Here is a 72089-nt window from a genome sequence, read left to right on the forward strand (position 1 = left end):
GAACAGGAATTTGGCTGCTTTGTTGGGCGAATAACCTGTTCTTGTCAAAAACTTTCTAAATGTTTAAATGTTCTAAGCTGTGTTTCTCTTTTTGCACAAGCTACCTGACCCATAGAGTGTTTGGAGCATTTTCTTTTACTTCAGACGTCTAGCATCTGCAGTAGTTTGATTTTCTACTTTTGTTTCATTCATTGTTCTTGAACTCAAGAGTTTCATATTCACAGCTGTTTTGAGTCAGATATCCGGCACAGTGGAGAGCAAGGGGATTTGCACGATTTTCCGTCACCCCAGCGGAAAGTTGCGATTAGCGCAAGATCCCCAGTACAATAACACGCATTCTGAGTGAATATTGGTTTTATAGTGCGTGGGTGTCTGGATTGTGGGTTAGAGCCAAAAAAAACGTATCATTGTGGGGCATTCCTCTGCTGTCAACAATACATGTCTGTCTCCCCCCCCCCAAAGTGTACTCCTAAGAGATATTGTCGACTTCAATACCTTTCCTTGAACAGTTATATTTTTAAAAAGATGTATTCGAGCGACTATGATAATCTCCGCCTCGAAAGTTCGGGCTGTTGTGATTGGAGAAACTGGGAAAGAAGGAAGGAAAGGGCGGGGTTTGGTTTCCATGGTTACCGAAGAGTTTGGAGAAGCCGCCATGGTGCGAAGTGAGTAGGTGGGAGTTGGGGTGATGGTAGTGTCGCGACAACAAGGAAAACTTGTTACCCTAACCCCTCTGCCCCGACCTGCGTCCTTCTGTCCCGGACCGGTGGCCGCTTACGGCAAGGCCGGTAGCGTTGGGCTGCCGACTCGCCCAGCTCCCCAGTTCAAACGGATGGGAAGCTCAGCGCCTTCATTTTACCAGCGATCCCGCCATGGGCCGGGCGTTGGCGGGGCTAGGTAGCAAGGGGATTACCCATTAAAGACCCAACATATCACTGGGTCAGAAAGAGCAGATAGATGAAGCCTTGCATCTAATTTAACGTGTCCTACATACGGCATGCAGATAACTGTAATGTTCTGTTGGCAAATAAAACATTTGAACTGGATGTAATGACCCCACAAAGTTCGCATAAATGTTTGCTGTCGACTTGAAATGTCTTTTTTGTTCCACCCCCTCCCTCCCTCCTCCCCCCCCCCCTTCTTGCTGTCCGCCCTGCGAGATTTTTCAGGGTTTTTTTTGCTTTGCATATTTATGACTCGGAATAAGACTCAGGTTTATCATCACAGATGTACGTCATGAAGTTTGTTTTGTGGCAGCGGTACAATGCAAGACAAAATTGCTAAAGGTACAAAAAATGACAGGGCACACGACGAATAATGAGTTGGTGTTCATAGACTGTCGGTAATCTGATGGTGAAGGTGAAGAAGCTATTCTTAAAACGTTGTATTTGGGGCTTCAGTCTCTTGTACTTCCTCTCCGACAGCAGAAACATGAAGAGGACATGTTCTGGATGGTGAGGGTCTTTAACGATGGTTTTCACCTTCTTGAGGCGCCACCTCTTCATGATGTCCTGGATGGCTGGGAGGGTTGTGCCCATGTTGGAACTGGCTGAGTCTGCAATCCTCTGCAGCGGTCCTGTTCATTGGAGCCTCCATACCAGGCTGTGATACAACCAGTCAGAATGCTCTCTACCATTTATCTATGGAAAATTACAAAAGTCTTTGGCTGTATACCAAACTGCTAATGAAGTATTGTATCGGTGTGCCTTTGTGATGTGTTGGGCCCAGAATAGATCCATTGAGATGTGAACACCCAGGAACGTGCAGCTGCTCCACTACCACTTCCACTACTAACTCCTACAATCCTCACTGAGGACTGGTGTGTCAACAGTCAGTTCCTTGCTGATGTTGAGTGGGTCGCTGTGGCTGTGACATCACTCAACCAACCAATCTGTCTGACTCCTGTATGCCTTCTCGTTGCCATTTGAGATTCTGCCAACAACAGTGGTGTCCAAAGCAAATGTCTAGATGTCATTTGAGCTATATCTAACCATATGGTCATGAGTGTAGAGGGATTATAGCAGTGGACTAAGCAGCATCATTGAGCTGTTCCTGAGTTGATTGACAGCGAGGAGATGTTACTACCAATGAGCACTGACTCTGGTCTCCTGCTTTAAATCAGCAATCTCATCAGAATCCAGTGGCAGTTGTCTGTAGATTGGAATTCCTTTTATCATTTGTTATGCCATTTAATCTAGATTTAGTTTTATCAACTGATATATCAATTCTATGCACTGATTGCCTTAAAGATATTACCAAAATTTATAGTGTTGTTTTTCTTATTTTGCTGTCTTACAGTCACTGAAAGCTTGATAAGGCAACGCGCAGAGCATAATAACTGTGAGATATTTTCTCTGGAAGAAATTTCATTGCACCAACAAGGAATAGAGAAAATTGAGCACATTGACAAATGGTGTAGAGATCTGAAAATTCTTTACTTTCAAAATAATTTGATTCCTAAGATCGGTAAGTCTAGCTGAATTTGCCGAATTGTGCAATAATGATAGTAAAATTTTCTTATTTTGATTGTTAATTATTTACCAGATGTAAAACTTTCAATTATGTTGATGAATCAATTACTGTTAATTTCCTCAATGAAACAGTTTTGGAGCTCAGCAAAGGCGCACAAGAAGTTGGTGCAAGAGAAGAGAAACAATGAGTTATCCAGTTTAAAACATTACAGACATTAGAGTCCTAAGGTTACACAGTGTAGAAACAGGCTCTTTGGCTAAAGTGGCCATGTCAAATAAAATATACCAAAAAAGCTAGTCACATTTGCCCGTGTTTGACCCATAATCTTTTAATCCTTTGCAAGCCATGTATCTGTCCAACTGTCTTTTAAAAATTGGCATTATACCTGTCTCAACAACTTCCTCTAGCAGATGATACTGTATACATACCACCCTTTGTAATTTAAAAGTTGCCCTTCAAGTTCCTTTTAAATCTTTCTGCTCCTTTATCCTTTAGTTCTTGATACCCCATCTCTGGGGAAAACGGCTGAGAGTATTCACCCTATCTATATCGCTCATGATTTTATACACCTCTAAAAGTATATGAAAAAGAAAAGACAAGGCTCAATGATGCTTTCTTACAGATAGCGACTGGATAATTTATTATAGAAAATTAGCAAACAACTGTTGAACAGGAACAGTTTTGGTACTGATGGAGCAACAAGTAATCTGCTTGAGGAACTCAGTGGATTGAGCAGCATCTATGGGAGGAAAGGAAATATTGCCAATTCATTTCCTCCCACAAATGCTGCTCAATCTTCCGAATTCCTTCAATAGATTGGATTTAGCTCTATGTGATTAGGTAAGTAGTCCTGCAGAACTTTGGTCTGATCTTTTGATTGCTCTGCCTCAGAAGGCAGTGGAGGCCAAGTCTCCGGATGCTTTCAAGAAAGAGACGGATAGAGCTCTTGAAGATAGCGGAATCAAAGGTTATGGGGATAAGGCAGGAACTGGATACTGATTGTGGATGATCAGCCATGATCACAGTGAATGGCGGTGCTGGCTCAAAGGGCCAAATGGCCTACTCCTGCACCTATTGTCTATTGATTACCTTACCTTACATGATCATTTTCCTGTTTTGTTATCCTGTATTGCAATTTCACTAGATTAGCACCTTATTTTTATATGTGCCTGATAATATTTCCAGCATACTTTTTTTGCGTTCATTTTACTTATTTCTGTTGCTATTGATAGACCATAATGTCTGATCACTGCCCATTCTAAATTGCCAGAACTAGAGTCTATTCCATATAGTACGATTGAAAGCTTAGACAATACAATGGGTGTTGGGTGTGAAGGCAGAACATTGTTTCCACAACAACTGTTAATGCCATTCCCTCTCCTATTACTGAGCTTGGTAGATTGGCAAGGATGTGGTCAATCATTCTCAGACACTACTGCAGACCCAATGAGTGCTTGATTATAGTCGGCTGTTGGTGGTATGTAAACTGCAGTCAAGATTACAGAGGCAAAGTCCCTTGGTAAAGAGAATGGATGGGATTTGATCATTTGGTGTTTGTGGTCGGGAAAACACAAGCTTGACGAAAGAACCAGGTCATAGCACCAACCCCTTCAATGCTTCGACAAATTATGTTCAAAATGGAGAAGTGTTGATTCGATTTCTCTAATTTACTGTAAAATTTCCCCTCCCCTTTAGCTGTTATTCATTTCCTCGCCCTGGCTTCCCTGTTACCTCTTCTCTTCTCGTCACCTGCCTGTTGCCTCCCCCAGTGCCCCTCCTCCTTCCCATTCTCTTGTGGTCCACTCTCCTTTCCTAGCAGGTTCCTCCTCTTCCTGTCCTTTACCTTTTCCACCTATCACCTTCCAGCTTCTTACTTCATTCCCCCTCCCGTACCCACCTAGCTTCACCTGGCGCCTTCTTTATTTATACGTAGGCATCCGTTAGTCTCATGAGACCATGGATTTGCACCTTGGAAAGTTTCCAGAGTGCAGGCGTGGGCAAGGTTGTACGGAAGACCAGCAGTTGCCCATGCTGCAAGTCTCCCCCCTCTACGCCACCGATGTTGTCCAAGGGAAGGGCATTAAGACCCATACAACTTGGCACTGATGTCATCGCAGAGCAATGTGTGGTTAAGTGACTTGCTCAAGGACACGCATGCTGCCTCAGCCAAGGCTCGAACTAGTGACCTTCAAATCACTAGACGAATGCCTTAACCACTTGGCCATGTGCCAACACTAGAACACTACCGCCTTCTAGCTTGTACTTTTCCCCTTTCCCCACCTTATTTTGGCTTCTTCCCCCTTCCTTTCCAGTCCTTGTGAAGCGTTGCAGCCCATAACGTCAACTGTTTATTTATTTCCATAGATGTTGCCTGACCTGCTGAGTGAGTTCCTCTAGTGTTATATGTGTGTTGCTCTGGATTTCCAGCATCTGCAGAATCTCTTGTGTTCATGATTAAGTGTTGATTTAGCAGCCTAAATAGGAAAGTCAATTGTAATCAGATGGAGGTTATTTCACCCCAGATTTGATTTGATACTGTTACGTACCTCAAGGAGATCTTGTGACTTTCTTGTGAGAATGATGTAATGGTCTTTTGGAGGTCACCTGATGTAATATTCCCGCCGATGTGAGATCACGTGATGACATGTTCACCATGGGTATAAAAGGGAAGACCTCAGGTGATGCAATTTAGTTTTTAGTTTTCCAGCTAGAACGTTCGTCATCGTCTCCGTTCAGTTACGTATTTGTTTTATGATGCAGTTTCATTTTTAAAACGGAGTTTTACGTTCTATTGTAGGGTACAATAGTGCTGGATTGGCAGTTTACCCTTTTTGCTAGATTTGTCGATGTACCTTTTCAGTGGTATTGGAGAGTGAAGACTTTATCGAAGTACAGGATATGAAGGATTAAGAGAAGTCAGGAATGTGCAGCAGTTTAATAAAGGATCAACCTTATTGAGTATTCGTTGAAGAAGTAGCAACCTGCTTTGAGATAACTCCTGCCAAAAGAGAAAGGAAGTTCATGCAAGGTGCTCTCTAGAAATTAAGGTCAGTTGTTTTAAGCCGTCTATTTCCTTCCTCGTGAATCCTTTGGACAGAACCAGAAGAAAAGTCGCGTCTATGAAGAAATCCTTCTTCAGAGAAGTCTCTCCCAATTGAATGTATAAATCTGTTGGACTTTAGAATTTACCATTTTAAGAACTGTGTTTGACTTTACCACTTTAAGAACTGTTTTCGAATTTATCGTTTTGACAACCAGTAGCGAGTGACGATTTGTTGAACGGTCGCATAGCAGTTAACTTCTGGTTAAGGTTTTCGTTTGTTGTTATTGTTTATCCGTGTTTAATAAACGTTTGGTTGTTTTTATATAACCTGACTCGATTGATATTCATTGTTACCGGTTACGTAACAATACCACGTGACATCATTAGATCGGGAGTAGATGCTGAGGATTCCCAGGGATGCGTCATCTTGCCAACATAACACTGTACTTCATCCTGTTGTGGCTCTATCCTGCTGGTGTGGATTAGCATGTAACCAGGGGTTGTGGTGGTGAGTCTGATATGCTGTCTGCAGTGTATGATTGTCTCAAGTTGTTATTTAACTAGCCTTTGCAATGGCTTCCCCAATTTAGTCACCCATCACATGATGTTAATGAGAGGAAGACATTGGAAGGCAGACTAGATTAGAAACAACGTTGCCATGAATTAGTTTAGTCCCAGGTCAATGCTGGGGTCTCTTTATCTCCTTTAACATAGCAGTTATGGTGTAATAAAGTGGCTTCCTGTGCCATTTCAAGATATTTGAAATGGAACCATACTAGAATGGATAAGGATTCTTAGGTGTTATAATTACTAAAAAATATAAGGATCTTTATAAAGCCAATTTTGTTCCCTTAGCAGACTCTATGAAGTATTTATTTAGTAGATGGAGTCCACTTACATTTTCACTTGTTGGTCGTATTCTTATAATTAAAATGATGATCTTCCCAAAATTTTTAAATTTATTTCAGAATATCCCTTTTTTTTGACTAGAGTTTTTTGATCGGATGAATTCTATTATTTTATCTTTTATTTAGAATAATAAAAGACCAAGAATTAGCAAATGTCACTTACAAAATTTGAAAAAGGATGGAGGTCTTGCTTTGCCTAATCTAAGAATGTATTATTGAACTGTTAATGTGCGATGCATGTCCTTTTGGTTATATTGGGTTGATAAGAACGATCGGCCAATTTGGGTAGACCTGGAGCTGAAAGCTGTGAAACAGTTTTATTTAACCTCGTTATTGGGAGTTGCTTTACCTATACAATTAGCTAAAGTTGCTAATTTAAACCTATACCCTGTGATTACAAATTTGACTCCAGCTCCATAATTTTTTTAATCTTAAAAAATTTAAACTTTGCAGTTTAATTTATCAAAATTACTTTTTTTATGCCTTCTTTGAGTGACCTAATTTTTTTACTTTGGAAAAATAAAGGTATTAATTCTTTTTAGGATTTATTTAAAGAAGATAGATTGATGTCTTTGAACAATTAATTGATAAATATTCTCTTTCGTGCTCACGGTTTTTGCAATACCTTCAAGTTAGACATTTCTTACAAAAATATTTAAGTAATTTTCCTTATATATTGGAGACTGACCTGTTAGATACTATTATGAGTATCAACGAAGGGTTCTATTGGAAGAATTTATAATTTATTATTACAATAGGATAAGCGTCCTTTATCTAAGATTAAACAGGATTGGGAAAAAATTCAATTTGACTTTTATGATGGAGGATTGGATACAGATTTTGAAGTTGGTTAACTCTTCTTCGATTTGTGCTAGTCATTCACTGATTCAATTTAAAATTGTACATCATTACCATTTGTTGAAGGAGAGACTTTCTAAAATGTTTTCTAATGTTGATAGTTATTGTGATAAATGTAAAACTGGGATAGCTACACTGACACATATGTTTGGTCTTGTTTTATATTAGAACAGTTCTGGAAGTCAGTTTTTTCAACAATTTCTAAAGCACTTAAAATTAATCTACAACCTGATAAATTGTGCTTCTTGGAATAATTCCTCAAAATATTCATGGTATCTCTGTGTCTGACCAACATGTTATTGCATTTGTTACATTGATAGCTAGGAGGGCCATTTTGTTGAAGTGGAAGGATACATCAGCTCCCAATTTGTCATAATGGTTCTCTCAAGTGATGCTATGTCTTCGTTTGGAGAAAATTAGAAGTCGAACCTTTGAACCTTTATTTGATTTTGAGAAAAGATGGGGGTCATTTGCTCATTATTATCATTTGAGCTAATTGATAGATTTTCTCCACAATCTAATTGTAAATTTTTTGGTATATTTTTTCTTTCTTGCTGGCGGTTTGATGTTTATTTTTAGGAGCTTTTTGTATGACGCATGGCTCCGGGGTTGTTCACCTAATGGGGTTTTTCCCCCACTTTTTCTGCTTAGTAGTGTTCTTTATTATCATAAAATTTTTGCTTTCAGTCTTTTAAGATAATGTTTGTTTTCTTTGAGACATTGTAAGTGTTGTTACTTCGATGTACTCGTGTTATTTCTTTTGTATAATATAACAATAAAGATTTGAAAAGAAAAAAGAAAGAAAGGATTCATATATACAGAATGGATGTATACAGGGTATACCAGAGTGAATAAGATGACAGATTTTCTCCCTAAAAGGACATTTATGAATGTGATAGTATGTTGGCCTTGGGGCCATTATTGCTAATTTCTTGGCATATTGTGATCCTTGATCTAACTTTCATATTCTTATGCTGAATTATTATTGGCATAATGTGTGAAAATGATATGTTAACTTTCTCTTCACCTACTTGTGCTACTTTAGCCTAATATTTAAATAGAGGGCATATAAGAGAAAATCACTTTTTAATCTGAAATAATGGCAGTTCAACCACATTCTATTAAATAGAAAAAAGATTCACCTGTACTGTAAGTCAAAGCATTTTAGAAATGCCATTACCTCAGACTGAAATTTGATAATTCTTGAATAAATGTTTGCATACCTTTTTAGAACTTCGAAATGCAGAATAATTAATGTATGATGTGGTAAAAAATGGTCATTCAAATGAAAATCAGGTTAAATTTCAGGTAACAAGAACATTTTTAGAGTTCTAAGAAGCTATGTTGTGATCATTATTTAAAGAAAACAATAACAATATGTTAGATAGTTCCTTAAATAGTTCTATGATAGATACTATTACTAATTTTAGTTGTAAAATTTCAATTCTTGATTGTGTAAGCTAGCATTGTTAAATTATTATACATCTAATTCTATTAAAATGTTAAACATTACTATTTTAAAAATTAATATTACATTTGAGGGACTGTTTAAAGTTTGAGACTACCATTAAAAATCAGTCGCTCAGCTTTGCCAGGAAAGGAAAAAAAGTAGTTTGTGCATGAACTATTGTTAACTAAAATATTAAAAATTGGGAGGAGAATTTTCCTTTGCCTTTATTTCATGCAATAGTAGAAGTAGATAACAGTTAAAAGCTCTAACTGTTTTGAACATCTTCTCAAGCATATGTTAATGACAAATTTGTCATTTTTTAATAAGTGAACATGCATTAATGAACATGAAGGATCAAAAATCCATATAATCTTTGTTGTATTTAAATTTTGGACTATGATTTCAGTGAAATTGCCCCCATTATCTGAGAGTTTAGGGAATAAAATGAGACAATGATTTAAGTCATCCAAAAGCTACCTACATTTTTCAAAACAAAGTCCATTTTGAGACCCACCAAGTGCCCAAGTCAGCACAGCTAAGTGAAGTTCCATGGCCATAACAAACCCATTTATTTTAGGCCTCCAATCAAATCCATCACAAATAAACATGACTTCCTGATGAGAATCGTTCTATTATTGTGTTCTGAGGAGGACTAAATTTCAGAACTGGAGTAAATTGGGAGCATCTGGGTCTTAAATATCCAAATAAATAAATTCTATGTTAATGGTTTACTGATCAAGGGACCTGCATTTTGCTGAGGCAATGAGAATCGTAGAATTGTTCAGCACAGAAACATGCCCTTGACTCACCCTGTACATGCTGAACTTTATTTCCATTTGCAGTAATTCCATTTGCTCTATATTTTGCCTATTCAAGTGCCTACCTAACTGCTTTTCAAAATATAGTGATCTTTATCTGCATTTACCTCTTCCTTTAGCACCTCATTCCAAATTTTAACGCTCTGTATGGAAAAGCTTTTCCCTCAGATCCCCTTCAAATCTGCTCCCTCTCATCTTGTTTTGATACCAAATGAGGACAGATGGGGCCAGCTCACTGGGTAACATAGTAAGTTGGGCTGAAGGGTCTGGTTCCATGCTATATAATTCTGTGAGGAGTCACTAAATGTTATCAATTATCTATATTGATAGCTTATAGAAAATTATCACCAAAATGAATATGGTTAGGTTTTCTCACTTTACTTCATTTATAAAAAGGAAATTTCTTTTTAACCATTTCAGTAGTTGAAAAGCAGTAGTTATCCTTGAACCTAGTGATGTGGGACTTCAGACTAATATACTTGCTGTCTGATGGTAGCCATAAAAAGATGGCATTGCTTGGCTGGTGGGGATCTTTGATGATTTTGCATTCTTGACACAGGGCCTTCTACCAGTGCTGGGAGTGGATGTGCCTGTGATTTATTGGGCAGAGCTCACATCTCGCTGGTGCTGCTTATGTCCCTGCTGTATAAACAAGATTAGCTGCCCTCTGTCTCCTCAATCCAGTCGGATTGGATAGTCCTTGATAAGACACTTTTTACACCAGGATGTATAAGTTAAAGGTCAATGTCAATTTTTCTCTAAGCAGGAAAATGGAAGCAAAATGTACTTAAGAGAAAAGGACAAAAGTAATTTTTATAGCATGATTTCTAGTTGGGCAAATACACATAGTTTGTATATTTCAGTGTTTAGTTTGATGCCGTCATATAATACAGCAGAATATTTGAAAGGTAATAGCCAATTTAGGCAACATTTTATTGATTCCTGCAAGTGTACATACAGCAGGTGTTCATTCAATTGTAAAGCTTGTTAGTCTCTAATTTTAAATGAGAGAAAATCTGCAGATGCTGGAATTCTAATTAATACACACAAAATGCTAGAGGAGCTCAGCAGGCCAGGCAGCATCTATTGAAAAAAGTAAGTCGACATTTTGACTCTCAATGTCGACTGTACCTTTTTCCATAGATGCTGCCTGGCCTGCTGAGTTCCTCCAGTATTTTGTGTGTGTAGTCTCTAACTTTTGATGTTTTATTATTACCTGGCTTGACCATTTTGTTTTTCAGAAAACGTTGGCAGACTGAAGAAACTGGAGTATCTTAATCTGGCTTTAAATAACATTGAATGCATAGAGAATTTGGAGGGTAAGCTGAACTTAAACTTGTCATGGAATAGGTGATCTACGGAAATTCCGAAAGAATTGGATACAGTATTTTCATTTTCCCTGTGAGTTGCCTAAATCAAGCCAACCCATCTCCCACCCGTTAGAACATGTTTGTGCATGGATCTGAATTCTATCCCTCTCTTGCTTTTAGTAGTGCACAACAGGCGCATTTTTTTAAGCTTCCAGACTTCATGGTGAGAGTCATGAAATCAAGAATGGAGCTGAGGATGTATACCTGCATAGGCCTCCCCACCACTGACAGCATCTACAGGAGACACTGCCTCAAGAAGGCAGTATCATCCCATATTTTTGTTGATATTGCCAACAGGAGGTACAGAAGCCTGAAGTTTTGGACCAAATTGTACAACACAATAATGCAATACTAGAAACCTCTTACACTACCATGGATGTTCTTTTCTGATTGTCTCTTCTTTTTTCGACTAACATCTTGCTTTTGCACAGTTTTATTTTCTCTTCACAGATTTGAGAAAACAATGTTTTCTATTTAAATAATTCTAGTGGAGCTCCTATTGGTTTAAATAATTGTGTGCAGCAGTAGTGTAGTGGTTAGCGTGATGCTATTACAGCTTGGGCATTCCAGAGTTTGGCGTTCAATTCAATTCGGCATAAGGAGTCTTTATGCCCCCCCCCCCATGGTTTGCGTGAGGTTTCTCCAGGTCCTCCGATTTCATCTCATTGTCCAAAGATATACCAGACATCTGTTATATATTGTTTGGTGATTGGGTTGGGGTTAATTGGGGTTGTGTGGTTGCTGGGGTGGCATGGCTCAAAGGGCCAGAAGAGCCTACTCTGCACTGTATTGCTAAATAAATCAATAAATAAAACCAACGGAAATTTTTTCTTAATCTGCCACTGCCAAATAAAATGTGCATGAATAAAACTCCACATTGGGATATAACCATAAAACATTGGAGCAGAGTTAGGCCATTTGGGCCATCGAGTCATTCTATCAAGGCTGGTTTGTTATCCCTCTCAAGTGCATTCTCCTGCCTTCTCCCCATAATCTTTTACTTCTATCCTAATCAAGAAACTTTCAACCTCCACTTTAACCTATTGTAAATGAAAATTATTTAAATTTTTTTTCTATGTTCCCTTCCGATTCAGCTCAGGGCATTCACAAATGCATTTGCAAACAAAGGGAGGCACTGCCATGTGGTAAACACCAAGAAAACACTTTATTAGGACTGGAGCAAATGTAATACGGAAAGTAAACATGTCTACAGTAGCAGCAATACAGAAAGCAAAGTTATATATATCATCCAGCTGATCTGTGGGATGCTGACAAACTTTCTGTCTTTATCTTCCTCTCTCTAATTTGACATATTCTAGCCATCACAAGGACAAATGTGTGCTAAGATTTTTTTTTGCTTGATCAAGAGATAGTACATCCCCAGTCACTGTAACACATACATCTAGTGCCCTTGGACTGAATGCAGAGTTACCTCAATACTACAAGAGCATATTCTGAGCTGAAACTAGTGTCTGAGTTCTGCAGATTTCCTATGTGTGTTGGACTTTGAAATTCTACAGATATAAGACAGGCTTTTAAGACATTTTAAGGGCTAAGTTTTAACCACTTTGAGATTGAGAGGACAGGTTGATGCAAAAAGCCAACTCCAAACAGATATGAATGCAGTTATTTTGGTTTAGCTCAAGCAGGTGACTAACCTCCGTAGAAGTAATTTGAACATGTTCATAAGGTAGGAAGCCATAGATTTCAGCAGCCAGTCAAATTTAATGACCAAGGACTAGCTTTCTATGGGTTTGTGAAACCTGTACCTAAATTGAAGTCAGAGATATTGGAATGAGTATGTTTGTTTCACCTGCACTGCTTGTAAGAGAAGAATCATTGCTCTACCAAATTTACAGACCTAACCTAAACTTACCATGATCTACTTCCTTCATGCGATCACCTAATATTACAATCTATATTAGGCCAGTGACTTAAGTAACTTATTTCCCCCAGAGTTGCTTTTTTTAAGCCCCCTGTAGACACTTTCTTCATTAACAGCGTAATCATCCCTGCACTGCTTCCTTCCTTCATCTCCCTTTCTGCAGGAATACATTTTTTTATGTTGCAGTATTAGCCTCTGGTCTCAAACTATTCTTCAAATATGGTATTTTTCTCTTTCCTTGGCAGGCTGTGAATTTTTGAAGAAACTTGACCTAACAGTAAACTTTGTGGGTGAACTGACCAGTGTGGAGTCACTCAAAGCTAATGTACACTTGGAAGAACTTTTTCTGGTTGGAAACCCTTGTTATGAATTTGATGGCTACAGAAAGTTTGTGATTGCTGTTCTCCCACAGCTAAAGGTTAGGAATTTTGACTTCCACGGCATTCCTGTCTTTTAACCATTAGTGTATTATTTTTTTCATAAACACTTAAGATCTATTTAAGGGATTAGGTTTGTTATTTGTGTATCAGATCAAGATATTTGGGAGGGACTTGGAGATGTATTGGTTGATGAAGTGTTTCAGTGTTACAAAATTAGGCAGCTATTTATAGTTCATTTTGGTGAGCATCAGGGAAAATAGCATCAGAGCTGTTATGCCTTACATTTTAACAATTTTATCTCTGGGGATGAGTGATTATCAAAATATAAATGTTTAGTAGCGTGTGATAGACATCTTTTGTAAAATTATAATTCTGTAGAAGGATAAAACTATAATTGAACATAGTGCTTCACATTTCCAGTTATTCAACTTCAGTGTTTTAATAGATTTTGTGTTAGATAATCTAATTTATTGATTTAGTTTGTCAACTTTAAGCAACAGAACACAGTTAAGGCAAAGCCCAGAATCACTGGTCTTTCATTGATTCTATTATGGTTATTGTTCTATTATAGATTTTAGTATGCCTGCAAGAAAATGAATCTTAGGGTTGTGTATATTGGCATATTTGTGCTTTGATTATTAATGTACTTTGAACTTTTGAACTTTGAGCTAGCACAGAAGGATATTATTTATTCTGTTGTGTATACACTGGGACATTGGAAAAAGTGATGTATTTTGTTGCTTTTGGCTATTGACTGCATTCGAAAGGAAATCACTGTGAACAACCTTAGTAGCTGATTGTAATTTTATCTGCCATATAAATGCCCATTTTCAGACAATGGAATCAATTGTTAATAATGGCACCTTTTATGATTTCAATTAATTTGCTGAAATTCAGCAAGTCAGGCAGAAGGTTGGTTAATGTTTTGGGTGGAGACCCTGTCTCAGAACTCTAATTTCTATGACTTTTGTTCTGGGAATGTTTTTGCTTGTAAGGAGGCAATGTAGTTGAAATCTGCATAAGCTAAAGTATCAAAGCTATAACAATTATTGTGCTCTATCTTTAATTCTCCAACTGCCTTGAATGAAACTGGACAGTATGTTTTTTCCCCCAAAAAATGTTGCTTCCTCAGAATTTTTTTGCGGTTATGATAGATTGCTTGAAGCTGAAGGCATATATAATTTAAGACTACGGGTTCCACATAGGAATTTGGAGAAACAAGAAATTAACTTTTATTTAATATATTATGTTTAATTGCATAACGGTGCCGACACTTAGTAATAGTTCAATTAAAATAGAAATATTTTGTTGATGATTTTCATTTGTACTCACTGTCTAAGGCTTCTTGCTTAAGTATCCAGCAGTAATCAACCAGCATTACTGGATTCTGATTACCCTGATACCGTTTCTCCATAACCACCAAGTTCATCACTGATAGCGCCAAGTTTTGCAGGAAATAAGTCTAACTGGGAATGCAGAAAATGAATCTTTAGTGACACATTGTACTTCATATGCTTGAAGCACATTGCCAACCAGCTGCACATTGTTGCCAAGAAAATTTTCAACAGCATTCTTAAAAGTCTTCCATGTAATTTTCTCCAGTCCCACTAGAAATTCTTTGAATTGCCTGTCATTGATGACCTGTTTGATTTGTGGACCAATAAAAATGCCTTCCTTAATCTTAGCATCAGTTATTCTGGGAAACACCTGTCTCAAATATTGAAATCCTTCATAGAATTTTTCATAAACCCATATCTGAAGAGAAGGCAAAGATATCCTTGTTTGGTCTATAAGTAGCTTATGTGCCACACTTTTGTGCCTTGGAACCAACTACTGACAGAGTGGCCAATCCTTCTTAATATAATGAGATTCCTTAGCATGGCTAGCCCATTAATAATTGAAACAACAGTACTTGGTGCATCCGAGCTGCATTCCTAGTAGCAACACTATTACTTTCAGATCCACCACAGATGTTCCAGTTGTAGTTGCTATACTGTATGTTTTTCAACAAGATTTCCAAATTTTAGTAGTTTTATTTCATGTGTACTGCATAGCCGATTTATGTTGAAGGGTGGACATTGCCGCTGTGTAGCAGCATAGCTTTCAGGCTTTACACTGAAGAATCAATAAAAAGATGCCATTATTGTGGGTCATGTTAACAACCCAAAGCTGTCAAAAGCCCATTAATGTCAGTGCTGAAACACAGTTGTACGCCTGGGGAAAACAGATTCCATCCTTGTAGTCTTGAACCCAGAACTTCTGGTTTTGCTGTTGACAAACCCAAGTCTCTGACCAGGTCATTTAACTCCGATTAAGTTGTGAGATAAGGTTCACTTGACATAAAGGGATCAATATCAGGATCAGTGGCATTTTCCATTCCAGGGTCATGCATCATAGCATATTTGTGTGCCTCCTCTAGACTCCATGTCTATGGTGGCTTTGGTACTAGACGATCATCAATTGGCACAGGTTTCATGTCTGAAGGGAGATTAGGGTATTCAATGGATTTCTTGTTTTTATCAGAGAAACCAGACACACTGGTCAGTCAGAAGTAGCAGTCTGTCACATGATCCTTCTGCTCTTGCCATATCTTTGGGGCAGCAAACTGTATTGACCTCTGATAACCGCAAAGCCAAGCTCTAAGATCAACAATGCATGTTGCATAACAAATGTAAGGAGCCCAGGTTTTGTCTTGGTTGCCAATTTTACACCAAAAATAGAGCTAATAGGCCTTCTTAATAAAAGAAGTGATGCGCCGTCTTTGAGATTTAAGCATATACTCGCCACAAATATAACTAAGTATCTTGGCTACTGCAACATTGATGAGACATTTTGCTGTCACAAGCACTCCTGAAAATGCAATTAATTTATTATGAGTAGACACAATATGCTATGTGCACAAAGCATATATATCAACATGATCACAAACCAATATACGTATAAATGCAATGCATAGAACAATGTGTATGTGATGCTTTTATGGTCTTTCTAAGACCTGTCCTGCCATGCAGCATCCACCCTGCCTTAGCGTGCCCAGGTATGCCTGGTCAAGATAGATAACTTTTCAGCTTACATTGTGGGCAACATTTTAATTGTCTTGAATTATGAATTGAAATAACAAAATAGGTGATTATATATGAATGGTACATGTTTGGGAAATCTCATGACAATTTTCATGATCAGCAGCCCAAAATCCATAAGATGCACTCCAAAGTATTCAGGAAGCAAAATCTTTGTTGTCCAGTGTATCACTCGATGGTTTAATTGCATCAGATTTAGATTCTGCATTTACTGCACTGCACCTTTAACCCAATCCAATAACATTGTATTGGTATATGATCTATCTTTTAAGTTAAATTCCTTAAATCCTCCTTCCACTGTCTTTTATTATTCATAACTTCATTGGATTAAAATCGTAGGACTGACTGCAACCCAGGTAGAGAGATCAGAGAATCTGTTAGCATGTCCAATACTCGAGGGAGCAATGACTCATCTCAATGCATCAATGTAGTGCCATTTCTTCTCTCTCTCTCTCTCTCCCCCCCCTCTCTCCCCCTCTCTCCCCCTCTCTCCCCCTCTCTCCCCCTCTCTCCCCCTCTCTCCCCCTCTCTCCCCCTCTCTCCCCCTCTCTCCCCCTCCCCCTCCCCCTCTCTCCCCCTCCCCCTCTCTCCCCCTCCCCCTCTCTCCCCCTCCCCCTCTCTCCCCCTCCCCCTCTCTCCCCCTCCCCCTCTCTCCCCCTCCCCCTCTCCCTCTCTCCCTCCCATTATCCCGCTGGTGCTTAGGGTAGCAATGAAGGTCCTCCATCACTGGGTGTTCAGAGTTTCCTTTATCATGTCGGTAGCTTCCTCCTGGTTTTCAGTACTGTCAGTCATGCAAGTCCTGAGATGAGTCTCAGGAATATGTTGCACTCAGATGTAAAAGGAGTCTTCATTGCTGTTTCTGTAATAATTTTGTTTTACCTGTAGGATTATTAGCCCTGAGCTGAACCCCTGAACCTGGAGGATCGGTGGACCACAAATGGGCCTCTACCCTTTGACCTGTTTGGCATGGGTAAATCTACCAAGAGCTAAAGCATGAAGCCCTGACTCCAGCCAACATAGCTCTCTGGGTTATTGAGGCACGCAAGCCTCCAAACCCTATTGACAAGATTGTGGTCCTCTTGGAGGATTGCTAGTTCTTGGATCAGTACATTCAGTGGCAGCTGTGGTTCCACCAGTCAAACAGGAATATGTATCTTCTCCTTGTATCAGGGTCATGAAATGACTCTCTCATTGCCTGTGAAGGAATGAAGACAATTTAGTTATATGTGATGTGATCTCATTTGCTATATTACTAACTTAGTTCACCCTTTGTTTATCTGCAAACTTGTGTCACTTGACCTTTTTGTTCTGCTTTGCTAAGTCTAAAGAAAGTTATGTGTACCTTGGAAAGGAGTGATTACACATTTGTGCAATGTGCAGATCTGTGGTAAAAAAATAGTGTCTGAAGTGAACACCTCTGCCCTTTTCACTGGAAAAAAAAATCTTGTGTTTTGAGAGGTCAAAGAAACCGGGAGAGACTAAATGCAGTTAAGTACAGGACTGCAACTAACACAGTTTGGTAGCTGTTAATATACCTTGAGTATCTATAGAATCATTTATTTTGATTAATATTGTAATTATATATTACTCATTTTGTGTTTTGCAGTGGCTGGATGGAAAAGAAATCAATCGTTCTGAACAGATCCAGGCACTGCAGGATTTTCCAATGGTGCAACAATGCATATTAGAACAACAGGCAGCTTACATCCTGAAGCGAGCCAAGGAAAAGGAATTGAGGAACTTAGAGGAGAAAAAGATCAATGAAAAAGCAGGAGAAAGGAAGCAAAATCCTATGTCTAATGGATTCTGCAATGATGATGCTGATAATGCCTTGTGGGTGAAGTAGTATTGTTTTTATTTTTAGAGAATTTGTAATATGTTCAAAATTATACAATCATAGCATAACGCAGCATTGAAGAAGACCAACAGACACTGGAAAGTAAACAGAATTAGATGGGAATTGAGTTTGGATTATGAGAGGGCAGAATAGGGCAATACTAAAAGAACTGAGTCAGGTTAAGGCAACAATCTACTGGAGATTAAGTAGTTCATGAAATGACAGAATTATACACCACGGAAGGAAGCACTTTTGATCTGTTGTACCATAGTTTCTCTGAAGTATGTGTATAGTTACTCATCCTTCCAGAGAACGCTTTATTTATTCTATAAATACTTCATAGCTTTGAAGATCTCAGTCAGATTCCCCCTTAAGTTTTTTCTCCTCAAGGGGAGCAACTTCAGCATTTCTGGACATTTCATGTTATTGAAGTATTTCATCCCTGATACTATTTTTGTTAGACGCCTCTGTATCCTTTCTAAAAATAAGATACTCTGAATTCACTAGAATACTCCATCCAAGGCCTAACCAGTTTTTTATTTATTGTTATTTCTGGTGCTCTCTATCTCTTGTAATCTCATAGTAACATTTTTAACTGTTTTTTCTTGTTTTTGGTATCTATAATAATTTTGTCTTGTGAATATCTGGACCTTTTCTCTTCTTGATTTCCTTCACGATTGTACCATTTAATTTCCATTGTTTCTGCAGGCTCAAGGGAAGGATACTAGATACTGGATGCAGAGTGCAAGACAAATTAAGTGATGCTGGAGTAACGTGTGCAGTTTTGTTCTTTAAAACTGCAGATAAATCTGAATTGGTAGTGTTGCAATGTAGATTTACAGGACTTGCTTCTGGGATGTGAAGGTTATCCTATGAAGCATGATCCAGTAGGGGTACCCTAAATTTTCTGAAATCTAGAATGGTGGGTGATAACATTATCAAGCAATAGATTCAGAGGCATTGTTGATGTGGATGCGAAGAGACTATACTTAGTTGGAAAATCAGCTAATTAGGATAGAGATATGGAAATTTTTTGTTACTTGGTGATTAGTAAATATTTGGAATTGCCTATCCTAGATGCCAATCGATGGTTTGCTATTGAGCACAATCAAAGCTTAAGACTGGTAGATTTTTGGGTAGTAATGCAATACAGGTGAATTAGGTAAAAAGAAAAAATGGGCCTGGTATAGGACCAGTCATGATTTTGAATGGTGGAGTAGACCTGATGGGCTGAATAGCTTCTTGTTAGTAATTCTTTTGTATTCCAGGAATAGGGTGTCCTTTAATCAGAGCTATGCCATGGTTACTAACAGTTTATTGAAATTTTTTATAATTAGGCCTGTAGCATAAGAAATATAATGCCAATTTACTTCAAGGTGGATGAGATCAATGCAGATGCCTCAGCTCCAGGGATTTGGGTTAAATTCTGATCTTTCTGTGTGGTGGGTACACTTCTTGCCTGCGACTGTGCGTGTTTTTACTGTATTCTGGTTTCCTCTTATTCCCAAAGACATGTTAGTTAGTTAATTGGTTCCTGTACAAGTTACCCATTAATATACGAACCTGTCAAAAAGAATGAAAGGAGAGCTGATGTGTATATAAGGGAGAATAGGTTGCAGGGTGTGAGAAAGGTAAAGGGGAGAGTGGAACTGATGGACTAGTTCTACTGGAAGATGATGTAGATCTGATGAGCTGAATGAGCCCCTTCAGAGCTTTAATATGCAAGTAAGTTTGGTAAAGGAAAGTCCCCCAGTTACATGGTGTGCCAGATTGTTTTATTGAGAACTAGGTAGCAACCTGCTTGTTACATGTTATATAGCTTCCTTTCCCTCTACATACCTGGTATGATGAGTGCTGGAAGACACTAACGGGTTTATGCATACCTTCTGTCTTAGGTGAGGATGTAGACGGGATTTTGAATTGTGTTCATTCCTTTCCCTGTACATTTAATTTCACCTCTAACCCCAGAGATATTATAAGGACCCTCCTTTGCCAGAACTTTTCTGATTCCCCTCACTGAGAATTCTGAAGATAAACAGCTCACTCTACCACCTTTGCTAATACCTGCACTCATAACTGTGTTGTTTTTTTTATCTCCAGCCCTACACACTTCTATTAAGTGGCACAGTGACTTTGACATTTTAGGTTCAGGTATAACCATATAAAAAGTGATTTGTATTGGCTTTTCACCTTATTAAACATCCTCCTGCATATGCAATCCTCAACATCTTGTTACCCGTTTATTTTCATGTCTCACTTGCCTAGTCCCACTGACCTGCAACCAGACCATAGCCTCCATGCCCTCCTATCAATGTTCCTATCTAAATTTCTCTTAAATGTTGGCATTGAACCGGCATCTACCACTTCTGCTGGCAGCTTGTTCTACATTCTCACCACCCTCTGCATAAATAAGATCCCCCTCATGTTCCCCTTAAACATTTCACCTTTCAATCTTAAACCTTGAATTCTGGTTCTGGTTTCACTCAACCTCAGTGGAAAAAGCCTAACTCTATTTATCCTGTCTATATCCCTCAAAATTTTGTATACCTCTATCAAATCTCCCCTAATTTTTCTGGGCTCCTGGGAATAAATTTCGAACCTATTCAATCTTTCCAATAATTCAGGTCCTCAAGTCTTGGCAATATCCTTGTAAATTTTCTCTGTACTCTTTACATCTTACTTGCATCTTTCCTGTATGTAGGTGATCAAAACTGCACATAATACTCCAAATTAAGCCTCACCAACATCTTAAATTTGAACATAACATCTGAACTCTTGTAGTTAGTACTTTGATTTATGAAGGCCAATGAGCCAAAAGCTTTCTTTATGACTCTATCTACCTGTGACACCACTTTCAAGGAATTATGGATCTGTATTCCCAGATTCCTCTGTTCTATCGCTCTCCTCAGTGCCATACCTCTTACTGTGTAAGTCCTACCCTGGTTTGTCCTCCGAAAGTGTAACACCTCCTGCTTATCTGCAAGAAATTCCATTTGCCAAGTAACTGAACCTTCTTGACCAGTCTCCCATGCGGGATCCTCTCAAAGGCCTTGTAGATAGCATCCACTGCTTTGCTTTCATCAACTTTCCCGGTAACCTACTTGAACAACCCTGTAAGATTGGTTAGAAATGTCCTACCACGTACAAAGCTGACTATTCCTAATAATTCACTGTCCTTTCAAATACTTGTATATCTGGTCCTTTAGAATATTATCCAATAACTTGCCCACTACTGATGTCAGTCTCACTGGCCTATAAGTTCCTAGCTTATTCTCAGAGTCTTTCTTAAACAACAGGACATTAGGTATCTTCCAGTCATCCAGCTCCTCACCAGTGGCTAAGGACATTCTAAATATCTCTGCTCGAGCCCCTGCAATTTCTGCAGTAGCCTCCCACAGGGTCCAAGAGAACACCTTATCAGGCCTTGGAGATTTATCCACCCTAATTTTCCTGAAGACAGCAAACACCTCCTCTGTAGTCCGTATATGGTCCATTACCTCACTGCTGCTTTGTCTCACTTATATAAACTTTGTGTCTGTGTTTGTCTCCTGAGTAAAAACAGATGCAAAAAATTCATTTAAGATCTCCCCCATCTCTTTTGGCTCTTTGCTCCATCGAATTTTCTCTTTGGTTTAGCTGTGCTAGCAATATTCAATGCAAACCCCAGAAACAGAATATTTCTAATTAGTATTATTCAACTGTCTGACATTAACAACTTGGCTTTAAACTACCTTTTTCAATTTCTCTTAAATACCAGGCGCTGATAATGTGGTATGAGTGCACTGGTATTTCTTAGAGTTGAGTAGTCATAGAATTGTACTCGAGATGAGGTATCTTTTAATAATATGGCCTTGTATAGGAGTAATTTTCATGCTGTTGTGTCCCTGGCTTTTTTATCTACCACTAGATTTCCCAACTTTATTGAATACAATTTCCTTTCACTCCTTTCCTTCACATTCTCTTGTCATTTAGTTAAATTATCTGTATTCTACTGATCACAGATACTTCTGACAATTTTCTCCTGGCTGTTTTCTCTAATTCAGTCTTGCCTGTTCTGTTGAAGTACAAGGGACCTGAAATATTAACTCCAGTTTCTTTCTGTTGGTAGTCTTTGATCTGTGTTTGGGGGATAATATTGGCTAATTCAACAGGAAAGATCTCCGAATAATGTCAGAAGACACCTCTGGAATTAGTGTTCCTTCAGTACAGTGTATAAGACTAAAATGTCAGCCTGTTTAAGTTAGTCAAATATGACTTCCTCTTTGCAAATCCACTATATAATTGTCCCTTAGTGGTCCTTGTATTCTTAAGTATTTAGAAAAGAAATTTTTGCTTGTTCACTTGTGTTATACAGTATATGCACGTATGCACTCAGTGGCCACTTTATTAAGTACACTGTTCACCTGCTCGTTAATGCAAATATCTAATCAGAAAACCATATTGCAGCAACTCAGTGCATAAAAGCACGCAGCCATGGTTTTCTCTTAAATGGTGAACTCAACACCACATCCACTACTTCTGCTGGCAGCTCATTCCACACTCTTACCACCCTCTGAATGAAGAAGTTCCCCCTCATGGCTCCTTAAATATTTCATCTTTCACCCTTAACCCATGACCTCTAGTTGTAGTCTCACCCACCCTGAGTAGGAAAAAGCCTGATAAATTTATCTCCTCATAATCTTGCATACCTCTGTCAATCTCCTAGGCTCTAAGGAATAAATTCCAAGCTTATTCAACCTTTCTCTATAATTCAGGCCCTCAAGACCTGATAGCATACCTGTAAATTTTCTCTGCACTCTTTCAATTTTATTTGCATCTTTCCTGCATATAGGTGACCAAAACTGCACACAATACTCCAAATTAAGCCTTATCAATGTCTAATACTTCAACATATCTGAACTCCAGTACTCAATACATTGATTTATGAAGGCCAATGAGCTAAGCTTTCTCTATGACCCTATCTACCTGTGATGCCACTTTCAAGGAATTATGGATCTGTATTGCCAGTTCCCTCTGTCCTATGGCAATCCTCAGTGCCTAAACTCTCAATGTGTAAGTCCTACCCTGGTTGTCCTCCTATAGTACAACACCTCACATTGTCTGCATTAAATTCCATCTACCAAGTCACTGAACCTTCTCTAATTGAAAAGGCAGTTAGTGACTTGCAGTAGGTGAAGGTCAGACCATACTTTATGAATAATTTATGCAGAATAACAGGTAATTGCAGAGGGTTCACAAACTTTTCTTGAAACTGTACCTCATTTGTTTCTGCCAACCTATACCTGCTATGCACTTCCTTTCCTTAACCAGGTCCTCAATATCTCCCAAAAACCAGGGTTTCATAGTGGGTCTTGGCCTGAAATGTCGACTGTACATCTTCCTAGAGATGCTGCCTGGCCTGCTGCGTTCACCAGCAACTTTGATGTGTGTTCCTTGAATTTCCAGCATCTGCAGAATTTCTGTTGTTTTCATAAACTTACATTATTATCCTTGCCTTTTATTCTGTTGGGGACAAGTAACTCTGTATTCTCCAAATTTCACGTTTGAAGGCTCCGACTTACCAAGTACACATTTGCCAGAAAACAATCTGTTCCAATCCGAATATTCCAGATCTTTTGACACCATTAAAATTGACTTTTCTCCCATTTAGACTCTCAGCATGAGGATCAGACCTATCCTTCTTTATAATTATCTTGAAATTGATGGCATTATGATCATTACCTGCAAAGTGTTCCCTACACAAACTTCTGGTTTGGTAAATCCACTTTGGAAGGAATAATAGAAGAGCAGATTATTATTTAAGCGGTGAAAGATTGCAACATGCTGTTGTGCAGAGGGACTTGGCAGTGCTTGTTCATGATTCGCAGAAAGTTGGCTTGCAGGTACAACAGGTTATTAAGAAGGCAAATGGAATGTTGGCCTTCATTGCTAGAGGGATTGAATTCACGAGCAGGGAGGTCGTGCTGCAACTATACAGGATACTGGTGAGGCCGCACCTGGAGAACAGGTTGATTCCAGAGATGAAAGGGTTAATCGATGAGGAGAGATTGAGTCGCTTGGGACTATACTCTCTAGAGTTCAGAAGAATGAGAGAGGATCTTATAGAAACATACAAAATTTTGAAAGGGATAGATAAGATAGAAGTAGGAAAGTTGTTTCCATTGGTAGGTGAGACTAGAACTAGGGGTCATTGCCTCAAGATTCAGGGGAGAAGATTTAGGACGGAGATGAGGAGAAACTGTTTTTCCCAGAGAGTGGTGAATGTGTGGAATTCCCTGCCCAGGGAAGCAGTTGAGGCTTCTTCACTAAATATATTTAAGATACAGTTAGATTTTTACATAGTAGGGGAATTAAGGGTTATGGGGAAAAGGCAGGTAAATGGAGCTGACTTTACGGACAGATCAGCCACGATCTTATTGAACGGCAGGGCAGGCTCGATGAGCTGGATGACCTACTCCCGCTCCTATTTCGTATGTTCTTATGTTCTGTCATTTGCCCTGTCTCATTCCCTAATATGAGCTCTAGTATTGCACTCTCTCTAGTTGTGACTTCTATTTTCTAATTAAGGCAACTTTCCTGAACATATTTGACAAGTTCCTTCCTATCCAGCCCTTTTATAGTATGTGAGTCCCAGTCAATATCTGGAAAGTTAAAGTCATCTTCTTTAACAAGTTTATGTTAATTGCAACAGTCTGCAATCTCTCTACAAATTTGCTCCTCTAAATCCCACAGACTGTTGCATGGTCTATAATACCTTTCTTATTTCACACTTTTACCCATAAAACCTTATTGGACCCCAAAGCAGTACACCTGCTGTTGAGGGGAATCCTATCCCCTTACCCAGTCCGGATGGTCACCCAGTTGCCTGTGTCCTGTGCCTTGGGTGTAACTACCTTCCTCTATGTCCTATTAACTCCTCAGCCTCCTGAATGATCCTGAGTTCATGCTTTTCCATCTCCAACCCCTTAACATGGTCTGTTCGGAGCTGCAGCTCGATACACTGCTTGCAGGTGTAGTAGTCATGGACACTGCAGATCGTCCTGCCTTCCCACATCCCACAAGAGGAGCATTACAGCCTCCAGTCTCGTATTCCCACTGCTCTAAGTTTGCAAAAAGAATGAGAGAATAGATAATTGAGGAAAAAATATCTACCTTCAGCATATGCCTGAACTCCCCACTCTAACAATGGCTTACTCCATCAATGGCCACTCCCATAATGGCCATTTCACTTAAAACTAACTTCTTTTTATTCGTCCTTGCTGTGTGCCTAATTATGTGCAACCTGTGTCTCCTCGGGACTGTGGTGTGCAAAATGTGTTGATTGCCCCGCTTGCTTCTTTTAAACTTTCTCTCCCAAAATGCAATCTGGTGTTGCCTCAGGACTGTGGCACTCAAAATGTGGATGCTGACCTTTTTATACATCTACACGAAGCCCATTTGCCCACATTAAGATTATATCCTTCACTGTCTTGTTTATTTAATTATTTGTCAAAATGCTTTTTAACCATATTTGTATCTGATTCTACCACTGCTCTGGCAGCTCCATCCAGATTCAACCACTCTTTATGTGTAAAAGAAAATTTAGTCCCCTGTTTCCTTTAAAGCTTCTTTTTCTCACATTAAATCTCAGCCTTTTGTTTTTGATATTCTTACCATGGAAAAAAACTATCACCTATCCTATTTATGCCTTTCATAATCATACGTATTTTTATCAGGTCATCCCTTTGGATTTTTTACTATTAATATATCAGCACACTTCTAATTCATATTTTAGCATATTGCGTGCAGTTATAATAAATGTTGGCGCATGGCCAAGTAGTTAAGGCATCGGTCTAGTGATCTGAAGGTCGCTAGTTCGAGCCTCAGCTGAGGCAGTGTGTTGTATCCTTGAGCAAGGCACCTAACCATACATTGCTCTGCAACGACACCGGTGCCAAGCTGTATCGGCCCTAGTGCCCTTCCCTTGGACAACATCGGTGGCATGGAGAGAGGAGACTTGCAGCATGGACAACTGCCGGTCTTCCATACAACCTTGCCCAGGCCTGCATCCTGGACACCTTCCAAGGTGCAAATCCATGGCCTCATGAGACTAATGGATGCCTATATATATAATAAAATTCCAGTGAATCAAGTGAATTTAAAAAGAATACAGGAGATAGGGCCTTTCCAAACTTAACAGGAACATTGGGACAGAGCTCCATTGTGTTTTAAAGAAGAATCAAAATGGGGGCCTTGATGAGTTTAAAAGAACCATGGAAACCAGGTGTCACATGCCAACTCACTATATTTTAGAGTTTTGTTATAATAATTTGGAAAGGAAAAACATGTCAGATCGCATGTGTCTCTCATATACTTTAGTTAGTAACAATTTTGGAACATCAGTAGGTTCAGCAGCATTGTGTTTCCTGTTGTTGAAGAACCATTTTGGATTATTGTTTCTCATTTTCTCTTCTGTTAAGACTTGTTCAAGGTCAGAACACAGAAAGTGAGCAAAGCAACACTGATGCAAAAGAGGGTAAAGCTCTCACAAAAACAGATGAAGATGAGATGAACAGAAAATTCTGGGAGGAGCCTTCATATTACACACCTGAATCAAGACTGGAAACCCACAGATATATTGAGAAGATGAGGAAATCTAAAGAGCAGGACAAGTAACATTATTAGTAGTAAATATATTAATATAGTGAATGAAATGCATATTTCTAATTATTTTAAGGTAAAACATTACAAATGGAAATGTTTATAAATTGTCAATGAGAAACTGTCTCCATATTTTCTTTTTCTTTCTATGTCTCGAAATTGCATTTTTCTGTTAACTGATGCCTGACTCCTGACACTTTTTAAGTTCTTCACTTTCATTTGCTTTCCTAACCTTCACTTTAAGAGTTATTCTGTATGAGTGAAAATAGGTAGTGATAGTGGTAATTGGGGAAGGGCAAGTTATGAGGCTATAAGGCTAGAACTTGCGGGTGTGAATTGGGATAATATTTTTGCAGAGAAATGTACTATGGACATGTGGTCGATGTTTAGGGATCTCTTGCAGAATGTTAGGGATATTTGTCCCGGTGAGGAAGATAAAGAATGTTAGGGTGAAGGAACCATGGGTGACAAGTGAGGTAGAAAATCTAGTCAGGTAGAAGAAGTCAGCATACATGAGTTTTAGGAAGCAAGGATCAGATGGGTCTATTGAGGAATATCGGGAAGCAAGAAAAGAGCTTAAGAAGGGGCTGAGAAGAGCAAGAAGGGGGCATGAGAAGGCCTTGGCGAGGAGGGTAAAGGAAAACCCCAAGGCATTCTTCAATTATGTGAAGAGCAAAAGGATGACAGAAGTGAAGGTAGGACCAATTAGAGATAAAGTTGGGAAGATGTGCCTGGAAGCTGTGGAAGTGAGCGAGGTCCTCAATGAATACTTCTCTTCGGTATTCACCAATGAGAGAGAACTTGATGACGGTGAGGACAATATGAGAGAGGTTGATGTTCTGGAGCATGTTGATACTAAGGGAGAGGAGGTGTTGGAGTTGTTAAATTAGGACGGATAAGTTCCCGGGGCCTAACGGAATATCCAGGCCGCTCCATGAGGCAAGGGAAGAGATTGCTGAGCCTTTGGCTAGGATCTTAATGTCCTTCTTGTCCACGGGAATGGTACTGGAGGATTGGAGGGAGATGAATGTTGTCCCTGTGTTCAAAGAAGGTAGTAGGGATAGTCTGGGTAATCATAGACCAGTGAGCCTTGCGTCTGTGGTGGGAAAGCTGTTGGAAAAGATTCTTAGAGATAGGATCTGTGGGCATTTAGAGAATTATGGTCTGATCAGGGATAGTCAGCATGGCTTTGTAAAGGGCAGATCGTGTCTAACAAGCCTGATAGAGTTCTTTGAGGAGGTGACCAGGCATATAGATGAGGGTAGTGCCGTGGATATGATCCACATGGATTTTAGTAAGGCATTTGACAAGGTTCCACACGGTAGGCTTATTCAGAAAGTCAGAAGGCATAGGATCCAGGGAAGTTTGGCCAGGTGGATTCAGAATTGGCTTGCCTGCAGAAAGCAGAGGGTCGTGTTGGAGGGAGTACATTCAAACTGGAGGGTTGTGACTAGCAGTGTCCCACAAGGATCAATTCTGGGACCTCTACTTTTTGTGATTTTTATTACTGACCTGGATGTGAGGGTAGAAGGGTGGGTTGGCAAGTTTGCAGACGAGACAAAGGTTGGTGGTGTTGTGGATAGTGTAGAGGATTGTCAAAGATTGCAGAGAGACATTGATATGATGCAGAAGTGGGCTGAGAAGTGGCAGATGGAGTTTAACCCGGAGAAGTTTGAGGTGGTACACTTTGGAAGGACAAACTCCAAGGCAGAGTACAAAGTAAATGGCAGGATACTTGGTAGTGTGGAGGAGCAGAGGGAACTGGGGGTATATGTCCACAGATCCCTGAAAGTTGCCTCACAGGTGGATAGGGTAGTTAAGAAAGCTTATAGGGTGTTGGCTTTCATAAGTTGAGGGATAGAGTTTAAGAGTCGCGAGGTAATAATGCAGCTCTATAAAATTCTGGTTAGGCCATACTTGGAGTACTGTGTCCAGTTCTGGTCGCTTCACTATAGGAAGGATGTGGAAGCATTGGAAAGGGTACAGAGGAGATTTACCAGGATGCTGCCTGGTGTAGAGAGTATGCATTATGATCAGAGATTAAGGGAGCTAGGGCTTTACTCTTTGGAGAGAAGGAGGATGAGAGGAGACATGATAGAGGTATACAAGATATTAAGAGGAATAGATAGAGTGGACAGCCAGCACCTCTTCCCCAGGGTACCACTGCTCAGTACAAGAGGACATGGCTTTAAGGTAAGGAAGTTCAAGGGGGATATCAGAGGAAGGTGTTTTACTCAGAGAGTGGTTGGTGCGTGGAATGCACTGCCTGAGTCAGTGGTGGAGGGAGATACACTAGTGAAGTTTAAGAGACTACTAGACAGATATATGGGGGAATTTAAGGTGGTGGGCTTATATGGGAGGCAGGGTTTAAGAGTCGGCACAACATTGTGGGCTGAAGGGCCTGTACTGTGCTGTACTATTCTATGTTCTATGTTCTACAGTATTTTATGACAAAGGAATGGCAGCTAAATCTGACATTATCTGAACTCATTACTTGCACATACACATCCAGCAGGAGATGTTGGCTCATGAGCTAGAGTGGAGATTCTGGCCAACTTTTATTTTTACTACTTTTGCGATAAAGACCTCAATTAACACTTGCTGCCTTTTTGAATAGATTTTTAACACTGTCCTATTTACAGTTCGGAATTCTGAAAAGGTTTTTATTTTACTTGGGTTTCCTGATAAATGTACAATGTAAAGAAAATTCAGAAATATATTTTTGAATAATTCATTTTTATCATGGACATTTTAATCCAGTATACTCTTATTTATACTAGAGGGATACTTTCAATACATTTTCCTCTAAGGTCATCGGCCAGAAACATTACCTAAGTTTCTACCCCCATGGGTGCTGCCTGACCAGCTGAGTGCTTCCATTATTTTCTGTTTTTATGTTCAGAATTCCTGTATCTGCAATATTTTATTTTTGAATTACTGTTTAATTCTCTGCCTCTTCTCTTCCAGAAATTTTGTTCTTGAAGCAGCTCTGCTCTTCTGTCTGGGATTTCCATTTATCATTTTTACCTTGTTCACTTTTATTTCAGTTGAAAAGTCATCAAATTGCAACTTTACCATTGATTTTCTGCACAGATGTTGCCTGAGCTGCTGAGCATGTGTATACAGTCAGTCCTATATTTATTTCAGTCATTAAACAGACAGTATTATGGTATTTTGCAAATCAGTATTCTACTGATACCTACTCAAATAGTAGTTTAATATTTAAAGTGCTGGGTTTGCTTTATGATAATTATAAGCATCAGGGACCTGAACAGTAATAAAGCATATTCCATAATTAATTTGCATATTATCCATAATTAATGGTGTATATTAAGTTACACCAATCCTTTCTGTATATTGAAGGCATCAAAATAATCCTGTGATGTTTCGATAAGCAATTAAACCACATGACAGTGTGCTTCTGGTCTGATTTATCCCATGCTGTGAACTCTGTTGTTTTTGCCTTCTGATACTGGCCATGCTACTTTTAGCTTTGGTAATTTTTGATGGGGTTGTTACATTTCATGGCTGTTTTATCAGCTTCTACCACAAAGTACGCATGTATAGACATTGTGTATTGATAGAATTGATTAACTAGTTTCCATTACATGATGTATCTGCTCTCCAAAGAGAACCGGGACTTGATTAAGATACTTATGATATTGTACTCTAAGTGTAAGTCACCAAAAGCTGCCGAATGAAGAGGACAAAAGTTAATGTTCTAAGATTTTAGTTTTGTGAGCTGCTTGTTTCATAGAAAGCAAATACCATTTCCTTTGCAGAAATCATAGAAAACAGAAACCACAACGAACGCTGATAACTTCTGAAGGAAGAGTCCTTAATGTTAATGAACCTAAGTATGTGACTTACTTATTGGCAGACTACCTCATTTATGTGTGATATGATTGAAAATTTCAGCACTATTTATATACTAACATTACATCGAATAACTGTTTATGTATTAATTCGATTCTTCATCTCATAATTTTGATATTTATTGCTTAGTTATTTATTTATCTATCATTTTTATATTTGCGCAATTTGCTTATTACACACTGGTTGAATGCTTAAGTTGGTATGGTATTTTATTTTTCCATTATGGATTTATTGAGTATGCTCACAAGAAAATAAATTGCAAGGTGGTATATGGTGACATATATGTACTTTGATAATCAATTTACTTTCAAATTTGGGAATACTTGTGAAATTAAACATGACTCAGATTGAGAGGGAAGATACAGATAAGCTGTGTAAATGCAGCAAAAGTTTGGCCTCTAATACAGCAGGTAGACCAAAATTGAGAACTTTCTGGACAAAACACCTACAGTAAAATATCAATATTGTCAATAATATCAGCCTTGATCTTATTGAAAGGTGGAGCAGGCTCAACAGACCAGATGGCTGCTTTGTGCTCCTATTTCTTAATCTGCTCCTATTTCTTATGTTTTTATGCCTCTTGAAATTTTTAATTAACTGCTGAAAGTTATAGTAGAGCCAACCAAGTGTAGAGGGAGATGAACCTGTATTACACCAGAGATTGTATTAAACTAGAAAATAAGATTTGTATTTGCAATGCCACTTGCATTCTAGTACGTTTGTAAAGTTCCTTTCACAAGCATCAATGAGTAATTTTAAATTTGGACAGATGTTCTACAAGCTAGTCAAACAATAGCTTGATGAAGTCATGCCCACAGAATTGTATGTTTCAGCTAATATCCTAGTCACCTCTGTCACGGTTTGCCTTGTAGCAGGAGACCCACCAGAGGCAGTAGTACAGAGTTGTAGACCGCATAATCCAATAAATAGTCCTCCATTATCTTCTTTCTGTGTTTGACCTGAACCTATATGGATAGAATTAAACAAGTCAAATCTCGTAGAATGGTGCAACTCAAAGCACTTTGTAAAATGTTATTGAAATTAAGTAGCACTGTTGTTAATGTGATATAAACTGTAATAAATTATATATGAACAGATAAAATATGAGATAGGATTATATAATAGGAAATGCTCCTGCTATTATAAAATATCACATGCTTCTACAGTTTTGGAGCTATAATAATTTTACAGAGCAAGTTCAACTCCTGTGTAAGTAGCTCTAACTCCGTTTATAGGCGCCTCTCACCCTATTGTTGGACCCATTGGTGCAGATTAATCTGATATAGTAAACAGACTGAATGATCATTTGGACTGTGGCCAATACATGTAACACAAGCCCTATCCATATCCTTTTTTCAGCTATAGTTTCTCAATTCCCTAGGTGCTGCCACATCTGATTAATTCTGTCATTGTTTTTCTTATGTCTGATCCATATTATTTTGTCTTTTAGTTCCCACATTATCTGCTGTGTGCATTTAAATCTTTTTGTAGTTGGGATGCTTTAGTAAGGGCCTTAAGACTTAAACAAGCCAATATATCCAATTTAATGATATATATGTATATATGTGTGTGTGTGTGTGTGTGTGTGCGTGCGCGCGCGCACATACACACGACTAGCAACTGTACTCACTTCACCAATCAAATTAAATAATTTTCACTTTGTCACACAGATTTTGAGCCAGTAATTGCAAGTTAAGGTAGTTGTTCAATATCAAATCATGCACAATTAAGAGGAAAATATTGATATGATTAAGAGAGACACAGAAGAGAAGTAAAATGATATTTTTAAAATTAGCAAATCTAACGAAACTAGTATCTGCATTTATAAATGTTTTTTTAAATTCAAGAGGGTTCATTTAAATTGTTCCCAATATTTTATTAAAATATCAAAAGTATAACAGTTGGTTATGGACTGCTTTAAGTTCCATCTTCTTGCTACCTTGGACTCTTTCTAGTTTGCTTATCGTTCAAATCGGTACACTGATGATGCCATTGCCTTTGCCCTCCATTCAGTTCTGTCCCACCTAGAAAATGCTGCTTCATATGCCATGATGCTGTTTATTGATTTCAGCTTGGAGTTTAATACATTGATCCGTCAGATGCTTTTGGGTACATTGTTGTCATTGGGTCTCAACCCCTCTTGCTGTATCTGAACCTTGGACTTCTTGACAAAAAGATCACAGCCAGTCTGTGTTGGCAGATACATCTCTTGCTCCATCTCACTGAGCACTGGTGCTCCCCAGTGCTAAATGCTTAGCCCGCTGCTATTATGCTGCTGATGCATGACTGCACTGTTAGATCCAGTTCAAACCGAACCATCGAGTAGACTGATGACACAACATTGGTTAGCCACATCAGCTGCGAGGATGAGACAGCATATAGAGAGGAGGCAGAGTGGCTGGCAGAATGGTGTAAGCACAAAACTCAATTCTCAACGGGGACAAGACCCGAGAGATGATTGTGGACTTTAGGAAAGTGCATGCTCTTCACAGCATATATATGGCTCCTTTGTGGAGAGAGTTAGGAGCACCAGGTTTCTGGGAGTGCACATGACGGACAAATGGACAATCTCACCTGGTGTCTCAACACCACCTATTTGGTCAAGAAAGTACAGCAGCATCTCACCTCTTGAGGCAAATGAAGCTCTATTCCTACCCCTAACCATTTTTTACGAGAGCACCATGGAGAAAGTCCTGACCAGCTGCATCACCATCTGGTACAGGAATCGCAAGGCATCTGACCCCAAGTCCCTACAAAGGATTGTTTGGACTGCTGAGAGGCTCATCAGGGGCTCTCTTCCACCCACTAGAGATATTTATCAGATGTGTAAGCAGGGCCCTCATCATTCTCTGCCATCCATCCAGGAATCTCTTTGATCTGTCAGGCAGGATGTATCGTAGCATTAGGACAAGGACTGTTAGAATGGGAAGCAGCTTCTTCCCCTAGGCCGTGAGACTACTGAATTCCCTGCCACCACACAGGTCTCTTCACATATGAAGTGCCAGTAGCGTTATACTGTTTACTTTTTAACTTGTATATGCACCTCATTGTTTGTTAATTTATTCATGTTAATATTACTTTGCGTTATGTGTATGAGTTGTATGTAATGAGTGATGCATCTCAGTCCAGAGAAATGTTGTTTCATTTGGCTGTATACCTGTGATAGATTGAATGACAAACTGAATTTGAACTTGATTTAGCAGCATTGCTGTGATTTTCACCAAAATCCAGCCCTTTGCATTAGTCACATCATAACATGAGTAAATCATTCAGTGTCATTTAATAAAGTCTTGTGGTATAACATTTTTTAAATGGAATATGATTAGAGATTAATTTATCTTTTATTGTTCTCCATAGGATTGATTTCTCATTGACCGATGATGAGGAAAATAATCAATTACTATTAGATCTTGCTGTTTACAGGTTGGCTTTGCTTAGTAATTTAATAATTAACTGCCCAATGCCTATCAAAATTTAACCATCTGTAGATAAAATTTATTATTTTTAGGGTATTTTAATAACTGTTGTATACTTTTGAGACTAACTGAGTTTCTGATATTAGTTGTGCAGTACTGGGTTCCATTGTGGTAGGTTTTGGACGTGCACCTATTCCATATGAGAGCTTTTTTTGGGTGGTTTAGAGAACTATCTGAATGATTTTAGGATCTGTGCAGTAGAAATAATAATACAAGCTCATGTGCTGACCTCTCCATTGTGTTGCACTGAAACACAACATAGTCAAACCCTCAGTCAGGGTAAGGAAATTTTCCAGGCGATTATATGTAAATTGGAAACTACCCTTTATTAGTCAAGGCATAAAACAGATGAGTAGGGCAATCATGGTGCTCATGTCCAAAACATTAATTAGGTCGCTGATATCTACTGTATAAATTTCTGCATACCATATTACATCAAAGATATTACACTGAAGTGGATGGAGAACGTCCAGTTATAGATATTTAATGATGAGGGAAGATTGGTTAGCCTGGGTGTTGTTTTTTCTTCAACAATAAAAACTGATGGGTGATTTAAGTGAGATGTTAATAATTGAGAGGTCTAGAGGAGGGAATAGGAAGAACCTGCTGTCTTTGACATGAGTACCCTGAGATCAAAGATTAAAGGCAATCCAAGAGAAAAATAACCAGACTTGTGATGGTTTGGAATCCACTGCCTGACAGGGTAATTGTGGCAAGACCTTCATCGTATTTTAAAATATACCCTGATTAGTGATTGATGGCCATAATCTGCAAAGCTGCACACTGAGAATTAGACAGCTCTTTTTTAGGTGATGTAAATACAGAGGTAAAAATGCCGTACTTCTGTACAATAAATTTCTATGAATTAGTGAAATCTGAGTTTGAATAATTCAGCACAAATTCTAACCTTCTTAAAATTAATTCCACAGGTATCTGGATACATCTTTACTTGACATTGATGTTCAACCAACACATGTTTGTGTGAAGGTTAAAGGAAAGGTCAGTAACTGATAAACATAAAATTAATGTTACACCTACTTACACCATCAAAGCTATTTGAAACTGAAAAAAGTAAAACCTGCCTGTTGATTCAAAGAGATCACCTTCCTCTTTTCCAATCATTTTACCTTGTGCTGCATTTCTCTTCAACCTATATATCCAATTTTGTCATAAATTTACATGGATTAGATGTCAGTAGATTTAAACTGAAAACAGTAATAACATTGCTTGTACAACATGGCTTCAAAAACTGAAATGCTGCACACTCCTCTAGCGGCCTTAATTATTAACACCTACTACCATGTGCTACAGGGGTAGATGTAATAGTGCTTAAGTGTTATATGTATTCTCGATGAGACTTGGTATATCACCAGTGACACTCACAAATCTCTACAGCTGTACTGTGGAGAGTGCATGCTAGTTACATTACTGGTATGGAGGGGTCACTCCACAGGATCGGAAATAGCTCAGAAAGTTGTAAAACTCAGCCAGCACATCATGGGCAGTAGCCTCCCCAGCATCAAGACACCTTCGAAATGTGATGCCTCAAAAAGTCAGCATCCAACATTGAGGAGCCCCTATCATCCAAGACATGCCTTCTTCTGATTGCTAGCATGCAGGAAGGGGGTGCAGGTGCCTGAAGACACATACTCAACGTTTCAGGAACAGCTTCTTCTCCTCCACCATCAGATTTCTGAATGGACGCTGAAACTACAAACACTACCTCAATTGCCTCCCTCCTTTTTTTCCACTACTTATGTATTTTAGTTTTTTTTCTTATACAGTATATATACTTAGTTTTTTATTATGTGTTGCAATGTACTGCAAGCGCAAAACAACTGATTTCATGACATGTGCCACTGATATTGAATCTGATTTTGATTCTGATTCTTGCATACCTGAACATAAGAAAACGTCACGCAAAATGGGGAGCACTCATTGGCTGCATCTGTGGAAAGAGAACAGTCTTTTCTCTGACCTGAAATATACTTCCACAAATGCTACCTGAGCTTTTTTCTGTTTTGTTTTGGAATTAGAGGAAGCTGTATTATGGTTGCAGTGGATGGAGAATGAGACTATAGTACTTGATCTTGTGGAAAATGAAGTCTAACAATATATCACTGAAGAGAGTGGGTTCTATTGTTTTTGGATGTACACAGGAGGCCTAAGTCAGGGAAAAGTGATCTATTTGTAGCAGACTGAAAATGCTCCAGATAAAGACAGCAGTGGGATGAGGTAGCTTTGGCTGTTAGTAGCAAATGTCAGGTTTGAGGAAGTGGATCTAGAAGCACAATATCATAGCCTCATGTTAATAAAATAGGTTAGTAAATGCATTTTTAGATTTGAGTGCATCACCTCCTTTAAATGTGATAGTCCTTGACATAGTTGAAGTAATTATTTCTGAGACATTGGTAAGTCAGAAGTTCGATGCTCAGTTACGCACTATTTCATCTGTTAAGAATCAATTCCATCAATAAATTGCCAGTGACACACAATGGTGTTTATCTCTGGTCTGAATGTGAAATCAGATCTTAAGAAGTACTTATGGAGGTCATTCCTGACATACTATAAATGGATATATGTAGATTGATAAGGACAACATCAATTGTGCTTTCTCTTCCCCCTTCATTGACTCTTTCATCATTTGTGACAAACCTTACTTGGCAGTTTTTCCCCTAAGACCTAACATGCCCAATCAGTCATAGAACTACTGACACGAGAATGTTTTTTCTATGCTGATCAATTTGATCAGCCAGAGGACCAGCAATGCCTATTTAACGCAAGGCTATTTACCTGCAGGAGAGTTGTATAAAAAATTTCATTCCAGCCATTTTGGTAATTATGTATCATTATTAGGTAATTTATGTTTGGCCATACCCCAGCTATTGTGACTCTGGATTATTGAATCAATGTTCAGTTTAATGTCAGAGAAATGTATTCAATATACAATATACTTCCTGAAATTCTTTTTCTTCGCAAACATCCACGAAGTCAGAGGCGTGCCCCAAAGAATGAATGACAGTTAAATGTTAGAACCGTGAAGTCACCCCCAGCTCCCCCTCCCATGCATAAGCTGCAGCAAAGTGACAATTCCCCCCCACACATAGCAAAAACACATTGACACCCCTGAACGAGCACTCAAGTGCAGCAAAGCATCAATAAACACACAGACTTGCAGTACCCCAAAGACTACTCGTCCACGTGGTATTCAGTATACCACAGGCTGGCTCTCTCTCTCTCTCTGTCTGTCTCTCTCTCCCTAATAAGAGAAAAAGAGATGTCCCCATTTCACAGTGAGAGGGGAGACATAACAAAACAACTTGCCAAGTTATGGTATTAAAAGTCTGTTGTGTCACTTTTTCCGAACTCTGTGTCCAAAGATCTTGGGTCTCTGGGCACACAGCCTGCAGCCAGCTCACTGCTTTTGATCTTCCCATGACACACCAGTTTTCTGCAGTGGCACTAACCTTGAATCTGCCCACCTCCAGAGCCACGAAAATCCGACACCCTGAAGGCGTGCTAGTCTTCTAGGCCGTGTCCTTGGCATATTGATAAATGACCAGCTAGTCGATCATCAGGATGTCCTAAGCAGAGGAATTGAAGTTGAATGCCAGCCAACAGAATGGCTCCACTGCAGGGTTTTGTGGATAGACTTTCGAATATAGAGGAGCCGTGCAAAGATCATCTAAATACTGTCAAATGAAGCAACTTATTTTATAGTTTAAATGTATAAAATTAGCAGCAAATAGTAAGTTTGTAAGTGCTATGCTACTTTTATTTATCAATAAATTTTATTTTTGCTATTTTGCTGTATTTTTAGGTATTTCAGCTAGTACTTCAAGAAGAAGTAAAACCTGATAGTAGTTCTGCCAAACGGTCCCAGACGACTGGACATTTGCTTATTACAATGCCAAAGGTATAGATTCACTGAAAATTCAGTTCTTTTTACTAGTTGCCTTACCATCTTTTTAGTTCAGCTGAAGTGTCTCAGTTGTGTTGAGTTGGTAATTTAGTCTGGTGAATGACAAGAACCTGTTTACAGCTATTCCAGATTAGTAAAGAACACTTTATTTATGTTGATTTGATTGGAGGCAACATCTTTTTCTAATGTACAAACATGGCAAAGATTATATTAATATCATATATCAGGGGTCCTCAACCTTTTTTACAATGGGGACCGGTTTATTATTGACAATATTCTGTGCGGACTGGCCGACCAGTTAGTGGGGGGGGGGGGGGCGGTGTAGGGTTGCCAACGGACAAGAGTAGCCGTCAAATATGCTGTGTTTACCCTGAGAAAGACTACAATGACCATGAAGCCTTGCGCGGGCACCAGTACGCATGTGTGTATGTGCCGACTTTCTTTCTACAAATCATTTTTGGCAATTCTGTTTGGGGGGGTGTTAATGATGACTGGAATATAGGTGATAAGTGGCTAATACACTCAATTTTGTTTCTAAAAGGGTTTATCTAATGAATTTAATATTAAACACACAGCGCATATTTTCCTCACATGAATATAGTGATGTCAATTATCAGGGGAGGACAGGAGAGCTTGAAGTAAGTGTCGAATGAACTTGCAGTAGAAGTGTTAGAGGCAGGTTCGATATTATCATTTAAAGAAAAATTGGATAGGTATATGGACAGGAAAGGAATGGAGTGTTATGGGCTGAGTGCAGGTCGGTGGGACTTGGTGAGAGTAAAATTCAGCACGGACTAGAAGGGCAGAGATGGCCTGTTTCCGTGCTGTAATTGTTACATGGTTATATAGGTCACTTATAAGTCAATAGCATCATCACATTTTAAGTAACATTTGGATATTAAACACACAGCACATATTTTCCTCGTATGGACATATAAAATCATTGCAACACGCCAATATCGCTGAATCAGTGGGAGCCCTAGGCTTGTTTTCCTGCAACAACATGGTCCTATCGAGGGGTGATGGGAGACAGCGATACTCGAAGGGGGTTCCTTATGTCCAGTCTATTCCGCAATTTAGTTTTCGTTGCTTTCATTGCAGAGATATGTTGGAAATGGAAGCAACGTTTTCAGTGCTTTCGTGGCTATCTCAGGATATGTAGCCTTGACTTTGATCCAGAATGCCGGCAGAGATGTTATGTCAAACATACTTTTGAGCCTGCCATCATTTGCAAGCTCCAGGAGTTGATCTCCATCCCACGCTGACATGGATGACGCGCGGGTAATGACCTTGTGTGTGTTCAAGCTCAACAGTGGGCGTGACAGGGAATGAGGAAAGGTGCAGCTGACTTAAATCACCAAATCATATCGTTTCCTCGCGGCCCAGTAGCACAAGTTTTGCAGCATATGACATATATAACCATATAACAATTACAGCATGGAATCAGGCCATCTCGGCCCTTCTAGTCCGTGCCAAACTCTTACTCTCACCAAGTCCCATCGACCTGCAGTCAGCCCATAACTCTCCATTCCTTTCCTGTCCATATAGCTGTCCAATTTAACTTTAAACAACATCGAACCTGCCTCAACCACTTCTGCTGGAAGCTCGTTCCACACAGCTACCACTCTCTGAGTAAAGAAGTTTCCCCTCATGTTACCCCTAAACTTTTGCCTTTTAACTCTCAACTCATGTCCTCTTGTTTGAATCTCCCCCACACTCAGTGGAAAAAACTTATCCATGTCAACTCTATCTATCCCCCTCATAATTTTAAATACCTCTATCAAGTCCCCCCTCAACCTTCTACATTCCAAAGAATAAAGACCCAACTTGTTCAACCTTTCTCTGTAACTTAGATGATGAAACCCAGGTAACATTCTAGTAATTCTAGTAGAATAATCATATTCTATTCTTCCTAAAATACAGAATGAAAATGAGCTCATTTTTTTGCTACAACGACTTGGAAAATTCTCCTTTAATCTGCTATATAAAGCACTAAGAAAGGACTATAGAAACTTATTCCTCTAGCAACAGTTTGACCAGCTTAGGATCGACAATAAGTGTAACAAGGATGTGCGATAGGGTTTAACACCAATGCTAGCCCTTCGGAGTATACCTTTGAGAAGACAGTAGTGAACAAGCCATGAGTAAATAGACTGACATACATGGAATACAAGAGATGGTCAGAAAGCAACAGAAAGGCCATGCAGCTGAAAAAGAAATTATCACTACGTGATCCTTCCTGCCAGTCTTCAAGGCAGTTTTCCCACTTAAAGTCTAGATGTTACATTACCATGCCAGTGCCTACAGTAGTCAGGATTCATAGCAGAATCCTAGCACTTGGGCCATGAGCATAGCAGTGGGATGACTAGGAGTTCACATCAGCTTCACACTGAGCGATGAGACCAAGGGTTTGCAATAAGTTCCTGGCACAGGGATAAGACCATAAGATCATAATATGTGCGATGACAACACATCCTTTCTAAGATATGGGGCACAAAACAGTTAACGATACTCCCAAGTGCGGCCTGACTAACATCTTAGAAAGCCTCAGCATTGTCTCTTTACTTTTATATTCTATTCCCCTTGAAATAAATGCCAGCATTGCATTTGCCTTCATTACTACAGACTCAACCTCTAAATTTATCCTCTGGGAGTCTTGCATGCGCTTTCCTAAATCCCTCTGCATCTCTGATGTTTGAACCTTCTCCCCATTTAGATAACAGGCCGCACTATTGTTCCTTTTACCCAAATGCATTTTCGTACATTTCCCAACTCTGTATTCCAGCTGCAACTTTTTTGCCCATTCTTCCAATTTGTCCAAGTTCTGCAATCACATTGCTTCATCAGCACGACCTACCCTTCCACCTATCTTCATACCATCTGCAAACTTTGGCACAAAGCCATCAATTCCATTATCCAAATCATTGACAAACATAGTAAAAAGCAGTGATCCCAATACTCTCCCCTGAGGAACACCACTAGTCACTGGCAGCTAACCAGAAAAGGCCCCCTTTATTCCTACTTGTTGCCTCCTGGTTGTCAGCCATTCCTCTATCTGTAAGGAGAGCTATGAAGCCAAATAGAGGGATGAGATGTTAGCTTCCATTACACCAAACAGATGGTGATGTGGGAGAGCATAGGATCCAGGCATCTGTCAACATGCAGAGCAGATGCTCCCAGTCTCCTGCAATAAACTATACTTATTATGTCGGCATCCCTGAGTCCTATCAACAATGAATGGACATACAACTGGTCCCAGCATACACAACCACTTCCCTTCCACACAGAGTTATGGGTGGTTCATTGCTGGATTCTTACCTGATTCTCAGAAAAGCACTGTGTTAAGCTTTGACCAGGTCATAGCAGCACACAGCATCAGGGAGAGATTCCTGACATGTGTTGTCAGTAAAACATGCTATATTGCCACTTGTCGCACTGATTGCACCAGCATACTCATTCTAGGAATTGTGTCCCAATGTATTGTATTTTAAATATTGTATTTTAGTGTTGACTGATGCAGTACCTATCTGTTATGTGTTCACCCAATGTACAAACTTGCCCCCTATGAAACTTACTTGCCCCCTATGAAACTTACTTCCTGAAGTAGTAGATTCATAAACTTATATTCCAAACATTATCTTAATTTCCTTTTCATAATATTAATTGGTAGGTTGCTTTTGGTTGCATATCATTTTTTTTCTCTATGAATAATAAATATATTTAATCTGGATCTCTAATCTGAGATAGTTCTTTCAGGTGCATGAAGTTATTAGGCCAAAGCCCAAGAGTAAAACTACAGCTAGACCTTTAAACAGCACCAATCCAGACCCAGATGTTTCAAGGTAATTATTATGTAATAACAAGCTAAATATTCCCTATGTGTCAATACAGTTTCTTGCATTGATGTTGTGCTTTGCATCAGATCAGAATCAAGTTTCTTATCACCAGCATGTGTCATGAAATTTGTTAATTTAGCGGCAGCAGTTCAATGTATAGCAGCAGAATGTAGAAGAAGAGGAAAAATGTGATAAAATAATAATAAGTGAATCAATTACAGTATACATATATTGAATAGATTAAAAATCATGGAAAAAACAGAAATAATATACAGGTATATTAAAAAAAGTGAGGTAGTGTCCAAGGGTTCAATGTCTATTTAGGAATCAGATGGCAGAGGGGAAGAAGCTGTTCCTGAATCGCTGAGTGTGTACCTTCAGGCTTCTGTACCTCTCACTTGATTATACCAGTGAGAAAAGGGCATGCCCTGGGCGCTGGAGGTCTTTAATAATGGACACTGCCTTTATGAGACACCGTTCCTTGAAGATGTCCTGGGTACTTTGTAGGCTAATACCCAAGATGGAGCGGACTAAATTTACAACCCTCTGCAGCTTCTTTCAGTCCTGTGTAGTAGACTCCCACCCCCCACCCCCACACCAGACAGTGATGCAGCCTGTCAGAATGGTCAGTGATGATCGGAGTAAGGTGAGGTGGGGTGCACAGGACAGTGCTGATCACACGTACAATTCCACTTTTGTTTTGCCTCCACCAACTACTATAATTTACCGTTGCCCAAAAATTAATCTATACAGTCAGTACCCAGGTGAAAATCATTGCCAAAGTTAGACATTTCTAGAATCGCTAGCAGCATTTGTTAGTAGTGTATGTACTTCTGTTGGGAAATGTTTGTAAATCTTTGCACTATTTCATTAGCATCTTGTGAGCCTAATAATGTCAATAATGCCCAAAATTAATTTCTCATGAGATTTTCTACTCCATTGGTCTTGGTAGCGACTGGCACTGTTCATTTTTTTTCTCATATCTAATTTCTCATATCTCTCCACCATATCCAAGCCTTTCAATATTTGGTAGATTTTGATAAGATCCCCCTTATCCTTATAAGTTCCAGTGGGTAGAGGCCCAGAGCTATCAAATACTCCCCATATTTTAACCCTTTCATCCCGGAGATCATTCTCATCAATGCCCTCTGAACCCACTTCAGTATTAGCACATCCATCCTTAGATATGGCACCCAAACTGCTCGCAAGGCTCGTATGTGGTCTGACTAATGCTTTATAAAGCTTCAGCATTACATCCTTGTTTTTATATTGTAGCTGTCTTGAAATGAATACTACCATTGCATTTGCCATCCTTACTATAATCTGCAAGTAAACCTTTAGGGAATCTGCATGAGTGCTCTCAAGTCCTTTTTACCTCCAATTCTGAATTTTTTCCCATTTAGAAAATAGTTTGTGCTTCCTTCTAGCAAAGTGCATGACCGTATACTTTTGTCCATTCAAATACCTGCCATCTGTTTTCATGTGAGGCAGTTTGCAATGATCTATTAACTCGGAGTAGGGAGGAAACTAGAACACCCGGTAAAACTAATGTGGGCGAACATGCCCATGCCCCACAGACAATATCAGGCATGAGTGAAGAAGTAGATAAAAGAAATATATTCCAAGATCCCTAAACTTTGCAGCAGCAGTATCCTTGTTTTAGCCACTGAAAAGAATCTTTGAAGATTCAAACTAAATGTTTCTTGAAGAGTTTGATGCATTTCTCCTGCAGTCATAGTCATAGTGCTGCACAACTCTCACCAAAATAAACTTTAATTATACTAATTCAAATAATGAACTCCCTCCAATACCCCAGGTTCGTCTACTTCACTCATTCCAGGTAGTTTTGCGTGTTCTTCTTTGAGTTTAAATGGCCAGAAATCCAAGATGAAATCCTGCAAAAAGAGAGGCAGTTCCATATTCATCACTTCAGGCATGAGTGAAGAAGTAGATGAAAGACATTTGACAAAAGAAATAGCACCAAACACTATCTTTATTCAGGCTCACAAAGAGATGGCCTAAGCAACAATATCTTTGCAGACCATACTGCTACAAGGTAGTCATTAATTTCATTTGTGACCAAGTGGCCTGCACTTTTCTCAAGTCACCTTCATTCTCCAGAACTTGTCTTAAGAACCTAGTAGGTTTCTCCTCTTACATGATACAATGTTGTTTGTTACCGCTTATCAAAAGTCAAGAAAAGCTCTCCAGACATAGAGAATTTTGATTTTGTGTTTTGTTTTCATATCTGGAAGGAATGTAGGGTGTTTTCCAGCATTGCAAAGCTCCCAAAAGTAGAGGCATTCATAGAGAGCACTCATGCCTTTTCAGTTGCTTCCTTGAGACCTTCCAGCTATAAATGCTGCTTCTACAAGAAAACTTTCACCTAAGCGTATCTAATTTTCAGGTTCTCCCATGTTCTGTTTACCCTTGATGGGATTTGGCATTCTCCCACGCATCCACCCCCAGCTCTTATCCCGATGATTGTAACATGTACTCCAGTCTTATCAACAATTTCTTTATTAAGTTTTTTTTTAAACAACTCTAGGAAGATTGCCAATGTAATTTTAATGCCAGATAAATGATGCAGATGAATATGTAGGCCTATGTTTGTAATTATTGTCATTAATCGTTAATCTACTCATCCTCGGTGACAGAAGTTATTCCGATACATTTTGGTCTTTAGAAGAATGCCCTGACTCATCTCATGGGTTAGATGAATGAGAGGTGATCTTATTGAAACATAAACAACTAAAACTGCTATGGACTTGTATAAAACATCCTTAAAATTACAGGAAGGATTTATTGAAAATCAAAGGCAAATTAGAGAAGATATACAGTATATTTCAAAAGAACTTGTCAGTATAACAAATAAGTATTGATATTAATTAAAAGTAAGGCCTTTTCCCACTAATCCTGTTGATATTTTTCAAAAAAATATTACTAGATCAGAAGAATTGGGTATTGGTTTAAAGTCATGAAAATTTAAATTTTGGGCTGTCAAGAGGTATTATCTGATAAGAGCTTCAGGTACGTTATTACTAACCATATCCTATTCTGCCATACCTGTACAAATGACAAGATCTTTAAAAATAAAGTAGATATCAAGAACATTTTTTTTCTTTTGCTGGAGAATCTAAAACACACTTCAGCACTCCTCGCTTCTCTTCAACTTTTCACTCTCCGAGCACACTGCCCTCCATCCTCTCTGTGGCTAACCCAACCATCAAGCCTGCAGACAAGGGGATTGCTATTGTAGTCTGGCACACTGACTTCTACCTTACTGAGGCCAGGTGGCAGCTATCAGTTACCTCCTTATACCTACTCCTCGAGGAGAACACCTCTCCACACAGTCAGAAAACTGTCTCCGACACCATCAGTGACCTCATCCACTCTGGCAAACTCCCATCCACTGCTACTAAACTCATAGCCCCCTTACCCCACACTGCTCACTTCTACCCCCTGTCCAAGATCCTCAAACCAGGCAACACACATCAAAGTTGTAGGTGAACGCAGCAGGCCAGGCAGCATCTCTAGGAAGAGGTACAGTCGACATTTCAGGCCGAGACCCTTCGTCAGGGCTAACTGAATGAAGAGTTAGTAAGAGAGGCTCCATCCCTCCCCCTCCTGTCTTGGCTCCATCCCTCCCCCTCCTATCGTTTTGGATCTCCCCCTCCCCCTCCCACTTTCAAATCTCTTACTAACTCTTCCTTCAGTTAGTCCTGACGAAGGGTCTCGGCCTGAAACGTCGACTACACCTCTTCCTACAGATGCTGCCTGGCCTACTGCGTTCACCAGCAACTTTGATGTGTGTTGCTTGAATTTCCAGCATCTGCAGAATTCCTGTTGTTTGCATCCTCAAACCAGACTGTCTTGGTCAGTTTATTGACTCTACCTGCTTCTGCTCCACTGAACTCGTGTCCTCGTATCTCAATTCCAGTCCTTTTCCACCTACATCTGCGGCACTTCTCATGCCCTCAGTCTCCTCAGTAAGTTTCATTACCCTGGCCCTGACTGCCTCATCTTCATCATGGATGTCCAGTCCCTTATACTTCTATCCCCCATCAAGAAGGCTTCAGAGCTCTCCACTTCCTTCTTGATGAAAGTACCAACCACTCCCCCTCCACCACTCTCCTCCATCTGGCAGAACTGATCCTCACCCTGAACAACTTTTGCTTCTGCTCCTCCCACTTTCTTCAGACTTGAGGGGTAGCCATCAGCAATCGCATGGGCCCCAGCTATGCCTGCCTGTTCGTTGACTATGTAGAAGTGTCCATGTTGAAGCCTTCCCCAGTTATTATCCTCAACTCTTCCTCCACTCCATTGATGACTGCATCTGTTTCCATCAATAGTAGAGGATTTCTCTCCCTCTGCTATTGATGCTGCCTTTGCCCGCATTTCTTCCATTTACCGTACACCCACATTCACCCTATCTTCCTGCCACCTTAATAGTGATAGTGCCTCTGGTCCTTACCTACCACCCCATCATCCTCTACATCCAACATGTTATCCTCCGCCAGCTCCAAAAGGATCCTACCACTAAACAAACCTTTACCTCGCCCCGCCCCCCCAGTGCCCTGCTTTCCACCAGATCACTACCCCCACGATTCCCTTGTCCGTTTGTTACTCCCCACTAATCTCTCTCCAGGTACTTATCCCTGCAAGGGGCCTAAGTGCCTCACCTGCCCATACACCTCCTCCTTCATCTCCAATCAGGGTCCCAACGATCCTTCCAGTTGAGGCAACACTTCATCTACGAATATGCTGAGGTCATCTATTGTGTCCAGTGTTCCCAATGTGGCCTCTTTACTGGTGAGACCCTTCGTAAATTGAGGGACTGCTTCATTGAGCACCTCCACACCATCTGCCATAAGTGGGACTTATCAATGGCCAAGCATCTTAATTTTGATCTGCATTCCCGTTCCGAAGTGTTGGTCCATGGCCTGTTCTGCCAAAATGAGGCCACCCTTAGGGTGGAGAAGCAACACATATTCTGTATGGGTACCCTCCAAACTGATGGCATGAATATCAGTTCATCCTTCCGGTAACAAAATATCCTCTCCCCCACTTCTTCTAGTCCTCATTCAGACGACTTCTCGCCTGTCTATTACTCTCCCCGTCCCTTCCTCCTCTTGCCTATGGTGCACTTTCCTCTTGTATCAGAATCTTCTTTCTCCATCCCTTCACCTTTCCCACCCACTTGGCTTCATCTATCACCTTCCAGTTAGCCTCTTCTGCCTCCTCCCAGCTTTTGATTCTGGCATTTTTTTCCCTTCTCAGTCCTGAAGAAGGGTCTTGGCCCGAAACATCGATGGTCTGACCTGCTGCTGCTGAGTCCCCTCAACATGTTGAGTGTGTTGCTTTGGATTTCCAGCATCTGCAGACTTCCTCGTGTACATCTAAAACACAGACTTTATTTGAAATTAAGGGAAATGCTATTTTGTGATTTTTTTTTTTGGATATTGGAAAGCCATTTTACTAATAGAGTAGAGGAAACCTGGGACACTACAAAATGTCATGAGCCGGATGGTCTACTCCTGTTCATATTTCTTGTTTCATTTTCTTCTGGGTCAATAGAACTGCAAAATAAGATGAACAGATTTTATTGAGATAAATGTGGTGAAGGAAGATTATGGGTTTGGGGATATGGAGCCAAAGTGGTTAAAAACTGTTGGTGTACACATAATTAAGCAGCAAAAAAAAAGGGGTTGAGAGCTAGAATGGCCTGTTTCTTATATGAAGCCTTTCTTCTGCCCTCATTATAAATCCAATGTAAAGGTCTTGAAGAGAAAATACTTTTAAAATGAATCACTAAAGTAATGACAGAACCAAGAGGTTAGATATCTATCAGAAAATTATTAGTATAGTGATTAGTATAGATTGATTTTAAATAAAGATTATTTAAAAAGTATAGAGTCCTGGAGTTATACAGCATTGAAACAGGGCCCTTCAGTTCAACTCATCCACAGTGTCCAAGTGGTCTATCTGAACTAGTCCCTATGTTTGGCCCACTACACTTTCTATTTGTGTACCTGTCTAAATGTCTTTTAAATGTTGTAATTGTACACATCTCTACAGCTTCCTCTGGCAACTTGTTCCTTATACCCACCACCATTTGTGTGAAGTATTCTCACTCCAATTCCTTTTAAATCTTTTGCTTAATTGCCTTAAATCTACATTCAGTGGCCACTTTATTAGCTACACCTGTACGTCTACTCGTTAATGTAAATATCTAATCTCCCAGTCACATGGCAGCAACTCAGTGTATAAAAACACGCAGACATAGTCAAGAGGTTCAGTTGTTGTTCAGGCCAAACAGAAGAATGGGGAAGAATTGTGATCTAACTGACTTTGACTATGGAATGATTGTTGGTGCCAGATGGGATGGTTTAAGTATCTCAGAACCTGCTGATCTCCTGGGATTTTCACACACAACAATCTGTAGAATTTACAGAGAATACAAAACATTTTTTTGTTTTTTATTTCTTTCACGGAATTTATCTGTACCCTCGATTACGCTATTGATAGCAGTATAGATGTGACTAATGAATTAGTCAGGACAGTCCAGTTTTTTTATTTTTCCTTGTTGTTCTGTGTCACAATGTATTTGTATGTAAAGTGAGGGAATTCTTTGGTGTTATTTTCAGGTTCATAAACTAGATAAAACCAGATTGTAAATTGATATGCTGATATTCGGTAGAGAGATGTAGGTTACGTGAGTGGTTGCTGTGCAGACTCAGCAGCTCAATTGATAGGCTGTTTTCCAGGCTGGAAAAACTTTTTAAAAAAGCAAAGTGATAAACACAGTTCATAACTGACACCTTAGCACCTTGCATTAAACAAGTTTGTGGGTTATTTTCTGGAAATTATAGAAAATTCAGAAAGAATGTAGATCTGGATGGACATTAGGACATTGTTTTCAAGAGGTCTGCTGACTTCTTCCCCTATCCAATGCTTAAAAAACGATGTTCAGAAAAATCTGGGGAGGAATCAGTGCCAAACGGTTTCTAATCCTTCCATAGTTCAGATCTTGACTCTAAGTAATATCTTTGCTTTTGTTATGCAGATAATGTACAATTAATATAATGTAAGTTGAACTGGAACATATGGAGCAAACAATATTTGCTCAAGCTGCAGCCTATCCTCGATGACCTTGGAAGTTTTCCTAAATCTGTTACGCTTTCATGTGTAAAATTTTTGAAGTGAATATTAAATCAATTTGAAGCTATAATATACTCTATAAAAAACATACTAATGATAGAGCTTGGTAGAATCCACCACCAAAGGTATAATCTTCATGGATAGAAAGATTTCAGCAGTACACTAACTTGATTGACTATCTTGTCATGTTGTCCCACAGAACAACACAATATATTGAGAAGTTAGAAGTGGATCCAAGCAAGCGTGTTGACTTGACCAATATTGTGACGGCAAAGAAATCAGTTGCTCAAGGTCCTCTCCGATTTCATCAAAGTAGAGTACCAGAAAGGAACAACGGTGACTTCCAAGATAATCCTGAGGTTCCACCATTGGTCAATTAAAAATCGATATGAATCAGCACTCATTTATCTAGACATCTGATGAAATGAATTTTTTTGCCCTGAATATGAATTTGTAAATTTAATTGGGTAGTTTCACTAATTTTAATTTAAGTAGTGTTCAAAATAAAATTTAACAATACTAGAATTCTTGGGTCTTGTGTTGCTTATTGTGGTTACTGAGGTCACCAGACATCAATCACAAAGAACCAACTTGTTATAGCTATGCTTGTTAGTTAAAATGACAGACTCTGAGCACAGTTTTAAGGAACCTGATAAATCACTATTGCAATTAAGTTTTTAAAACTTTTTATAAATCAGACCTACCTAAGCTTTAAATGAAGAAACCAAAATTATGTCATTTATTTTTTACTCATGTATCTTATTGATTGCCACCTACTGGCAGTGCAGAAGAATAGGTTTAGAAAAGTTAGATTTTTATTTAACTGGAAGTTAGTTTGTTCTAAAAACAAAGCAAGCTGCTGAAAACATATAAATAAGCCAACAGTAATGGAATAAATTCTTATGTAGTAAGTGATCATCTGCCAGCATGGTATATTTTATGTGCTCAAACAAGTGGTTTCTCAGGAATATATTAAATTAATCTTTTCCAGTTTATGGATTCAACAGATTATTTGAAACATTAAAGAAATATGAGGTACCTGATCTTCACTTTCTCAGAAGAATACAGTTTCATTGCCTATTGCTCAAATCAAACTGAACAATGTGATTGGTTCTTGTGTTAGAGGCAAACTGATTTCTACAATGAAATCAAAAAACAGATCTAGTACAAGCCTCCAGCTATTCAGCAACAATGGACACATCATTCAAATACATTATAGAATACCAATACACTATCCTTCTCTTGAAGCAATGTGGCAAAACATTTGCATGATATGATCATGTGAATATTGAAGTTGATGATTTTTCATTTTAATAATTGTAATAATAGTTTTAATCATGCAAGGGATATTAATATGTATTCTTTGTTTTAAGCAGAAGGAAGAGTTTAAGTCTTTCACCTGCGGACATTCAAGGGGTGAAATGTATCGCATTAAATTTTGTAAAGCTTTGGATGAATTCTGAACAGTTCAAAATGACAATTGGTTTCTTTCTGAACACTTAGCATGTGGGGTCTGTATGTTAGTGAGTAAACTTTCGAAGTGTTTGTACAAGGTAAACACTGTTAATGATTGTAGAATGTTTGCTGATAGCAGCTGGATTCTTATTTTGTCTCAGGCACCTTTAAAATGCAAATGTCAGGTTGGCTTGATGGATTCTTTTTTAGATTTGGGCTTATTGCTTATAGGTAATATTAATTTTCTTTTGTAAGTCCAGGGAATATTGTGTCCAAAACATCAGTGGTCTAATTGATGAAGAGTGATCATTAAATCATCTAACTGGTTTACACTGAACTCTGTGCTAATGAACATGTGTTGTTTTAATGAAAGAAACTAGGCTGAGTTAACGACATGAGAACAAAAGAACAGAGTTTGTGTGTTTCTGGATTTTTCTGCCTTGTGAAGCTTGTAAATATATTGAGCTGCCTTTTGCTGGTTTCACCAGACTTCATCTGAGGGCCTGAAATCGTGATCAGTGTCTAGGACCCAGGGTGGTTTCATGAGTCAGTTGGAATTCGGAATTCCTCCAACAACAGTGACAATCAAGTGCTGACTAAGGCTACGTCCACACTAGACCGGATAAATCTGTAACCGAAGCTTTTTCTCTTCGTTTTGACCCTCCGTCTGCGCTGAAATGGCGTTTTCCTCCCCCAGAAATGGAGCTTTACTAAAACACTCTCCACAGTGTTTAAATCTGAAAACGCCAGTTGGCTGTTGTAGTATGTATGGGGTAACCAGCTATTTTTAAAACCGCTGTCATGAGGTGCTGGAACAAATGGTGGCAGCGCGGCATTTCATTGTTTTCTTGAACGCAGCCTCCAACACCACAACAACAATATCTGACAATAGATGTGTAACAGCCTAATGTAACGTATGGAAATACAAGATAACACTGATGCAGACGTTCTATACATTTAACAAGGTGCTTTATTAATGTAATGCTTACGCAAACATTCAATAGATGCAATTGTCACTTTTGCCCAGTAACTTGTCTTATTGCACATGTTAAATACGGCAAAATAATACACAAAGATATGGCAAAAGTAAAGGCAAACAAATGAGGTAACAGCAAACTTCACTTTTGCCCAGTAACAAGCCTTGTGGCATTTAGTTGTAGCTGTCGTCCCTTTCATCGACGAAGAGACTATGGCTGTAGGAAATGTTTCTGGACAAACAAGCGCCAAGTCTTTCGTTTGGCAATTTCTTTTTAAGTTTTTCTAGTATGTAACTGGACGAATGCGCACCAAGTATACCGTTTCCTCTTCGCTTGTTTTCTGTGTGTCCTGTGCATGCCCAGTAGGAGGAGATAGGTCCAAATTAGATTAGATTATGAGGACATGCAGTCCTCTTTTATTGTCATTTAGTAAAGCATGCATTAAGAAATGATACAATGTTTCTCCAGAATGATATCACAGAAACACAAGACAAACTAAGACTAAAAAAACCTGACAAAAACCACCTAATTATAACATATAGTTACAACAGTTCAAAGCAATACCATAATTTGATAAAAGAACAGACCATGGGCACGGTAAAATAAAGTTTCAAAGTCTCTCGAAAGTCCCATCATCTCACGCAGACGGTAAAGGAAGAGAAACACTCTTCCTGCCATGAATCTCCAGTGCAGCACCCTGGAAGCACCTGACCACAGCCGACTCTTGAGTCCGTCCGAAAACTTCGAGCCTCCGACCAGCCCTTCGACACCGAGCACCATCTCTGTCAAGCACTTTGGCCCCGGCAATAGGCAAAGCTGAGGATTTGGGGCCTTCCCCTCCGAAGGATCTCGATCGCACAGTAGCAATGGCAGCGAAGCAGGCATCTCAGAAGTTTCTCCAGATGTTCCTCCGTGCTCTCACGTCCGTCTCCAACAAATCAGGATTGTGCATGGTATCTACTTAACAAATACGATATCATTTTGGAGCGGCCGCTCGCGCTGCATTGTGCCGCCATCTTCTCCTCCCCACAAATACCCGTTTTAATGTGGACGGAGGTATTTCCAAAAACACCTGGTGTGGACGCCTATCGTTTTTACGCCAAACCGGCGTTTTCAAAATTATCCGGTCTAGTGTGAACGTAGCCTAAGAATCCTGTGCCCTGAAATCTATGTGACTGGCTACAAAGTATTTCATGTGGTTTGTGTTTCTTGTAATGATAATAAATTAGGCTTAAGTTACTTTGCTGTGCTCTTATGTCTATTACCGCATCACCTGGACGATCAAATAGTTTAGGTCTGATCAACCTAGCCCATTACACATGCCCATGAAGAATGAATTGTTGCCTTAGTAGGCACAGGTATGATAAGACCATGGCCAGCAGCAGAAAGTGACTGATTTCTCAATACCTAATAGTCCGTACTTCCACTCCATTACTACCCCACAAACAAACCCATATTCCCTGTTGATATAATGATTTCAGATGGTGTAAGCATGAGTTTCTTTCTTTTGTTTTGCTAGTTAACCTTCAACGCATACTCTGTAGCTTTCTCCAGTTTGCAGGAGAAGGCTGACAGATGAACACAAACAAACAGTTGGAGCATTGGTAGGAATGCCAGAAAGTGGCATGTGATGTAAACAATGCACAAAAGTCTTGTATTAAATCTGCAAGAGGCTTTTTATAGTCCCTATTGTCTAGGATTTCCCAACCTTGGGATGATGGACCCCTTGCTAAATGGTATTGGTCCATGGCATGAGAAAGGTTAGGTGTCCCAGCTCCATACTATAGAAGTGATGGATGGTGCCATTAGCATGTGTGTAAATCCAATCAGTATGTAAATGAATTTTCAGCTTCAATGCATCACAACCAGAAAACACTTTATTTCTAATGATTCAGTCAAATCTCTATTCCCATCCAAGCTTAGCCTTCAGGTGTTGTGGCTGAGTATGCAGTGTTCAAAGTGGCTTGTGGAGTTTGTGCTGGTCGAATAGATTATTCTCTGAAACAGATTATCTGCATTGTTAAGATGTAGTCGGAGATGAATGGTGAGAACTCCATTAAGCGCAACTGTCAGAATGGCAGTATTCATGGTCCCATCTGCGTTTGCATCCGTGTCCTTGATGTTGCTTATCAACAAGCTGGCTAATCTTGCTGTCATCCATGTCAAGCAATTGCAGTCCAAACCGTATTATAGGTCTAGAGATGGTCAAGGTCATATCTCCAAGAAGCAATTTACAAACATGAAGGAACAGTTCACGATTTTCAGATATGGAGGAACCCAGAGCAACCAAGTAAAGCCTAGGTGTTCACAGAGACACAAGTCAAATCAGCACAGGAAGGACGTGAGATTGAAGGGAATGAGTGAAGGGTAGGATGCTGAGATGGAATGGAGAGAATGAAACGGAGAGTGAAGGAACTTTGAGAAAACTTGGGGGGAGTAAGTGGTGAATAAAAATGAAGGTGTGATGGAGACAATGAGTATAAGATAAAGTGAAGAGATGTAAATGGAAATATTTGAGAGAAGGGAGGAGAGTGAAATTACAATATTCTAAGGAAGGCTGTTGGGAAGGAGGTAATGAAGGAGGGAAGGGAGTAAAATGGGAGCAGTGAGGAATTTTGTCTTGACATGAAAAAGTGGATAAACATGTATGTACAGGTGGACCTTCACTAATCCGACTACCTGTAATCCGGTTCCTTCGATGATCCGGCACTGATTATACTCAATGTGATTCTTCTGTAATTCGGCATTTTCACTAATCTGGCACTCCTCAGGTCCCAATGGTGCTGGTTTAGTGAAGGTCGACCTGTATATGTGTATGCATGCAAATGGATGCTTGTGTGCATATACCACATAAGCACATTTTCCACATGCGCATATGCGCACGCACACACACACACACGCTTTTGTGTGTCTGCCTACTTGTGTCTCTGTTGAGTATATTCAGCCAATGTTGTCTCCAGCTATTTTTATTTCCTTGCCATTAGAGCACGACCTTGATCTATCAAGGTCTTTCTGGTAGCTAGTGTTGTGGTTACACATAGTCAGAACAGAAATGGAAATAAATCATCCTCAAATACCTCAGTAAATTAGGATGATGGAAAATACTCTATAAAGTACCTCAGTGGATACAGTTTTCTGCTGAAAAGTTGGTGATGAAACATCAACTTCAGCCTGAGAAGCAACTTGGATTCACTCCATTTGCCTACCTTAACAACAGGTCAACAGCAGATGCCATTTCATTGGCTCTTCACTCATTCCTCAATCTCAATCACAGATGGAGATAGAGGGCGTACAGGAATGAGATATACCAGCTAGCTGAGTGGTGTCACAGCAATAACCTTGCACTCAATGTCAGTAAGACCAAAGAGCTGATTGTGGACTTTAGGAAGGGTGAGATGAAAGAACACATACTAATCCTCATGGAGGGATCAGAAGTGGAGAGAGTGAGCAATTTCAAGTTCCTGGGTTTCCAGATCTCTGAGGATATAACCTGGTCCCAACATATCAATGCAGCTTTAAAGAAGGCAAGGCAGCAGCTATATTTCACTAGGAGTTTGAAGAGATTTGTTTTTTCACCTAAAGCACTCAAACTTCTGTAGATGTACTGTGGAGAGGAATCTGACATCTTTAAGGAGTGGTGCCTCCACAATTCCCTCAGCACAGGTGCACTACAAGGTTGTGTGTTTAGCCCCCTGCTCTACTCACTTTATACTTAAGACTGTGAGGCTAAGCACAGCTCCAATGCCATATTTAGGTTTGCTGATGATACCACTGTTTTTGGCTGGAGCAAAGGAGGTGATGAATCAGCATATAGGTGGGAGATTGAAAATCTGGCTGAGTGGTGCCACAATAATTATTGACTTCCGGAGGTCCATTAGCCAGTACTTATTGAGGGATCAGAAGTGCAGAGCGTCAGCAGCTTTAAATTCCTCAAGGTTATCATTTCAGAGGATCGTCCTGAGTCCAGTAATTAAGTGTCATTATGAAGGAGGAAAGCATAGCAGTGTCTCGGCTTTGTTCGGACCATGCGAGGATTCAGCAGGTCATCTAAAACTCTGACAAACTTCTATAGGTGTATGGTGGAGAGTTTATTGACTGGTTACAGCATAGCCTGGTATGGAAACACCAATGCCCTTGTATGGAAAAGCCTACATAAGGTAATGGATATGGCCCAGTGCATCCCTCTCCACCATGGAGCACAACTACATGGAGCATCGTCGTAGGAACGGAGCATCCATCATCAAGGACCCTGCCATCCAGGCCACACTCTTTTCTCACTGCTGCCATCAAGAAGGTGGTACAGGGTTCTCAAGACCCACACCTATAGTTCAGGAAGAATTATTACCACTCAACCATTAGGCTTTTAAACCAGGGAGGATAATTTCATTCAACTTCACTTGCTTCATCAATGAACTGTTCCCACAACCCATGGACTCACTTTCAAGGACTCGACTGACTTTCAAGGACTCTTCATCTCACGTTCTTGATATTCACTGCAAATTTATTTATTTATTATTTCTCCTTCTCTTTGTATTGCACAGTTTCTTGTATTTTTGTATATTGGCTGTTGTCTGTCCTGTTGGGTGTGGTCTTTATTGATTATATTGTGTTTCTTGTACTTACTGTGATTGCCCATAAGAAAGTAAATCTCAGGGTTGTATATGGTGACATACTGTATATGTACTTTGATGATAAACTTACTTTGAACTTTGAGGGGCTTCCTTTCTTCCTCCATCCTTTCTCCCTCCATCCTTTCTCCTTCTCTTCTTCTCTCAAACCACCCTGCAATCTTCAATCTTCCACTCACCTACTTCACTCCCTTCTCGTCCATCCACAAGAATTGTCTAAGTAGTGGAGGAAACAGACTGCCCCACAAACTACCCAACAGTTGGCTTGAGTCAATATTGACACCACTCCCCTGCTGATGATAAATAAATCTAGAGCATTAAACGTTCATCAATTTGAAATAATGCCTAGAAGAAAACAATCAGTAACCAATCTGCTTCTGAATGCTTGATCCACTGCACATTATTAACCATGGTGCTAGCCACGTAATTGAATTCCATTTGAACAGCATTTCCATCAGAGTTTGCTTGCTCTGCATATTTCCTGCAATTAAAAATGCTGCATGCATCCGAGCCCTTCCCAATAGAGATACTTTGATCCCAAAGGAAATTACAATGTCACAGTAGCATTACATATGCACAGATATAAAGATATTAGAGGAGAAGTAAGAAAAAATAACAATAAGTTACCTCAAACAGTTTAACAGGCGTGTTCATTACTTCCACAGCTACAGGTGGACTCGTTATAGAGCCTAATGGAATGACCTCAGACAGCACTCTTTGGAGCCGTGCAGTTGTCTTAGTCTATTACTGAAAATGCTCCTCTGTTCAGTCAAGGTGGCAGGCAGACAGTGAGAAACACTGTCTAGAATTGCCAGGATTTTCCATAGGGTCTTTTGTTCCACCACAGCCTTGTGTGTCTATTTTGACCCCTATAACAGAGCCAGCCTATCAAATCAGTTTATTAAGCCTGCTGGCATCACCTGTGTTGATGTCATTGCTGCAGCCCACCACTGCATCAAAGATTGTACTAGCAACAATAGGCTGGTAGAACATGTGAAGGAGAGGCCTACATACTCCAAAAAACCTCAGACTCCTTAGGAAGTAGGGGTGATTCTGGTCCTTCTTGTACACAGCCTCTGTGTTGGTGCTCCACTCAAGTCTGTCATTTAGGTGCACGCCCAGGTACTTGTAGGTCCTCACCACATCCACATCCTCACCATCAGTAGTAACAGAGAGCAGTGTAGGCTTAGTCTTCCTAAAGTCTATCGCCATCTCTCTTGTCTTACTGATGTCAAGCTGCAGATGATTCAGCTTGCACCATTTGACAAAGTTTTCCCCCAGAGACCTGTATTCATCCTACCGTCCTTTATGCACACAACCGTTGGTGAGTCATCAGAGAATTTCTGCAGATGACATGACTCAGTGTTGTATCTAAAGTCCAAGATATACAGGGTAAACCAAAGGGAGCCAATACAGTCACCTGTGGGGCTCCAGTGTTGCTTAGAGCCATGTCTGACACACCGTTCTGAAGCTGCACAAACTGTGGTCCGCCAGTCAGGTAGTCTGTTATCGAGGATACAAATGGTAGTGCCAACCTGCATTGGATGGAACTTTTCCCCCAGCAATGAGGGCTGTATGGTATTGAAGGCAATATGACAGTCAACATGACTCAAGCTACACGTGTTCAAAGGTATCAGACACCAAATTGGAAGTAAACTGACAATTGTACTAATCAAACAATAGGGGCTGCAGGTTGCATAAATTTAGAAATTTTGGCAACTTTTGATTGCCAACTCTTTTGCTTTTAAGTAGTCCAGGGGTTTTACTATTCTTTCTTAGATCCAAAAGGCATTCTGCAAATCATGAAAATCCGCCTAGTGACATTGGAATTAGAAACTTGCAAATTTTGCACACACCACTGATGTAATATCTGTCACTTTCTGATATGGAATCCTAGAATCTGCAGAATAGAAACAGATCCTTTTGGCTCACTGAACTTGTGCTGACGGACAACACTGACTAGGAATTTTCACTGTTAGTGACTGTTAATAGTAATATACAAACTATGAAATAGTTTAGTAAAGAGATCTTTAAGTCTGCAGGTTCAAGCTGTGAAATCCAGAAAATATGAATTTCCATAAGGCTTTTTAAAATTTTACTTCTGTATCACCTGTAGAATAGCTTCACTTTATTGCTACAGATATTGAACAAATGCTGTCTATCTCAAAAAAATTGTTATTTTTATTTCATCTTGCAAGATCTGTGCTCTCTATATTTGAAGCAATTTTTTTGAAAAGGCAATATTGTTCCCTTAATACAAAATAAGGATTTTCACATGTTAGTTAACCTGTTTTAAAAAAATCTAGGAGAGTAGATAATAGCAAACTTAATACTGTTTGCTGATATGAACAAAATTATCCATACTTGAAGGATACATGAATTAATATATAAAATATTCTTCCAGTGCTCACCTGTATTCTTCGTTTAACTCGCCCTCAACCAACATTAGTGACTTGGATTATTTGGTCATTATGTTATTCCTGTAATGGAGACCATTCTTCATATTAAGTGGCTGTGAATTTTCTCACATTGCAATGATGATTATATTTCAAAGTTCTACTTTTAAAGCATTTTTGGGACATACTGAATTTGTGAAAATGTTATGTGTCTGGTGTGTTTATTGCCAGGAGGAGAAGAGGAACAGGGCTACTTTACTTATCAGCAGAGCTGATGAAACAAATCTGATTGATCAATTGTGAGACACACCAACCAATAAAGCCATTAGTGGAATGGCCAGTTTGGCATGGCCATTGTTGGGAGTGGCTGTGGTTGAGAGTTAATTCTGAGGCACTGGCATATGCAGTTTCAGGGAGAGCAAACTGATCAGGTGTACAGATAAGGTACAGTAATGTCTCATTTACTTTTCATGCTTAAAATGGCAGAGTGAATGTAGGGGATTAGGTAAGAAATTAAGAAGCAGCCTCGAGGGTAGTGATCTCTGGATTACTCCCAGTGCCATATATTTATGAGTGCAGAAATAAAAGGATAGGCCACATGAATGAATGGCTAAACAGCTGGTACATGGGGCAGGAATACAGGATTTTGAAAAATTGGGATCTCTTCTGGGTCCTACGGAAGAGAGACAGGTTGCACCTACACAGGAGAGGCACCAATATCCTGGCAGAGAGATTTATTGGTATTATTGTGAAGCCTTTAGACAGGATTGGTAGGGATTGGGTCACTGAGCAGTAGAGAGACCAATGAAAACTCGAAGGAAAATATTGCAGCCATTGAGAACAAGAATACTAGTCAGAAAAATCACTAGCCTAGAAAAAGGAAAGGAAAGACAGCAAGTTTAAACTGCATTAACTTCAGTGGAAGAGGTTTAACAGGGAGGCAGATGAATTCAGGGTGTAGACTGGCTCTGGTAACTGGAATATCATTTCTATAACAGAGAGAAAGACTGGCAGCTTAATGTTCTAAGATAAAAATGCTACAAGGCATGACTGAGGTGCAGGTGAGACACCTAGGAGTATATAATAATAGCTCTTAGAAAAGATACTTCTGGGGATCATCCAGTCAGGTCATTTGGGTAGAACTTAGAAGCAGGAAGGGAATGTTCACTTTGATGTGATTTTCCCCTCCTCCCTCAACCAACAGTAAGTGGGAACTAGAAATGTAGATGTGTGGAGAGATTGGAGATCATTGCAAGAGTAATTGGGTAGTATTAATAGGAGATTTTGATTTCCCTAATATTGATTGGTCCACCCATAGCAGCAGTGGTTTAGAAGTGTTGGAATTTATTAAATGTGTCTAAGAAAATTTCCTGAATATGAAGCCCTACTAGTCATGGGACAACACTAGACCTCCTCTTTGGGAATAAGGTACAGCAAATGTCAGTCAGAAAGCATGTTTGGTCCAATGACCATAAATCTATTTGTTTTTAAATAATGATGGAAAAAGGTATGACTGGTCCATAGTAAAGGGTCCTTAATTGGGGCAGGACCAATTTGGGAAGTATTAAGCAGAGGTCAAGTAGGTGAGACTGTTTGCTGGTGAAGAGCAATTGGCAAGTAGAAAGCTTTTAAGAGTGAGATGTAAAGAGTCCATAGGCAGCGTACTTAGTTGACAAGAGATATTGAAGTTCTGGTCAGGAAAATGAAAGGGTCATACATTACAATTTATTTTCAAAATATGTGTGTATCACGATATACTACCTTGAGATTAATTTTTCTTGCAGGCATTCACAGAGAATAAGGAAATATGATAGAATAGATGAAAAACTACACACAAGGACAGACAAACAACCAAAAGAAGACAACCTGTACAAATACAGAAAAAAATTAGAATTAATAAATAAATAATAGTGAGTATACCATTTGTAGGGTCCTTGATAGCAAATCCATTGGTTAAAGAATCAGTTCAGAGTGAGTAAAATTACCTATGATGGTTGAAGAGTAATAACTTTCCTTGAACCTGCTGGTGTGGGACCTAGGCTCCATCATTAGATACTGAGGAACCTGTAAGTCCGTCTGACTATGGCTGTAGAGTACATAAAGAGGGAAATCAGAAAGGCAGAAAGACGGTATGTGATGTATCTGACAGGCAGGGTTCAGGAAACTCTCAAGAGATTATATAGGTATATTAAAAGTACAAAGTGCAAGGGAGAGAATCAATCTCCTTAATGATTAACATAGCCTTCTGTTTGTGTGGAAATGGGTAAGGTTTTTTGATGAATATTTTTCATCTGTATTTACTGTAGAAAAAAAGATGGATGGTAAAGAAATGAAGAAATGAGTGGTGATACCTTGGACCACACATGAGTTACTAGAAATGAAGTTCTAGCACATTAAGGTGGTTAAATTCTCAAGCTTGACCAGGTGCTTCCTTATGTTTTTTAGTGGATCTAGAGAAGAAATTATGGAGGGCCATGTAGAGATATTTGCTTCACCTTTAGCTGCAAATGAGGTTCTGTAAGACTGAGGAGTTGCTAATGATTGTTATTTAAGAAGAGCAGCAGAGGACTATAGATTGGTGAGCCTGACAGTAAGTTATTGAAGGGGTTCCTGCAAGACAGGATCTGTCCCTCAGGAACCCCTTAAGTGGCTGATTGACAGGAGGCAAAGGGTGGGAATAAAGGGAACCTTTTCTGGCTGGCTGCCGGTAACTAGTGGTGTTCCACAGAATTCTGTGTTGGGACCAATTCTTTTTACAAGGATTTGGATGACGGAAATGATAGCTTTGTTGAAAAGTTTGCAGATGAAATTAAGATAGATGGAGGAACAGGTAGTTTTGAGGAAGTAGAGAGGCTTCAGAAAGACTTTAATCAATTAGGAGAATGGGCAAAGAAATGGCAGATAAAATACAATGTCAGAAAGTGTACAGTCATGGACTTTGGTAGAAGAAATGAAAGGGTTGACAATTTTCTAAATGGAGAGAAAACACAAAAAGCTGAAGTTCAAAGGGGCTTTGGGAATCTTTGTACGGGATTCCCTAAAGGCTACTTTGCAGGTTGAGTCTGTGGTGAGGAAGGCAAATGCAATGTTAGCATTCATTTCAAGAGGACTAGAATATAAAAGTAAGGATGTAATGTTGAAACTTCATAAAGCACTGGTGAGGCCTCACTTGGAGTATTCTGAGCAAGTTTTCTCTTAGAAAAGATGTGCTAAACAGGAGAGGGTTCAAAGGAGATTCACGAAAATGATTCCAGGATTGAATGGCTTGTCAAAAGAAGAGCGTTTGATAGATCTGGGCCTGTATTCACTAGCATTCAGAAGACTGAAGGGTGACCTCATTGAAACCTATCAAATTGTGAATTGCCTAGGTAGAGTGGCTTTGGAGAGGATGTTGAGGATGTTTCCTATAGTGGGAGAGTCTAAGACCAGAAGACACAGCCTCGGTATAGAGGGGCATTCTTTTAGAATGGAGATGAGGATTTTTTTTAAGCCAGGGAGTGGTGAATCTGAGTAATTCTATGCCCCAGGTAGCTGTGGAGGCCCAGTCTTTATGTATATTTAAGGTAGAGGTTGATAGATTCCTGATTGGTCAGGGCATGAAGGGATATGGGGAGAAGGCGGGAGACTGTGGCTGAAAGGAAAATTGGATCAGACATGATGAAATGGCGGAGCAGACTCAATAGGCCAAATGACTTAATTCTGTTCCTATATCTTATGATCTTTTAGCCTTATCATCATTGGAAGGATAAGGTCTACTTAGGGATAGTCATACTTTCTATTTAGAAAGACATGTCTGATGAATCTCTTTGTTATTCAAACAGGTAACCAAGAGGATAGATGAGGGGAGGGTGGAGGTTGTCGTTATGAATTTTAGTAAGGCCTTTGACAGAGTCCAACATGGCAATCAGATCTGGGATGTCAGAATGTATACGATCTAAAGGGAGATAGTTAATTGGATTCATAATTGCTGGAATGTTGTTTCAGAACCAGGAACCAAGATTACCCTAACTTCAGTAGATGAGTTGCAGTATAGAGACTCTGCTTTGTATTTCCTTACACCGGAAGGCCAAGATCCAAGTTGTCATTGATTTGTTCTCTCAAGCACACGAGAGGATGAGACTTGCAATCTCTCCTAGCTGATGGAGTCTAAAATGTCAGTGGGGGGATTGGAACAAGTCTATTAAAAAAAGTAACTGGTGTAATTTCTTGTATTTTTCTTGGAGTCATAAACCTTATGTTAAAAGCTGGAACTGACTAACTTCTAATTCCCAATAAGAAGGTCAGGTTGTGTTTTGTAGGGACACACATGGACGAGGTGGCAGCCACAGACTGAACATTGCTCTGCTGTCATAACTCATGAACTCTAATGTTTTGACATTGACATTCTTGCCTTGAGTAGGATGTGGTAGGGAAGAGATGGTTAAATCAAAGAACAACACAGTGTCTTTTTGATTGGAAGCAGAATGCAATCTTCATGGACTGAGCTTTCCCATCAAAAATGAACTGATGATATGTTTTCATGTCTCTCCTTGTGGAATCACTGATATCTCATGTGCTTTGGACACTTTAATGCAAAATCTATATGCTTGGATCATTAAAGCATACTTCCCATCCCTGGAAACTCTGAATGAGGCCAAGGATGACTACCACTCCAGCACTGAAAATTTCCTGATTCATGTTACAAAAACAGACAAATAGATTGTCCTGGCTGACTTCAACAGCATGGTAGAACAAGACACAATCTTATAGAAACATGCAAATAATAATGAAATGGTAGGGAAGCCAAACTTCCAATGATGATTATCTTCTGATGAATTGCTTGAAGCTTGGCCCTGTCGTAAATAGGACCCAACTTTGTCAGAACAGCCAAGACTTCACAACAACGTCCCAGTCCAGGCATTGCACCCTCTTATATCATTGAGCAAGAGTCAGTAAGGGTGTTGAAATCACCTGTACATTGCAAGGAACTAATGACTGTTGGATTGCCCATTGTCTAAACTGTTTTGTTTGCTCCGACAGCTCAGCTCCAAACCACCAGTATCAGCAGAAAGAATGCTGCCAGAAAATCAGTGTCCAATTTTTTAAAAGCATAGGAATAAAGAACCTTGGTTCTCAAGGGATATTGCAACTCTGATAAAGAAGAAGAGAGAGTTGTATGACATGTATAGAAAACAGGGAGTAAATAAGGTGCTTGAGGAGTATAAAAAGTGCAAGAAAATACTTAAGAAATCAGGAGGGCTAAAAGAAGACATAAGGTTGCCTTGGCAGTCAAAGTGAAGGATAATCCAAAGAGCTTTTACAGGTATATTAAGAGCAAAAGGATTGTAAGGGATAAAATTGGTCCTCTTGAAGATCAGAGTGGTCGACTATGTGCGGAACCAAAAGAAATGGGGGAGATCTTAAATGGGTTTTTTGCGTCTGTATTTACTGAGGAAACTGGCATGAAGTCTATGGAATTAAAGGAAACAAGTAATGAGATCACGTAAACTGTACAGATCGAAAAGGAGGAGGTGCTTGCTATCTTGAGGTAAATTAAAGTGGATAAATCCCCAGGACCTGACAGGGTATTCCCTCGGACCTTGAAGGAGACTAGTTTTGAAATTGCAGGGGCCCTGGCAGATATATTTAAAATGTCGGTGTCTACGGGTGAGGTGCCGGAGGATTGGAGAGTGGCTCATGTTGTTCCGTTGTTTGAAAAAGGATCGAAAAGTAATCCGGGAAATTATAGGCTGGAACTTTGACGTCAGTAGTGGGTATCTTATTGGAGGGAGTACTAAGAGACAGAATCTACAAGCATTTGGATAGACAGGGACTTATTAGGGAGAGTCAACATGGCTTTGTGCGTGGTAGGTCATGCTTGACCAATCTATTGGAGTTTTTCAAGGAGGTTACCAGGAAAGTGGATGAAGGGAAGGCAGTGGATGTTGTCTATATGGACTTCAGTAAGGCCCTTGACAAGGTCCCGCATGGGAGGTTAGTTAGGAAAGCTCAGTCGCTAGGTATACATGGAGAGGTGGTAAATTGGATTAGACATCGGCTCAATGGTAGAAGCCAAAGAGTGGTAGTAGAGAATTGCTTCTCAGTGTGGAGGCCTGTGACTAGTGGTGTGCCACAGGGATCAGTGCTGGGTCCTTTGTTATTTGTCATCTATATCAATGATCTGGATGATAATGTGGTAAATTGGATCAGCAAATTTGCTGATGATACAAAGATTGGAGGTGTGGTGGACAGTGAGGAAGGTTTTCAGAGCCTGCAGAGGGACTTGGACCAGCTGGAAAAATGGGCTGAAAAATGGCAGATGGAGTTTAATACAGACAAGTGTGAGGTATTGTACTTTGGAAGGACAAACCAAGGTAGAACATACAGGGTAAATGGTAAGGCACTGAGGAATGCAGTAGAACAGAGGGATCTGGGAATACAGATACAAAATTCCCTAAAAGTGGCGTCACAGGTAGGTAGGGTTGTAAAGAGAGCTTTTGGTACATTGGCATTTATTAATCGAAGTATTGAGTATAAGAGCTGGAATGTTATGATGAGGTTGTATAAGGCATTGGTGAGGCCGAATCTGGAGTATTGTGTTCAGTTTTGGTCACCAAATTACAGGAAGGATATAAATAAGGTTGAAAGAGTGCAGAGAAGGTTTACAAGGATGTTGCCGGGACTTGAAAAACTCAGTTACAGAGAAAGGTTGAATAGGTTAGGACTTTATTCCCTGGAGCATAGAAGAATGAGGGGAGATTTGATAGAGGTATATAAAATTATGATGGGTATAGATAGAGTGAATGCAAGCAGGCTTTTTCCACTGAGGAAAGGGGAGAAAAAAAACCAGAGGACATGGGTTAAGGGTGAGGGGGGAAAGTTTAAAGGGAACATTAGGGAGGGCTTCTTCACGCAGAGAGTGGTGGGAGTATGGAATGAGCTGCCAGATGAGGTGGTAAATGCGGGTTCTTTTTTAACATTTAAGAATAAATTGGACAGATACATGGATGGGAGGTGTATGGAGGGATATGGTCCGTGTGCAGGTCAGTGGGACTGGGCAGAAGATAGTTCAGCACAGCCAAGGAGGGCCAAAAGGCCTGTTTCTGTGCTGTAGTTTTTTCTATGGTTTCTGTGGTTTTCTAAGACCCTGCAAGATAGTCCTTCTTAGACGATACCCAACAAACAAGCTGTTGATCCCCAGCCAACTGGGGCCACAGAGAGTCCACAGTATATGGGCGACCCTGTGAATAGCCTTTTGGCTTTTCATCTAGGAGAATCAGCTCTTAAATAAAAATTGGAAATATCTAATAGAAAAAGTGTGAATATGAAAGAAGCATTAACTATTTTGCTTTCTACCAATCTGGTGGGTATTTTCAGAATTTGCTGTTTTGTTTCAGATCAGCAATTGCTGAAGTATTTTAATTTTTACGAAACAGGATTGATTTGATAAAAATTTATTATAAGTTAACCATGGGAAGAGGGACAGCATTAAATATATTTGTGTTGTTTCCATTTAGATGTTCAAATGCACCTTAGTCCTCACGGGCATTTCTGAAATATTATAAATTGTTCTGATTATGCACAATTTTAATTTTTATTATCTAGGTTTATTAACTATTTCAGGGTTATTAAATATCATTGTTGGCTGGTGTTTTCAATTACGCTCAAGAGCATAAAAGTTTTGAGGAGTAAGCCACTTTTTTAGCTTTAATGGATTTAATTTACTTTTTATTACCAGCAGATTTCCCATGACAATGCTGATGATAAATTAATGGCTCTGTTATTGCAATGGAGTTGAGGGTGGGATGTGGAGGAGGGAATAAATTGCTATTCTGTAAAACAACAGTCCCGAAATCTAATCTGGTTTACACTGAATGAACAGAGTTGTTCTTCCAAATGAGAGACTGACAGATAGCACTGGTCTATCCAATAAAAAAATGATATACTAACAGCCAAGGGAAAGGAAGATGTTTGTAGTTAAAGGATTTCAATTAATTATTAATCTATTTTTTGCTTAATGCAGAGAATGTTGGGAAGAGACATGGAAATCTGATGAGTGAAGGGAAAGTGTCAAAAGGTGTTATCTCGGCTTTTATAGAGTGTAATTGTTTTCTTGTGAGGAGGTAGATAAAATGGGCTGAGTAATCACTTCCATTAATCCATGGGGCTGTAAGGATGAGCTCCTGGAATTATTAGCCATTTTACAAGAAATGTCCATCTTATGAATTCTGTGATGACTCAGATGTGGCAAATACAGCAGAATCTCACAGAATAAAGCCATTTGATTACTGCCTGGGATGCAGGGTATTAGCTTGCCTGATTTGTTTGCCTATTTGCCATGGATGTTTAAGTGTGTCACATACATTGTGGGTTCTTGTTAACATTATGGAATGCTTGCATTTAGCAAATGCTAAAATCTGTAGTTAAGTTCTATATATTATGACAATATCCACAATTCAGCATTATCCCCACATTATTAATAAATATTAACCATTCATCCTATGATAAATGTGGCTTAACAAGAGTTCTATACAATATTTACAGGTGCAGTAGGAAGCCTTTGAAACAGTGGCTTGTTAAGAATGTGAGCAGCGTGGTAGCATAGTGGTTAGTACAACTGTACGATCGGGGTTTGATTTCTGCCATTGTCTGTAGGGAGTTTGTACGTTCTCCCCTTTGGCAGTGTGGGTTTCCTCTGGCTACTCCCACATTCCAAAGACATGTTATGAGTGATGGGCATGCTACGTCAACAACGTGGGCTACCCAACACGATCCTTGCTAATTTGATTTGATACAAATGACTCATTGTTTCGTATGTTTCGATATACATATGACAAGTAATCTCTTTTTTTAAACCTCCTCCTTTTTCTGCAAGTGGCTTCCATGTGCTCCTATGAAAGAAACGAGTCTTTCTGGATGCTCTTCCATCTTGTAGTTAGACATAGGAGCAGAATTAGGCCATATAGCCCATTCAGTCTGCTCCACCATTTCATCATGACTGACCCCGTATCCCACTCAACTCCATGACATTTTCGCCATATCCTTTGGTGCCCTGACTGATCTGGAAGCTATCAACTTGCGCTTTAAATATACCCATGGACATGGCCTCCAATACAGTCTGTGGCAAAGCGTTCCACAGTTTCACTCCTCTCTGGCTAAAGAAAATCATCCTTACATCTGCTCTAAAAGGTCGCACCTCAATTTTCAGGCTGTGCCCTCGAGTTCTGGATACATTCACCATAGGAAACATCCTCTCAACATCCATCTTGTCTAGTCTTTTCAACATTTGGTAGGTTTCAATGAGATCCCTCTGCATTCTTCTAAATTCGAGTGAGTACAGGCCCAAAGCTGCCAAGCGCTCCTCATATGTTAACCCCTTCATTCTTGCAATCATCCTCGTGAACCTCCTCTGAACTCTCTCCAATGACAACACATCCTTTCTGAGATATGGGGCCCAAAGCTGTTGACAATACTCCAAGTGCAGCCTGACTAGTGTCTTATAAAGGCTCAGCATTATCTCCTTGCTTTTATATTTTATTCCCCTTGAAATAAATGCCAACATTGTATTTACCTTATTTACCACAGACCCAACCTGTAAATTAATCTTCTGGGAGCCTTATCTGTGGAATTCTCTGCCACAGGAAACAGTTGAGGTCAGTTCATTGGCTGTATTTAAGAGGGAGTTAGATATGGCCCTTGTGGCTAAAGGGATCAGAGGGTATGGAGGGAAGGCTGGTACAGGGTTCTGAGTTGGATGATCAGCCATGATCATACTGAATGGCGGTGCAGGCTCGAAGGGCCGAATGGCCTACTCCTGCACCTATTTTCTATGTTTCTATGAGGACTCCTAAGTCTCTCTGCACCTCTGATGTTTGAATTTTCTCCCCATTTAGATAATAGTCTGCACTATTTTTCCTTTTACCAAAATACATTATCATTCATTTCCCAACACTGTGTTCCATCTGCCACTTTTTTGCTCGTCCACCAATTTGTCTAAGTCCTGCTACACTCGCATTGCTTCCTCAGCACCACCTACCCCTCCACCTATCTTTGTATTATCTGCAAACTTTGCCACAAAGCCTTCAATTCCATTATCCAAATCATTGACAAACAATGTGAAAAGCAATGGTTCCAGTACTCACCCCTGGTAAACACCAGTAGTCACTGGCAGCCACCCAGAAAAGGCCCCTTTTATTCCCACTCACTGCCTCCTGTCTGTCAGCCATTCCTCTATCCATGCCAGTAACTTTCCTGTAATGCCATAGGATCTTATCTTGTTAAGCAGCCTCACGTGCGTCACCTTACCAAATGCCTTCTGAAAGTCCAAGTCAATGACATCCACTGCCTCTCCTTTCTCCACCCTGCTTGTTACTTCCTCGAAGAACTCTAACAGATTTGTCAGGCAAGATTTCCTTTCAGAGAAACCATGCTGACTTAGACTTACTTTATCATTAGTCTCCAGGTATCCCGAAATCTCATCCTTAATAATAGACTCCAACACTTTCCCAGCCACTGAGGGTAGCCTAATTGGTCTACAATTTCCATTCTTTTGCCTTCCACCCTTCTTAAAGAGTGGACATTTGAAATCTTCCAGTCCTCCAGGCCCATGCCAGAATCAAGTGATTCTTGAAAGATCATGGCAATGCAGCTGTTACCTCTTAGCAACCTCTCTCTGAACTCTGTAATATAGTCCATCTGGTCCAGGAGACTTGTCCACCTCAGACCTTTGAGTCTGCCTAGCATTTCTACCTTTGGAATAAGAATGGCACTCACTCCTGCTCCCTGACACTCACAGGCATCTGGCGCACTGCTAATGTCTTCCACATTGAAGGCTGATGCAAAGTACTCCTGAAGTTCATCTACCATTTCTTTGCCCCCCCATTACTACCTCATCAGCATCATTTTCCAGTGATCTAATATCAACTCTCACCTCCCTTTTATTTTTTTATATTATTGAACAAACTTTTACTATCCTGTTTTATGTTATTGGCTAGTTTGTCCTCATATTTCATGTTTTCCCTTGTAGCTTTTTTAGTTGCCTTTCGTTGGATTTTAAAAGCTTCCCAATCATCCATCTTCCCACCCACTTTTGCTACCTTATAACCATATAACAATTACAGCATGGAAACAGGCCATCTTGGCCCTTCTAGTCTGTGCCGAATGCTTACTCTCACCTAGTCCCACTGACCTGCACTCAGCCCATAACCCTCCATTCCTTTCCTGTCCATATACCTATCCAATTTTTCTTTAAATGACAATATCGATCCTGCCTCTACCACTTCTACTGGAAGCTCGTTCCACACAGCCACCACTCTCTGAGTGAAGAAGTTCCCCCTCGTGTTACCCCTAAACTTTAGCCCCCTACTCTCAACTCATGTCCTTTTGTTTGAATGTCCCCTACTGTCAATGGAAAAAGTCTACCCGCATCAATTCTATCTATCCCCCTCATAATTTTAAATACCTCTATCAAGTCCCCCCTCAACCTTCTACGCTCCAAAGAATAAAGACCCAACTTGTTCAACCTTTCTCTGTAACTCAGGTGCTGAAACCCAGGTAACATTCTAGTAAATCTTCTCTGTACTCTCTCTATTTTGTTGACATCTTTCCTATAATTCGGTGACCAAAACTGTACAAAATACTCCAAATTTGCCCTTACCAACGACTTGTAGAATTTCAACATTACATCCCAACTCCTATACTCAATGCTCTGATTTATAAAGGGCAGCATACCAAAAGCTTTCTTCACCACCCTATCCACATGAGATTCCACCTTCAGGAAACTACACACCATTATTCCTAAATCCCTCTGTTCTCCTACATTCTTCAATGCCCTACCATTTACCATGTATGTCCTATTTTGATTAGTCCTACCAAAATGTAGCACCCCACACTCATCAGCATTAAACTCCATCTGCCATCTTTCAGCCCCCTCTTCTAACTGGCCTAAATCTCTCTGCAAGCTTTGAAAACCTGCTTCATTATCCACAATGCCACCTATCTTAGTATCATTTGCATACTTACTAATCCAATTTACCACCCCATCATCCAGATCATTAATGTATATGACAAACAACATTGGACCCAGTACAGATCCCTGAGGCACACCACGAGTCACTGGCCTCCAGCCTGACAAACAGTTATCTACCACTACTCTCTGGCATCTCCCATCCAGCCACTGTTGAATCCATTTTACTACTTCAATATTAATACTTAATGATTGAACCTTCCTAACTAACCTTCTGTGTGGAACCTTGTCAAAGGCCTTACTGAAGTCCATATAGACAACATCCGCTGCTTTACCCTCATCAATTTTCCTAGTAACCTCTTCAAAAAACTCAATAAGATTTGTCAAATATGACCTTCCACACACAAATCCATGTTGACTGTTCCTAATCAGACCCTCTCTATCCAGATAATTATATATACCATCTCTAAGAATACTTCCATCAATTTACCCACCACTGACGTCAAACTTACAGGCTGATAATTGCTAGGTTTACTCTTAGAACCCTTTTTAAACAATGGAACAACATGAGCAATACGCCAATCCTCCAGCGCCATCCCCGTTTCTATTGACATTTGAAATATTTCTGTCAGAGCCCTTGCTATTTCTACATTAACTTAAGACCATAAGACAAGGGAGCAGAAATCGGCCATTCGGCGCATCGAGTCTGCTCCACCATTTTATCATGAGCTGATACATTCTCCCATTTAGTCCCACTCCCCGCCTTCTCGCCATAACCTTTGATGCTCTGGCTACTCAGATACCTATCAATCTCTGCCCTAAATACACCCAATGACTTGGCCTTCACTGCTGCCTGTGGCAACAAATTCCATAGATTCACCACCCTCTGACTAAAAAAATTTCTTCGCATTTCTGTTCTGAATGGGCGCCCTTCAATCCTTAAGTCATGCTCTCTCGTACTTGACTCCCCCATCATGGGAAACAACTTTGCCACATCCACTCTGCCCATGCCTTTCAACATTCTAAATGTTTCTATGAGGTCTCCCCTCCCTCTTCTAAACTCCAAGGAATACAGTCCAGGAGCGGACAAACATTTCTCATACGTTAACCCTCTCATTCCCGGAATCATTCTAGTGAATCTTCTCTGTACCCTCTCCAACGTCAGCACATCCTTTCATAAATAAGGAAACCAAAACTGCCCACAGTACTCCAAGTGAGGTCTTACCAGTGCCATATAGAGCCTCAACATCACATCCCTGCTCCTATACTCTATTCCTCTAGAAATGAATGCCAACATTGCATTCGCCGCCTTCACCACGGACTCAACCTGGAGGTTAACCTTAAGGGTATCCTGTACGAGGACTCCCAAGTCCCGTTGCCCCTCAGAACTTTGAATTCTTTCCCCATTTAAATAATAGTCTGCCCATTTATTTCTTCTGCCAAAGTGCATAACCATACACTTTCCAACATTGTACTTCATTTGCCACTTCTCTGCCCATTCTTCCAATCTATCCAAGTCTCTCTGCAGACTCTCCGTTTCTGCAGCACTACAGGCCCCTCCACCTATCTTCGTATTGTCAGCAAACTTAGCCACAAAGCCATCTATTTCATAATCCAAATCATTGATGTACAATGTAAAAAGAAGCGGCCCCAACACGGACCCCTGTGGAACACCAC

The 72089-nt window shown here is 39.8% G+C and overlaps 1 protein-coding gene across 4 annotated transcripts; it reads left to right on the forward strand.

Annotated features, from left to right (window-relative positions):
• The first annotated feature begins 619 nt into the window (after window positions 1-619).
• Window positions 620-49943, forward strand: LOC140198973 (dynein axonemal assembly factor 11-like). 4 transcript variants are annotated; one of them, XM_072260339.1, is made up of 12 exons: window positions 620-665; window positions 2299-2466; window positions 10791-10868; window positions 13050-13222; window positions 17871-18097; window positions 26561-26752; window positions 30524-30598; window positions 33975-34040; window positions 35023-35092; window positions 37914-38009; window positions 41763-41857; window positions 49212-49943. In XM_072260339.1, the coding sequence occupies exons 1-12, from the start codon at window positions 626-628 to the stop codon at window positions 49390-49392; spliced, it is 1461 nt and encodes a 486-aa protein (XP_072116440.1). In that variant the 5' UTR covers window positions 620-625; the 3' UTR covers window positions 49393-49943. The 4 variants fall into 4 exon arrangements, with proteins under 4 accessions (XP_072116440.1, XP_072116527.1, XP_072116698.1 ...); XM_072260426.1 differs by having other exon boundaries at window positions 41772-41857; window positions 49212-49939; XM_072260509.1 differs by lacking the exon at window positions 620-665 and adding an exon at window positions 1228-1286.
• Window positions 49944-72089: the final 22146 nt, after the last annotated feature.

The sequence above is a fragment of the Mobula birostris genome, chromosome 1, assembly GCF_030028105.1.
Source record: "Mobula birostris isolate sMobBir1 chromosome 1, sMobBir1.hap1, whole genome shotgun sequence".
In the NCBI taxonomy this organism is placed as follows: Eukaryota; Metazoa; Chordata; class Chondrichthyes; order Myliobatiformes; family Myliobatidae; genus Mobula; species Mobula birostris.

Coding starts and splice junctions, on each gene's coding strand:
- LOC140198973 (XM_072260339.1), top strand. CDS start 626: ATGGTTACCGAAGAGTTTGGAGAAGCCGCCATGGTGCGAA. Junction 2,467..10,790: donor TAATTTGATTCCTAAGATCG/GTAAGTCTAGCT, acceptor TTTGTTTTTCAG/AAAACGTTGGCAGACTGAAG. Junction 30,599..33,974: donor CTTAATGTTAATGAACCTAA/GTATGTGACTTA, acceptor TGTTCTCCATAG/GATTGATTTCTCATTGACCG.